The sequence below is a fragment of the Vigna unguiculata genome, chromosome 3 (assembly GCF_037176805.1).
Source record: "Vigna unguiculata cultivar grain cowpea cultivar isolate G323 ecotype 2 chromosome 3, ASM3717680v1, whole genome shotgun sequence".
NCBI lineage: Eukaryota > Viridiplantae > Streptophyta > Magnoliopsida > Fabales > Fabaceae > Vigna > Vigna unguiculata.
The window spans coordinates 50,271,857-50,343,945 of NC_140794.1; the positions used below are offsets into that span (position 1 = coordinate 50,271,857).

The 72,089-nt window shown below is 27.9% G+C and overlaps 4 protein-coding genes across 15 annotated transcripts in view; 2 read left to right on the plus strand and 2 right to left on the minus strand.

Annotated features, from left to right (window-relative positions):
• Positions 1-30,512: 30,512 nt before the first annotated feature.
• Positions 30,513-36,152, plus strand: LOC114176565 (uncharacterized). 11 transcript variants are annotated; one of them, XM_085670706.1, is made up of 6 exons: positions 30,513-30,707; positions 30,952-31,038; positions 31,951-32,052; positions 33,003-33,089; positions 35,514-35,669; positions 35,801-36,152. In XM_085670706.1, the coding sequence occupies exons 1-3, from the start codon at positions 30,556-30,558 to the stop codon at positions 32,018-32,020; spliced, it is 309 nt and encodes a 102-aa protein (XP_085526832.1). In that variant the 5' UTR covers positions 30,513-30,555; the 3' UTR covers positions 32,021-32,052; positions 33,003-33,089; positions 35,514-35,669; positions 35,801-36,152. The 11 variants fall into 11 exon arrangements, 10 of the variants coding, with proteins under 10 accessions (XP_085526832.1, XP_085526827.1, XP_085526833.1 ...); XR_014993444.1 differs by having other exon boundaries at positions 31,911-32,052; positions 33,003-35,669; XM_085670701.1 differs by having other exon boundaries at positions 33,003-35,669.
• Positions 36,153-39,255: 3,103 nt separating this feature from the next.
• Positions 39,256-40,135, minus strand: LOC114176751 (ethylene-responsive transcription factor ERF011-like). The gene has a single exon (XM_028061892.2). The coding sequence runs from the start codon at positions 39,900-39,902 to the stop codon at positions 39,462-39,464; it is 441 nt and encodes a 146-aa protein (XP_027917693.1). The 5' UTR covers positions 39,903-40,135; the 3' UTR covers positions 39,256-39,461.
• A 5,568-nt stretch (positions 40,136-45,703) lies between these two features.
• LOC114178823 (SUMO-conjugating enzyme SCE1) lies at positions 45,704-49,267 on the minus strand. The gene is made up of 5 exons (XM_028064934.2): positions 49,062-49,267; positions 48,891-48,974; positions 46,788-46,940; positions 46,589-46,702; positions 45,704-46,044 (listed from the first exon to the last, which is right to left on the minus strand). The coding sequence occupies exons 1-5, from the start codon at positions 49,128-49,130 to the stop codon at positions 45,982-45,984; spliced, it is 483 nt and encodes a 160-aa protein (XP_027920735.2). The 5' UTR covers positions 49,131-49,267; the 3' UTR covers positions 45,704-45,981.
• A 15,036-nt stretch (positions 49,268-64,303) lies between these two features.
• LOC114179078 (kinesin-like protein KIN-4A) overlaps positions 64,304-72,089 on the plus strand; it is a 12,556-nt gene continuing 4,770 nt past the window's right edge. The window contains exons 1-14 of one of the 2 annotated variants that reach the window (XM_028065286.2): positions 64,304-64,860; positions 65,882-66,028; positions 66,118-66,267; positions 66,544-66,803; positions 67,365-67,552; positions 67,661-67,785; positions 68,407-68,443; positions 69,063-69,154; positions 69,270-69,377; positions 69,463-69,579; positions 69,680-69,773; positions 71,294-71,406; positions 71,893-71,988; positions 72,084-72,089. The exon at positions 72,084-72,089 is cut by the window's right edge and continues 108 nt beyond it. In XM_028065286.2, the coding sequence (XP_027921087.2) occupies positions 64,744-64,860; positions 65,882-66,028; positions 66,118-66,267; positions 66,544-66,803; positions 67,365-67,552; positions 67,661-67,785; positions 68,407-68,443; positions 69,063-69,154; positions 69,270-69,377; positions 69,463-69,579; positions 69,680-69,773; positions 71,294-71,406; positions 71,893-71,988; positions 72,084-72,089 (1,650 nt within the window). In that variant the 5' untranslated portion in view covers positions 64,304-64,743. Of the gene's footprint in view, positions 64,861-65,881; positions 66,029-66,117; positions 66,268-66,543; positions 66,804-67,364; positions 67,553-67,660; positions 67,786-68,406; positions 68,444-69,062; positions 69,155-69,269; positions 69,378-69,462; positions 69,580-69,679; positions 69,774-71,293; positions 71,407-71,892; positions 71,989-72,083 lie in introns of those variants that run through there. The other variant, XM_028065287.2, reaches the window with a different exon arrangement.

Here is a 72,089-nt window from a genome sequence, read left to right on the forward strand (position 1 = left end):
ATGTTATATGTCAACATAAAGAAAGGGATATTGTTTGACCAAATATGGTTATAAACCTTATTTTGATAAACAACATACAAATAAACAAGTTTAGAGATATCAAATAGAGCATCACCTAAAGTCTCAACATTTGATAATATATTGTTTATACATTAAAAAAAAACATCATTTTACATGCCATAGCTTATATTTTATATTCATCTATTTTTAATTGTTTGGTTAGTAACATTTTTTTTCTTATTTCATAGAAGTGTACACAAAGTGAAGATACGAAAGTGAAAATAGTACTTTTTGTTTTTATTCATATGTGATTAAAAAAAAAAAACTTACAAAATTATTTTAGTAAAACTTAGATGTTTTTAATAAGTAGACTTAACTTTAGTGATTGATACGAATTATTATAAAATATTATCTCTTTCTGTCTTTAAGTTTTTTCTAAGAAAAACTCTTTTGAATTTTGTTTTTTTCTTTTCATTAACAAGTACAATGTGACTTCGATGGTGAATCACAAGTTCGAGATAGATTATTTAGATCAAAAGTCTCTTGACATCATAAGTTTGAGATGGATTATTTAGATCAAAAGTCTTTTGACAAATATTCAGGTAGTATGTCCTGTTGAAATAATCATCATCAAAATACTTGTGGTTAAAAATTATTTTTATCATTATTAATGTGAATTGGAATCTCATATATTATAGAAAAAAAAGCTAAGCACAAAGCACTCGAACTTTTCTTATGTTTACTTATTCACTAATACAAAAATGACTTATATCACTACGTCACTTCATTTGTCTGACCTATAGAAATCAGACGTAAACATTGTGTGACAGAAGCATGAAGCATTGTGTGCTAAAAGAAGCATTGTGTGTTATGTTTGCCATTGTTGTGTGTCAAGGTTGCGTTTTTTTGCCATTTTTGTGTGCCTAAAGGCTGCACTTTTTGTCATTAAAGTTGATTTTTCTCATCTTCTCCCTTGTGTGTGACTGGTTTAGACAATGATTATTGACTCAAATATTTTTTGTGGTAACTTCTATTAGGTTGTTCTCGAATGTAGAGTGTTCACATCTAATATATTAGTCACAGGTTTGGACTTTTCAAGATTTAGTAATTAAAAACTTCAAATTGTCATAACTTTTCCAATGAATCTCAGATGGAAATATTCTAAAAATTAAAGTTGTTTAAAATTGGGTGATGAATACATTGTCCGGATGGGGTTGGGGGTCCGGAATTTCAAAAAATTCACCATTTATGGTATATTGCTTATTTTCTTAGCATTTCTCACTCATTTTTCATACTTTACAAATTTATTTGAGATACCCATACTACTTCAAAAATTCTGAAAATTTTTGTGGTATATTCTTGTATTATATATGAATTTTCCATGGTTTCATTGAAGGTAAATTTTGGTGAAAAATATAAAAGAACCGGACTATAAATTTATGTTTATTGTAGAACAAATGTAAATTTATGTCTGTTATATATGCACAAGACGTAAATTTATGTCTCTGGTAATTACATCTGGGTAAAAAAAGGATAAGATTCTAAAATTAAAAAATAAAATCATGATTTTGAGTAAACTATACTATTTTAGTTAGTATATTTTGTAGTGAAGTTTATTGGGTTGGATTAATTGGTCCTAATTTATCCTAATTATATTGGGTTGAATTTTATTTATAATTGAGTTAAACCTTACCAACAAAGAGTAACCAACTTTTATATGGATTTGATGATGAATTTAGTACGAGTGACCGATGTTTACATTTATACTTATGTTATGGACAAAAGTGTTATATTTTTCTTTTTTTTTCATGCTTTAGATTAATTTGAACAAAGTTGTAATAATTTAACTTATTAAATTGAAGCTGAATTAACTTTTGTAAAGATTATGCTCCTTTTTAATTAGGTTGATACCTAAAAATTACATTTTTGTTCTAACAAAATAAAATTCTACAAAATTTTAACCTAATTAACCTAACTCAATCCAACCTATTCAAAATGAATGGAGTTTACATAAAAAAACAAAATCCAATCCAACTCCATAATTTTTTTAATTAACTAAATAATAAATTTATCCAAATTTTATATAATCTAACTTGCAAACACCCTTAATATTCTGAATAAAGAAAATGTTTGAGAATAATGATTTAATAACTGCAAGTATGAGAACAAAGAGGCATAAAATAACGAAATGAGGTAAGTATAACTAATAATTAAAAAATATATTGTTGATTAACGATTTTCTTACCATCTTAGTATTTTGTGGACTGAATGCTGGAAACTAGTCTTATTCTATATAAAGAATTAATGTGTAGGTTTTAATATAAAATGTTGAATAAAAGTATGATATATTTGTTGGCATTTTTCTTGTTTTTCCCAAGTATAACCCACCAGCAGTCCACTATCCCAATTATGGTACATATCAATTTCATGACAGTAAGCATGTACGTGCATGTGCCTCCTATTCATGAAATGTAATGCGCACCAATAACTTATTAGTTGCTCAGAAAAAAACTTATGTGGTGGGTACACATCATATTAACCTATGCACAGTACTCACTTGGTTTTCCTCTCTATCAGTAAGAGGACATTCACTGAAACTATGAACATCAACAACAGTGTATGATACATAAGCTTATTCTACTCAAAGACATGACTATGTATTGGTATGGATACTATGTACACAACATAAAATCCATCGGAGTGTGTATGGTAAATGTGAAATAATGACGACTCCAGAGCAAATAGGGAAGATATAAAAAAATGGTAAAAGTGTCTAAAAATATAAAAATCTTGAAAGTTCCGACTAGATATAAAATAAATATATAATATATATAAGAGGATATAAATCTCATCTTATAATTTTTTTTTTTGTTAGACTTAAAATTTATTTTTTAATATGATATCATGAATTAGATTTATCGTAACAAAATTTATTTTTATCAGACTTCTATAAAATTGAATTAAACTTAAAATTCACTTTATACCTTTATACTTTTTATGTAAAAATACAAAATGAATGATAACACAGTGTAGAAATCAATATTTTTTAGCATTTGAATCTAGACTTTCAGTTGTAGATTAAAACAGTAAAATATTATTTTTATTGTTCTTTTATTTTTTTTTCTCCTTTAATTGGAAAAGAAGAGAAAAAGTAAGTAAAAGGTTGGTAGAAAATGTCATTGACATAATAATATAACCTTTTCTATATATTTAAAAAATTTATAAACAAAAAATTTTAATTTTAAAATAATAATATATTAAATTAAACTAATTTATAAAATATAAATTTCAAATTAATTATTATTATAGTATAATAAAACTTTATATGTATAATATATTATTTTAATAATGTGATTGATTATACATTATTTTAATTACGTAATGGTAATGTGAGCATCTATTGTTTAACGAGACACTACAAGAAAATATCTCGTTAACAAACAATTTTAGTGATAAAAAATTGTTAATTATTATAGTTGACCAATTTAAATACAATTTACGAAATAAAAAATTATTGATTATTAAAATAGTTTGTGAATACAAAATTATAATTGGTCTCTAAATTGGTTTTAAAATTTAGTTATCAAGATTTTAGTTATCAAAGAAAATTGGTTACTAAATGTTGACTACCAAGATTTTTCTACCAAAGAAATTGATTTTTAAATTAATCTCTAATTAATTAGTGACTAATTATAATTTTGTATTTATAATAATGATTATTTTAATCAATAATTTTTTTTTATTTTTGTAAATTGATATCTAAATTAGACATTATGTAGTAGTTAATAACTTTTTGTCACTAAAATTAGTTGTTAATGACACAATTTGTTTGTAGTAAGAAAACTAATTTATGTGTGTTAAATTTTGAAACTTTTGTTGTATTTCATCACATCCCCATCCTCGTTGCATGAAAAGTTTATAAAAACAAGTTATCCGGTTTTTCATCTATTTTACTTTGATTTTTGAACTTTTCACACTTTTCAGCATGTTTCCACAATGACCCTAATTTTAACCGCTCTACTTTGATAAAATAATCACTATTTACTCTTATTCTGAATTTCATTATAAATTTTCCAAATTAATCTTGATTTCATATTTATTTATTATTTTCATGGATAATCATATATAATTATTGATTAATTTTTTCGTAAATTTAAATGAATTAATGAATTATAAATTGTGTTATTCTAAAAAATACGTTCAATAGTGTGATTTTTCTTAAACAAATAATGTTGATGTAATATTTAAGACTCATTTTATTTAAGATTGATTATGAGGAAGTAGTTCAAGTAAATGGAAAATCAAAATATATTTTAAAATGTTATAAATAGTTTTAAAATAAAATAATTTTTATTTATTATATAACTATCTTTCTAAAACTTAAAATTTTTGTCTTCTCTTTATCTTTTTTTTTTTTACCTAATTACCAATATTTTTTTAAGATTAAATTACATTTTGGTGACAATGACAGAACCATATAGATTAATTAGATTTTTGTTTAGAGTTTTTATATTTTTATATTTTTAAAGTTTTCAAAGTTTTTTTTTTTTTGTCTTTTTAAGAATTTCTAAAGATCATATAGTAACACATGATTTTTAGACCTTTTTTATGACTACTCTCCTCGTATATTGAATATAATGAATAATACAATTGTGTTAGGTAATAGATTTAACCGAGGAATATTATAATTTAAGTAATGGTGTTAAATCAAGTTTGAATGTTTTGGTTTGTTTTGAGTATTAAGTAAACATGTCTTGCTAAATTGGTATATTTTCAAGCTAAAGTATTAAACATGTTATAATTTGTATTAAAATTATGTGGAGTGGTTAGATTTAGATAATATTATCCTGGACCAATTTTTCTTGTTTGTTGTACTTTTTCTTTGTATATAATCCACTTAGCATATAAGAATGCACTTAGAAAATATCATCTAAAGAGTAAATTGTTATTTTCTAACTAAATTTTATCCAATGGTAGTAATTTGTATAGTTATTGTTATGAATTTGTTTAGCAAATCTCTACTCAAGAGCAATGTGCATTTTTGAATTAAATCCACCTAGCGAATCAAACTCATCCTAACAAACTTATTCTAATAATGTAATAGTAAGATTCTTGAGTTTGCACCTTGATATGTACATGTATTTATGTGTGTAGATTGAATTGGAAATGTTATGATTGGCTTAGATGAGATAAGTCAAATAATTATGATTGTATCTTAAACGAATTTGTGGTTTGTAAGATTAAATACATGAAATCATTATTAAAAAAGAACATCATATTTTCACTGCATAAACTAAAACATCATAACTTTTAAGTTGAGAAAATTATTTGTCTTTCCACCACTTTTACAGTTATTTATGGAATGAACTTCATTGTTCAACCTCTTTGTTTCTATTGATTTGGAGTAACAAACAATGGGAATGCATGTGTCTATTGTGTTTGTATCACATGATTTGGGATGATTTGCAAAAATGAATCTGGAGGAGTGGGAAGAGAGTAATTTAATAAAAAAAATTCATCTTGATTTCTAAAAATCATATTTTAATTTAATATATTTTTATCAATATTGATTTTTTTTTGTTTAAATAATCACTCACATCCCATTATAGTATAACTTACATTATCTACCGTTTAAGTTAAATTATTTTTATATGTAAGGATAAAATGATAATCTTATATTTTTATCAATTAAATCATTATTTTTAATCTATCACTCATTGATTTTCATAAACTTTTGTCTCATTTCTCTTCAAATATTACCATCTTTCCCTTGATTCAAAGAATCAAACTTTCATCTCTCTTTCCCTTCAAATTCACTTAAATTCACATTCTCTGAAATTCAACCCTAGAAACAAACACAAGCTTAGGATGTGTTTTGGTCTGAAAATGACTTTAGAAGAGTGAATTTGAGAAGAAAAGAACGTGAATGTGAAATTGTTTGAATTACAGAAAAGATTATGAATTTGAGATGAAGGTTTGAGTATGATTTGATAGGTATGATAAATTAAAAAAATGTTTTAATGGATAAAATTAAATTATTACTATTTTATCCTTGAGAATAAATATAATATAAATTTAGATGTAAATAGTAAAAATTTTGTTAAAATGAAAATTGAAATTGTTATTTAAAATTACAAAATTATAATTTATTATTATTATTTATGTTATTATCATAAATAGGTTATTAAGTTAAAATAAATTATTTTAAATGTATAATATAATAAATCATATTTGGATTTTTTTTTTTTACATTTCTTCAACATTCACCGTAAATCTTCCTTTTCATGCGAAGTGCAGAGGAGTAAATTTGCATTGGTTTTCGTGTTTTTCTAATTGTTTTTTTTTCTCGTTAATTGTGTTTTCCATGTTCACAGTAAATCATACCAACTTCGTCTGTTGAAGCAAACTGACAGTTAAGGATTTGAAATTTAAAAACTAAAAGTACTTATATTTTGTACTGTATATAACGATTTGCAGATATAGATTTAAAAAATATATATATATTCGAATTGCATGATTTAAAAAAAAAATAGATCTGTGAATAACTTTTAAAAATTCATCCCACTCATTTGAAAAAGATTTAGGACCTCTTCGAGGATTTCTTATTTAAGTAGAAATTAAATGATGGATCAGCAAAAAAGGAGATGTTCGTTTTAGATGATATATGAGCGAGTATTTGAATGATTTAGAGAATGAATGATTTTTTTTTATCTCGCGTGTGCAGGACAAATTTGAAGGATTATTTTAACAAATGATGCTTTTATCCATAGTATGGACATTGGAATGAAGTTGGATCCGTTCTCTATAATGTTGGATCTAATCCAATGCAACTGGATCGATCCCAATGCTATTGGATCCAATCCTATGATACTTAGATCCGATTCCAAGTTTATATATATATATATATATATATATATATATATATATATATATATATATATATATATATATATATATATATATATATATATTAAATAATAATATTAATAACAATATTAATAATAATAATAATAAAAATATATTAATTTTAACTGAGGACAAAATTGTAATCTTACATTTTAATACATTAAAACTTTATTTTTTATCTATCATATCATTCAAATCATTCACAAAATTTCATAAATTTTACTTTGAAATCTACTCACTCTCACCTTCAAATTCCTTACAAAAAAAACAACACACACTTCACCCTTTAATCCACTCAAATTCATCCTCTTACTCTCCCTCAAATTCATCTTTTGAAGTGAACAGAGCCTTAAGAAGATCAGCAAACATTTTTCACTTGTACCCTCTGTAAATTTTATATAAAAATATATCTATTAATGTAATTATTAATTATAATATACTATTATTTAATTTATTTTATTACATATTATTAAGTATTAATAATTCTAATTATTTATTTACTATAATTATTAATTATATATATATTATAGAAAAAATTAATAATAATAAATAATTTATTTACAAAATAATTAGTATTTTTTTTAGTTATTAAAAATTTATGTTCTAATTAATAATACATTTATTGATATATATATATATATATATATATATATAATTTATTACATCTATTATTAATTTATTTATATATAATAATTCTTTTTATTAATGTATATAATATTTAATAAAACAAATTTATATAACTGTCTATAATAATTAATAATAGTAATAAAAATTTTGTTAAGATTTAATATTTTTATTTTATTCAATAATTATTAATTTTTATTTTTATTATTGATGTTTTAATATATTTAATAGTTTATAATAATAAATGATAATATATTTATATTTAATAATTAGTATTATATATAAAATAATAATTAATATTAATAATATTTGTTTATAATAATTAATAATAATAAAATATATGAATATGTATACAATTACTAATAATTAAAATATTGTTAAAAAATTATATATATATATATATATATAATTATTATTATTTATATTTATGTATAATAATTAATAATAATATATATAAATATGTATATATATATATATATATACATATATATTAAAATATTGTTAAATTTTAGGTTCAATCATTCCATAGGTTCCCATTTTTTTAGCGAAATCTCAAGTAGGTTCCCCCATTTTTATTTGACTCAATTGAGTCCCTATTTTCGAAAATTCGTTGCAATTGGTTCCTTTTCGTTAGTTGACCAGTAACGGTGTTAATTATGTGTCACGTGTCAGCACGTGATTTTTTTGACTTTTTTTTTATTTTTTTTTATAATTTTTTTTAAAAAAATTAAAATTGTCACGTGTCAATCTGACATTGTGCCACGTGGTAGTGACATTATGATGTGGCAGTGACAGTGCCACGTGTCACTATTAGATATGAAAAGTCTCAATGTAGTCCCTATATTTGGTTATTTTGTCTCAATTTGGTCCCAATTTTGTTAAAATTGAATCAATTTCATCCTGTATTAAATTTAAATTTTATATAAATTTTACAATGGTATTTTTATTATAGTTGATATTTTTAACAAAATTAAATTTATTTAAATGTATATTTTGTACTAATATTTATTTAAATTTTATTTTAAATATTTATATATCCATAATTTATAGATAAATGTTAGAGTTGCTTCAAAAATAAAAACTTTATAAATTCAAATATAAAATTTTAAAAAAAATTATAACAATTCTAACATTTGTCTATAAATTATTGATATATAAATATTTGAAACAATATTTAAATAAAGTTCAATGCAAAATATACATTTAAATAAACTTAATTTTGTTAAAAATATCAATTATAATAAAAATACCATTGTAAATTTATATAAAAATTAAATCTGATATAGGGATAAAATTGATTCAGTTTTAAAAAAATTGGGACCAAATTGAGACAAAATAATAAATACAGGGACTACATTGAGACTCTTCACATCCAATATTGACACGTGCCACTGCCACTGCCACATCACACTGTCTTTGCCATGTGACACAATATCAGAATGACACGTGGCAATTTTAAGTTTTTTTAAAAAAAATTATAAAAAAAAATAAAAATTAAAAAAAATTAAAAAGAAAAAGTCAAAAAAACCATGTGCTGACACGTGGCACATAATTAGCACCGTTACCGGTCAACTAACAGAAAGGAACCAATTGCAACGAATTTTCGAAGATAGGGACTCAATTGAGTCAAATAAAAATGGAGGACCTACTTGAGATTTCGCTACAAAAATGGGGACCTATGGAATGATTTAACCTAAATTTTAATATTTTTAACTCTTCTAATAATTATTTAATTTTATTTTTATCATTAGGGGTAATTTAGTAATTTTAAAATTTTATCTATTAAAATTTTTTTAATCTATCACATCACTCAACTCATTCACTAACTCTCATAAATTTTATCTCCAAATCTACTCACTTCACCCTCTAAATCCACTCAAAAAAACACATATATTTAGAGCTGTTAAAATGGGTTGAAACTTGCGAGCCAACCCAGCCCACCACAGGTTCGGGTCAGGTTGGGTTGAAATTTTTTTATAAATTTATACGGGTTAATTTTTGACCCCGTTCACTTAGAATCCTGCTCACCTGGGTTGAACTTGTGGTGAGCCGGGTTGGTGCAATAAAGGGTCATGCAAGTGTTTTTTGTTAAGTTGGACTTTGCATTTGGATCAAATTAGGTTATTTTTTTAGCCAACACATAGATAATTTGGTATTTTTTTATTTTAGTTTGTATTTGGATTGTATTGAAGTTTATTTAGATTTTAATTATAATTACAATTTAGTTTTGACTGAAAAAAAAAATAAAAAGAATTAATTTTTTTTAATTAAGTGAGCTCATAAGCCAATTCGTCTTAATGAATCAAATGACATAGAACTTGACTAGAGTCCTACCCAATTAGACTCACATCACCATATGATAAAACTATTATACTATTATGTTTTACCGATATAAACACACACCTTAACATCTTAATGAATGAATCTAGGACATAAAACTTATTAGGCTAAAGTCTTACTCAATTAGACTCATCTAACTAAATGATAAAACTATTATGTTTTACCAATGCAAACACATCTTCATGAATGAATAAAGTGACATAAAACTGGTCTGTGGACTAAAATCTTACTCAAATAGACTCACATCACCAAATGATAAAACTATTATACTATTATGTTTTACCGATGTAAACACGTTTCTTAATGAATGAACATATTGACATAAAAATTGTTTGTGGACTAAAGTCTTATCCAGTTAGACTCATCTAATCATATGATAAAACTATTAGATTATGTTCCTTTTCTCAATTCCTACGGGCAATTGATAAATATAATATGATATTTTGTCCTAATTAATCATATAGATGTAAGAAGATTTTTGTGGTTAAAAATTCATTACAACACATATAATTAATTACAATTGATGTTTACTGCGTGATTATAGATATCAATCAATCAAAGATGTTGTGTCACTCTCTAATTCATTAAAAATATATTCACCATTCAATTTATATATCCTTCTCTTATGTTGCAGAAACAAGTCTAAACCTTCCCACAATAATTATGTCAAACCATATAGTTTTATACTTTGGTTTCGTACAAAGACGTAAAATACGTAAAAAGTCTTATAGTATGTATAAGAAACATGTGTTACGTACAAAAACTTATAGTTTAAAAAAATCTTATAGTACATACAAAAACATATATTACGTAGAAAAAGAAAACTTAAAGTACGTAGAAAACCTTGTAGTATGTATAAAGATTAATTTATAGTACGTAGAAAACCTTATAGTAGTATAAAAAAACTATTACGTACAAAAACTTATAGTACATACAAAACCTTATAATACGGTTTTCTTTGGTTTTATATGAAGGAGTTATTTTATCAAAAGATTTAAAAGGAACAATTATATGTCAATCCTTGATGAACTTATATAGTAATTCAAGCAGCATGCATTACTTACCCATCACACCATAAGATATTTCACGTTAAAATATAAATATAAAATAAAGTTATATACTCTTCATTATTTTAAAAAATAAAATGTACATTTTTAATTCATCTTTAACCTCAAAAAATAACCCACACACTCACGGTCCAAAAATGATGTCAATTTCCATAAGCAAGTGACAATGTTTTGCATTACATGACTACAAAAACAAATCTCAGATTCCTAGGGCCAATTCCTACAAAGCCTCGAAGGGCTCCAATACGGATGCTCCAAGATCTTTTGTACCCATAACCGCAAAGTCCAACAGTAAGTTAGAATCACACCTTGTCAATCGTGACACCTCCAACACCAATAATATTATTTTCGATATCAAACGCACCCGAAACACATATAAAGAATCCAAAAAGATAACTACGACATATTCAAAAAACAAGGCAAAGGTATTTAACTTTGCTATGATACCAAGTGTAAAACTTTGTCAATAATATGGGATTACAGTATCAGAATTAACGGAATAAATCTAAAATTGATTGACAAATAGACCACATTTATGAAAATAATTAAGAATGTGAATATCTCATATTATCTCACATATCACATATCTCAAAAAAATTCAACAAATTAACCTCCTAAAAGATGTAATTGAAGATAATTAAATAACTATTTTTATAATTAAGTAAACTTAAGTAAAAATTTTAGGATTTTAATTATCATACAATAGCAGGGTAAACCGATTATATATTATTAATTAATAAAAACATTATCATTGCTATGAATAATAAATATAAAAATTAACAAATAATTATTATTGTATGGCTTAATTATGTTTTAAGCCATGGTTAACCTTGGAAACTTTCAATTGAGTCCCTGGTAAGTTTTTGTGATCCATTGAATCCTCGATAAATTTAATTTTTTCAATTGAGTTCCCACCATTAACTTTTCCTGTTAATGGGGTGATGTGAATGTCAAGAAAGGGACTGACATAATTATTATCTTGTCATGTTATTAGTAGCATTTAGGGTTTATAATTTTGTAATTTATAATTTTATAATTTGTGATTTTTAATTTTATAAATATATATTTTTATAATTGTATAATTTATATTTTCATTAATTTTCTATTTTAATTCAAAATTGTATGATTATAAAATTATGATTTTATTATTTGAATAAAAATTGAATATCATAATTTTATATTTTATAAAATCATCCTTTTAAAACAACTATTGCTTATCTTTCTAAATCATTATGAAGAGTGCCACATCTCTCGATCTCTATCTTCTTTAGCGGACAAATAATTTTAGATTTTATTATTTGAATAAAAATGAATATCATAATTTTATATTTTATAAAATCATAATAATTTTATATTTGATAAATTTTTATAAACTTCTACTTTGGGAGAGACCGTTTATTAGATTGCATATTGAGAACAATACTTTAGAAGTTTGTTTTAAATATTTTTAATGTTGAAAATTGAACTTGCAAATGTTGATAAGTAATAATAAATATTTTAAGAGAATGTTAGTTTCAAGGAATGTTTTATTTTATTTGACATATGAAAAAATATAATTATCATATTTAATTTTTTAAATAATATTTCCAAAAAAAAATAATGATTTTAAAAATATACATTTAAGTTGGTATCTAATGATTATAAAAAACTCGTTGTAGCATATAAACCTAAAATTAAAATTTCTAGTTAAAATAAAGTGTTAGTGCATAACAATATTATGTAATTATGAAATTTTTCGACAAAGTTAATACATTACTTTTTATATCCATAAAATTCATAAAATGTTCTTCATATAATACTTTTATTTAACCAAATAGATTTTTAGTTGGTTATGATAGGAAAAAACTCTTGCATTAAACCTTAGACAATTATAATTGTATTTGACAAGATAATAACCTCATATGACACTTAACAACCATATCATCTACTTTAAAGAAAAAGTTAACAACGAAATTGAAAAAACTAAATTCATTGAATAGTCAATAGACCACAAAAATTAATCAAGCACTCAATTAAAAATTTCAAATTTATCAGGAACTTATAACATAATAAGTTTTATTATATATATATATATATATATATATATATATATATATATATATATATAATATAGTATGAAAATAATATAAAATATCTGAAATCACCTATGAAAAACATTTTTTTCCAAATGGCCGTTAATACAGTTTATTTTCTTTAATTTTAATTAATGTAAACGTTTTAGGCTTGCTTATATTTAATAAAAAGTTATAAGTATTTAACTTTATTAAAGGAAAATGAAAAACTATCATTTGAGGTTCAATTATTTTTTTTAATCTTATTTTATATATTTTTTTCTATTTAGCCTATCTAATAATAAAAGATTCAATTAAGTTCCTAAAATTTAAAATGTATTCATTTAATTTAAATCTAATTTCAATTGTTATATAAATTATTATTATTATTAATTTTTTAACTTATATGAAGCACAAATTAAAATAATTAATATTTATGTCTTAATTATTCTCTTGTTAATTAAATAAAAATAGTTGCATTATTATATTTAAAAACTTAAAACTTAATCAGATTTTAGTTAATAACTTTAATAAATAAAAATTTACTTAATTAATTAAAAAACAACTAACCTGGGTTTGATTAGGGAAATGCCTAGAGAAAAATGAAAAAAAAAAAATCAAAAGAAAAAGCAAGGATGCGTGTTCGTGTAAACGTATCTTTCAATCTATCTTCCAACCAATTTTCTGTGTATTTGTGATGAAAGGGGAAAGTTAAAGTTAAGGACCTCATTTTCCTCAAATGGAAAAAGTACTCTTTCCACTTAAAAAAAAAGATTATCTCGTACTCACAAAAATAACTTAATAAGTTTTTATATACATATAGTTATTATTTATAAACATGTATTAAAATTTTTCATTTACATTTTTATTTTTATTTAAATTGGCCTATATACTCATAAATAATTTAGACCACTTAAATCACTTAAGAAACAAGTAAATGACATCCTTAAAAAGCAAACAATACTAAACATGAGGTCTCCAATAAGTAAGAGAGACATTACCCTTATATAGCAATGAATTGAATATGAATAGGCCTAAAATCTAATGAAACGCTTTTGAAAAATCTAAAAGTGGTTCATCCAAGATTCCTTTACCCAATCCTCTTCTTTCACCCTTCTCTTTTTCTATTCCCTATTTCACTCCTTTTCATCGTCATCTTCTTCTCTTCACTTAATAAACATGTCTAAATTCCACCAACCACCACATATCCAACAAACTTTACCATGTGCTTCACCGCATCCAACCAAAATCACACCCAATCCAAACATCTCACATGTAACCGCCGTTGCTCACGTCTTCAAGGTTTGCTGGACCAACAAGCACAGGGAGGCCCAAAACCACCAAGTCAACAAACGTAGTCACAAACAACGCCATGTTCGGTGAATGTTCTACGCGCCGTCATCCAAATGCTATCAATCTCCAGCACGTGTCACTTCAAGCAGGCGCAAGCAATACCTAGGACCCTTCGAAGTTCCAACTCATCGGAGAAATCGAGTTCCCAGGACCCACCTTTCACGGAGGACACGCCACGGCTTTGGCGTGCCGAATTTTTTTCGACGAGGTTTCCAAAAGAAAGGGATTAACATGGTTTGTTAATCGACCATATCTAAGTTAGGGGTTTTGTCCCTGTAGTTTCATGAACTTAGACCCTTTGTATTCTTAATGTTATATCATGAGAATCTGGTTAGGAGATTTTTATGTTTGAAAGGGAGAAACATGTACAAAGAGAAACCATTAATAATAATTCATAGTAAACTGTGGGATGGAATTTTCGTTCCATGAGAACAATTTAGATTGAATTTCGCCTTGTACTCACTGTTAGATTTTTAGAATTATTAATCAATACTTCGTTAATTAATGACAGTTTAGTCACGTGCAAGTGTACCACTGTCATTAATTCAACATTCAATAAATGAAATTAATGTTAATTAAAGTAGTCTTTATTTCTCCATCTATACAACATACATATAATCTATGTGGGAGCTCTTATGAATTTAATTGATATTTCTTTTATTTATTTATTTATATATATATATATATATATATATATATATATATATATATATATATATATATATATATATATATATATTATAGATCAAACACTTGTCTGATAATTAGAGGGGTTCCCTCCCACCAGTCACATTCTAGATTAATAACATATTTGGTTTCATAATTCGGACAGGAAAATATAAAACTAATGGTTCTAACTTGTCATTCATTCTCAAAGTTAGAGAAGCAATAATATTTTCTCTCACAAGATTGTCAATTATGATAAAGAAACCACAAGATACATGACCAAATGAATCTCATATCTTTTCCTTTGATTCAAGATGAAATTTGTTTTTTTAACAAGAATTTTTCTTCTAATTAAGGATTATGTCTAATTGTTTTGTTTGATTGACAAAATGAAAATGGGTAAGTGAAAAAAAAGAAAAAAGAACACAGCAGAAAGAGAATAAAAGTTCAAATAGTTTATTATTATTAATATTATTTTATAAAATTATTATTATTATTATTATTTTAATATGTCGTCTGTACATGTGTTTATTTATTTTATAATAATAAAATTAATATTGTTATTATTATTATTATTATTATAAATTAAATATAAATATATTTATAATTTTATTTTAAATAACTTTTATTTATTTTTTAGACAGTTCTATAATTTAAAAAAATTAAGTTTAAAAGAATGGTCAAATTTAGAAAAATGATTAAACTAAAAAAAACAGTTATTCAAAGAATAAAATTGAAAAACAAATAATTTTAAAAACTTTAACTTAAAGTATAAAATTGAAAAACAAATATGTAAAAAAAAAAAAGAGAATTGTTTCATATAGAGGTATAAATTATTATGTTATGATTTCATTATTATTAATATTTTAATTATTGTTTGACATTTATTATTAACGTCTTTTTATATTACTATTAATATCATTATTATATTTTTAATTTTTATTATTAATAATATTAAATTTTTAATTATTTTTTACAAAATTATTTTATTATAATTACTATTTTTTAATTATTACTATTATTTTATTATTATTATTATTGTGATTTCTATTAATTTTAAATATTTATTATAATTATTATTATTTAATACTATTATTTTATTTATATATTACTATTGGTTACTTTTTTATTATTATTCTATTATGTTATTCTATTATATTATATATTATAACATAAAGCATAACATAATAACTCAGCCTTCTTCCTTTCATACAAAGCATCAAACCCTCTTCAAAGTTATTACAATAAATCAATTATGATTTTCAAAATTATGATTCTGGATGGAGTTTTGTTTACAGAAGTCATGTCTAATTTCACCCAACATGACAATGAGAACTAACAATTTACATATTTTATGTTTAATATTAGGATTTTTCATGACTTTCTTTAAAACTTAAAAAGAATAAAAGATTTAATATCTCAAAATAAAATATTTAATATTTTTTTTGTTATAGTATTTGTAATAATTATTTAATGCTTGTCTTTAACTCTTCTAAGCATTTATCGAAAGAAATAAATACGATCTCTTGTTACATCAATTATCTTATAAAAGATGATAACTTAACAAAATAATATAAATATATTTATTTTTGTAAAAATATAAATATACAATATCATTTGAAAACGTTAATATTAGGGTGACCTATGTTTTTATTTTTAATTTTTGTTTAGGTTCATATATTTAAGAATTACAATGCACTTATTTTTACCGCCAAAAGATGTTAATTGATTTTTAATGGGAAATACTATGAATTATATTGGATGTAGCCTACAAATATTTCTTTTTATCAATATTTTATAGAAGGTTAACATAATTCATCATTTGTCAGATTAAAAAATAATTATCATATTTAAATGAGAAAGACTTCATCCGTACATTTCATGCATTTCTTAATATGGAGAATTGAGAGAATAAAAATTTGAAATAAGAAAAAAAAAACAAAATTGTATTATGTTTAGAAAAAAAAAACATAGTTAATCGTTAATATACTAATTTAAGAAAGATATCAGATTGAATTTTTCTGATAAATATTAAAATCACATTAAATAAAAAAAATGAGACAAAAACATTAAGTCAAAGCAAAATTTATGCAAATCTATAATTTCAAATTCGTGTTCTTCTACCGAAACAATAACTATAGTTGTCGCATTTCTATTCGTGGAAACAATATTTTTCCATAAACAGACACAACGTGAGTGTGATGCAAGTCTTGTTTTTTATTTTTATTGCAACGCTACTTTTGTTAATTGTGTGCCTAATCCTATATGCTCAGTAAAGTCAATGCTTGATTCCATTGTCAAATAATCCCTAACTATGACAAACATATGCAACTATCACCCCCACATAGCATGCTTAAACTTGGCATCAATAATTTCTCATCCTTTAAAAAAAAATATGAAACCAAAACACATAATAACAAATCTGACAAAAACAGTTTGATGTGATGATAAATAATTTACACTCGTGTGAAAGTAGTTTTAAATATTTTTATATATTTAACATTTATTAAATATATGATATATTGGACCGTTAAATTAATATTATTTAATAAAATTAATTTAATTTAAAAACACTTAAAAAAGTTAATACAATTATTTAAAAACATCTAATATATACTTAAAGACATATTGAATCAAACAAACCTTGTTCATAAAATAAATTGTTGATTATAGATTAGATAAAATTAATTTATTTCAGTGTTTCGAACATTAGATTGAAAGAAAATAATGGTTTCCAATGAAGATTAATTATTCTAAAATTATTCATAAAACAGAGTCACAAGTTTATTAGTCATAATGTCATATATGTGGTTTACTGATCAAAATCAGGGATCAATTCAGTATCTGATTTTTCATCGCTAAATTATTTACCATTTTAAGTAATGATACATATATTAAATTAATTGACATTATGAAATTAGTTATAATTATAATTATAATTGTTTATATATTTACTTATACTACCCTGAAGAATAATTTTTTTGTTACTTAATTTTATTTACTATGTCTAATATAAAATTGAAATAAATACAAATAACATAAAAAGTGTATTTTATTGTGTTAGTTAGATTTAATCAACATAGAAAAAAATACATGATGATTTAGACCTTAAGTACTATTGAAACGTTGATATTTTCCATTTTTTTTGTTAATACTTCCTTTTATTTCTTTCAATTGTTCATAATTGTAGGAGATCTCACATCAAATAAACATAAAATTATTTTATAGTATATAAGTGGGTGCAAACCTCACCTTATGAGTTAATTTTGTTAGGTTAAGTTAGGTTGAAAGTCCATTTCTTAACATGGTATTAGAGTCATGAATTCAATTTTTTCCTAACGAGATTTGTTATTTGTTGGGCATATCATGTCACCTGCTATCGAACCACTCATCAATTTTTAGTCTCACACACGAGATGTATATGTTTCGACGTGAGGGAGTGTTGTTGGAGATCCCACGTCAACTAGAAAGATAAGACTATTTCATAATACATAAGTGGATGTAAACCTTACCTTACGAGTTTGTTGTCTGGAGTTTAGTTAGACTTAAAATTCACTTATTAACAATAACCTTTTTGTTTTCCTTAACCTTCCTGTTAGAGAGCCAATTAGAGGGAAATCAAATATTTTACTTTAAAATCCTGAAACTAATTACAATATAACCACTTTAGCATTCATATAAAAGGTTTTATCAAACATTTATTTCGATGGCAATGCAAATGATAAAAGGAAAGAATCTAGAAAAAGATGAATAAAGTTACACTCTCATTTTAAACCCCATCTGGTTGTAGATGAAAAATATGTAATACTAATAGTTATTAGTTTGTCGTGAGAAAAAATAGATAAAAAAATAACTAAAAAAAGTAGAGTCTAGTACTTATGTTCACTCTTCTATTATCCTAAAATATATTTACTGTAAATGTAAGTTCTTATTTGAACTAACATATAACTACTTCTATATTAAGTATAGCTTAAACTAATATCAGAAGTGATTTGTGAACTTACTATTCAGCTAAAAATTGCCATGATAAATTTACTACATTTATACAATTATCACTGCGTCACTTACTATAACAAATAAATTTCACTTATGGGTGATAAATTATATCTGTCATTGCATATGCTTTAATTACTACTACGAGTATTTCTATGCGACTGTATTTAATGTGAGTTACGTACAAAATTAATGAACGAGAGGTTAGGTTTACCGGTAATGTACGTATAAAATTAATATAGATTAACAAATAATATTATATATAAACTGCAAATAAATATAAAAGAAACTTTAATAATAAGTTTTTTTACTAGTCTTATATGTACATACTAATTTTATTAGTTACTGATGTTATAATGATAATTGACTAGAAATGGAAGTTGATTGTGAAAAAGGCACAACATTGAATATTAAATGTTTTGTTAAATTGATTTGAAATCGCCATAAGTAGAAATATTTTCTTAAAAATAATTATTATGTTGAAATCAAATATATATTTTTGTTTTTCCGCCGCAAAATAATTTAATTTAATTATTTATATTTAACATTAAAAATTATGTATTAATATATTAAAATTTTCCTATTTTAAAAATTATATTTATGATGTTATGCAGAATTACTTAAGATAATAGAATGTTTGTAGTGATGTAATTGTTGGGGTAACTAAAAAGTGTAATGACTTATTTTCCTTTCACATATACACACAATGAGTATTAATTGTGTGGTGTAGGATTAAGTTTTTTAAACAAATGAAATGCTTTTTTTTTTTTTTTTGAGGACGAGTGCTTCTTCTTAACATATTTATATTAATTTGTGTTTCTTTTAAGAAAGATTGTGGAGGACAGGACATGACCATCTCTTCTGAGACATATAGGTTCATCCCTGCCGACGTATGTTTCTACATATTTATCTTGACGCCACCGTTTCTATATTCATTCATGGTTTCTACTATAAGACAATATGCTTTCAATTCAACCTAAATTTCTCAGAACAACTTTTGAATATTTTTTAAATGTTTAGAATCATAAACTACATCTAGAAATTGTTCTCACTTTTGCATGGGTTTAATTTTTTTATGGACAAGAAAATATATTGATTATGGAGTATTTAGTTGTTCTAATCCTTTTAAAAAAATGCATGCTTAATTTTTTATTACATATTCAAACACAATTAAACAATATTAACTATCAAAATTCTACAAATCTCTTATAAATTTTTACAAAAAACTCGGTTTAATTTATAGTAAACAACTATAATTTGGAATAAATAATTATCATTATTTATACTAAGAAGTTACGTTGCAGCGTTAAAAAGGAAGATTTCGTTAGAAAAAATTAATTAAAAACTAAGGAAGCTATTTACATATTCTTTTTATTGAATATACGATCGAATTTATGACACTATCATCATCTTAGTTCATGAAAATAATAATATTATGAAAAAAATTTAATTGGGAAAAAAAGTTCCTTAATTTTGTTATGTAATTATTAGAAGAAGTTTCTTGAAGATAATAACTCCAACAATCCTACTTAATAGTTAAATTATGATATTTCTATAAAAATGAATATATATATATATATATATATATATATATAATATTATATTATATTATTCTTAAATGAAGTGAAGTTTTGAAAATAAATTTATTAAGCAAGATAAAAAAAATAATTACAATAATACAAAAATATCCATACAATTTTATTAAAAAACATCACTGTTTTCTTAACTCATTCATACTAAACACTTCCACATAAAACATCATATATTTCTTTGTCTCACTCGATCATTACAATTATAACCAACAAAGGTACAATAAAGAGGAAACTAATGATTTATAAAATACCATATACCCATTTATTGTCATAATTATTTAATAAAAAAATATCTAAAATTAAAAGTCTATAATTAAAAACACATATTGCTTAATTCTAATAATAATTCAACTCGCTTAGTTTATTTGACTCAAACAAATAGCTCATTTGGCTTAGCTAATGACATAGACATTTGATTCTATTTCTGGAAGAATGGTGTATTGAATAGACTTAGAGATTATGCACTTATTATATTACCTCTCGTTCACACAAAGCCATATATATCATCAACTAAGTTCTCCACTCATATGATAGGGTAAATTCCTATACCATCTATGACACATGATTCTTTTTCACATTGTCCCTCCATAACATAAGAACTTCCATCAACTCTAATCATCTAACATCTTCCTATATATGAGACTAAAACTAGTAGAGTTAGAATAATCTCATACATGGAATTGTCGTTCAATACACATTCTATAACATTATAATTTAGTATTTTCTCCTTGAAAATATCTTCATTGACAACATTAATGCATTAACTAAGATCTCATAGTATATTATGGCTTATGTCCCAACTATACTTGGTCACTCAACCACACAAAAAGTATATTATGAGTAACATGCTCGCTCTACCACACACCCATCCATTTTATTTCAAAACTAAAATAGTTATTTTCATATGCAAAATCTACTTGTCACTTAGTGGCAATCATCTCTCATTCTGAGAGGCACCCCTAAAGATGTATTCACCTAACAAATCAATGGCTTGATCAATCCCTTTTTGAGCTCTTTGTAATTTAATAAAAAAAATTTGCTCAACAAAAGGAATGATTCGCTCAACAAGCAAATTTTGGAATTAAGACAGTTAAAATTCACCTAGCAGAAACAAAGCCCACACAACGATCCAACCACCATAAGTTCGCCAAAATTTTACCAAAATATTTATGTCCATTACGTAAGGCCTTAGGGAACTTCTTTTCAAAAGCTCACCTAGCTAGTCTTAGCTTGTTCGTCAAGTTTTACCTCACCTAATGAGTAAAGTCACTTGAACTTTTTAAATCTTAAAATCACATTTTTTTCTCCCAGCGATTAGTTGGCTCGCCTAGTGAGTCTACAAAGTTTTAGAAATTTATTAAATTTATCAAATCATTAATTTGTCTATCTAGGTAGTTCTACTCCTTTCTCAAGTTATAAAATACTACCATTTAGTTCAAAAATACCTTTAAATAGAACAAATTGACCAAAATGATATATCAAAATAAAATAAGCAGCTTATAAAGACATTTTTGAAGAAATTGAAAGACAATTGAAATTGAGAAATTTTAAGAAGGTATTTAAATAAAAAATAGTAGAATTTGAAATTCTCTAAAAACAAGAAGGAAATTTTCCAAGTTGCAGAATTGCTCATTGGTTCGGACAAAAAAGGTTTACATGTCCAAAAAATCGACTCATATAGACTTTCAATTTTAGTCGAAGGCCAAGCCGAGTCGGGCTGAGCAGAAGGTTGACATGAGTGGGTTTAGGTTGAAGATCCGAACAAGTTAGCCCATGTGAAAGGTCATGCCAGTTGGCCTAGATCGAAGATCAAGCTGGATCGGCCTGGGTCTTAGGTCAAGTCGGGTTGGCCCAAATCCTAGGTTGAGCCAAGTCAACCTTGATCGAAGGTTGAGCAAAGTTGGCCTTACCCAAAGATTTATCTGAGTCAACTTGAGCCAAGTCGACTCGAGCCAAAAGTCGACTAGAGTTGACCCAAACTGAATGTCGACTCGAGTCGATCCAAGCCGATGATCGACCCGAGCCGGCCTAAACTGAAGGTTTAAACCAATCTTTTCTAGTTGAAGGTTGATTAGAGTCAAATCAGTTCAAATCTACCAAGGTCATATTAACTGAGGTCAAATCAATTTAAATCGGTCTAGGTTGAATCGGCTTGAATCAACTTGAATCAAAAGTCGAGACAAGTTATTCCAAATTAAAAGTTAAATCAAATTAAGTTGAACTAAAGGTAGAGTTTAGTTCATGTTAAAATAAAAATCAAATTGTTTTATCTAAATTAAAAAATTAAAATTTAAGATATTTTAATTACTTCATTTAAATTAATTATTCAAAAAGTAAAATAAATTTAATTAGAAATAATTTAATTACTAAATATTTAAATTTCTTATAATTGTTTAAATATTTTATGAATTTGTAGGCTGAGAAAAGACTGAAGGTTAATTAGGACTTAGAAATAGAGCGGAAGGTTACGTTGTGGCGCCTCCCTCCTCTCCCAATAAAGGAGGAAATCTAGAGAGTGCTTATTTTATGTGCTGTTTTCAACTTGTTTGTTTTGTCAACTCTTGTGAAAGTGAGAGAACAGCAACAAAAGTCATGATTATGGGTGTCATGGCATGGCATCAAACTCAAAAGTTAATGTGATGGGAAAGCCACCACAATTTTGAAGGTAGCTACAAAACCCTTTCCTTTCACATGAACATGCCTTGATGATGCCATCGTGTTTCTCAGTTAAAAATTACAATCCAAGATGCCAAATTTGTCAACTTTTTTTTTTTTTTTTCTATCGGCATTCTGGTAACTCATGATTCACCTTGTTTAATACGAGGAAATCGATTATGTTGCCCCAACAATTAAGACGAGAGTGCCCTCGTGGGTCCTCTGTGTTTGCTACATACAATCATCAACCCTTAACAGTAGTACCTAACTCCAACTCTACACTTTTTTTTTTCTGGCATTATGTTACGAAATGCTAATTTATTATGGTCGGTCTTAAATCTTAAATTTGATTTCCATTGTTGCATTAAAAAGTTTAGATATACTAAGGTTGCTTAGTTTTAACAGACATTCCTGTTTATTTTAAATTATTAAATTATTACTTTGTTTTTGTTTTATTGTGTTTAAAAATAGGAATGAGAGAAAAATATGATATTTTCTATAATTAAAAGATAACATATAAAACATTTTTTGAAACCAAAGATCCATGAGCTCTTCTATTTCAAGACCGATGCTATGTACGAGTCTTGGCAAAAATTTATAATAAACATACATGTATCGTCATTATTTTCTCTTTTAAATATAGTTGACACAATTCAAATGATGACACGTGAACAAATTAATTTTTATTAGATAGGTGCACTAGAATTTTAAATAGTCCACCCATTATAATTTAATCGAATATTCACATAAAAAAATACTTTAATATTTGATTACTAAATTAAAAAAACACTAGAATTTTCTATAATTAAAATCACTTTAATTAACTTGATTACTAAATTAATCAAAGAACATCTTAGATTAACGGATCTAAGAAAAAGTAGGCCCGGTACACAGTAACAAGCAAACAGGAAGACCTCAAAAGATACAATATTCTCGTTGAAGTTCATCCTTGGTCATTTCAATAATATATTTTCTATTTCTTAATTTTTAGTGAACATGATAATTAATTCCTCCTTGAAATTTTGGTTTAATTTAATCCTTTAACTTTAGAAATATATGAATTTAATCATTTTAACCTAGATTTATTAAGTTTATTTAACGTTTTAAACACGTTTCATAATAATATTTGAGTTATTTATACTGTTTGATACATTTCTGCTTCAATATTAACTAAAAAACGTGTTTGAAATGTCAAATAAACTTAACAAAATTTGGTTAAAAATATATGTTGATGCATCTCTAAAAATGGAGGACTAAATTGGTCCAAAGTTTCGATGAGAGACTAATTCTAATTTTAACTAAAAGTTAAATGATCAAAAACATTTAACTCTATTTTTAAATAACTTTATCTATTCATATATTTGATTCTTAAATAGGTGTTCAGTTTAATTCCATTGAAACGGATCAAATATATGTTTTAGTTACATTTGAACAATTTTTGTTTAGTTCTTAAAGATAATTTAAACATTAATCCTCCTAAAATAATATATAATTGTGTCTGTAGTTCTATAATTATTTTTCAGAAATTAGTTCTCCAAAAATAATAATGTTGATGAATTTTGGTCATTATGGAGAAGATGATTTACTCATTCGCCTCACTCATCTTCCTTTTGAATAAATTTGGAAAATGAATAAGTCAATAATTTGAGAAGTTTGACTGTGATGATTAAGGGTAGGTCCCTTGATCTTGATTGTGGTTGATTAAGGGCATGGGGAAGCAAAGGTGAAGTGCCCTATTGCAAGTGGAGATGATGTTTTTTAGGAAAAATGATGACATTGTCGCATGAGTTCTTGGATCTGAGACTGTGAGCCATATAGTATACATTAAGAAAGAACCTCATCTTATCTGCACCTTAATTTAGTTGCTTCTGACTCAAGTGCTCTTCTTTAGGAAAGTCTCATCATTACTACCACTGATTACTGAAACCTAAATCAAACAGGGTCCCCAACAACATGCATTTCCATTTGACAAATTTTCCTGCACACAACACTTTTTTACGACAATATGTTTACAATCATAAGAGAGAAGAACAAAAGAGATAATAAGACACGACGTGATGGAGAGAAATACAGTGAAAACCAAAACAGGACCAGTGTTGAAAATAACAAGTCAAAATACCTTATCTTATTAATTAACCCCTCAATAGTATGTAGCACAATTCTTCTATAATTTATATCAACTATAATATGCTTCCATTACAAATAGATAAACAATTGATTGAAGAAAATCATTTGGATTATTTTTTGTGCACCCAATTTCTGGGTTAGATTCTTATTCGGACGCTTTGCATGCAACTATCTTATTTAAACAAATTCAACTTTTCTGGATATGCACGAGTTTCTGGATATACAAATTTACGTAATATTATTATTATTATTATATATATATATATATATATATATATATATATATATATATATATATATATAATTCAATAAAGTTTGTAAGGGTAGGTGAAACGAGGATTGGATGCTTCTGTATATCTTTCCATTAAGAATTTTGTAAGGGAAATTGATAGGCTAAAAAAATATTACAAAATTAAAAAGCGAAAACAATTTTGTGGATGAAAAATAAAAGTAGGTTTAATTACATAGATAAAAGGTTTGTTTTGATTTGGTTTGACTTCACATTATGGAAAACAACTTGGTAAAAAAACTGTTCTGAGGTGTCAATAAACAATAAGTCTTTTGTGTATTTTAAAAAAAATACTTCTTAATAATTTTACATATTTAGATAAATTTATTATAAAACAGAAGCAAAAAAGAAAATTATATGTAACTCGAAGAAACAACTTTGAATTGCTTATAAAGAAAATCTTCTACTTTTTTCTTTATTTTTAAAATCAAATATTCTAAGTACCACCGTACAAAACGTTTGTCTATGTCTATGTTTATGTTTTATAGTAGTAAGGCCTTTATGAGTAAAAAAATGTAATTAATGCTGTATTTGATTTTGCGTTAAACACTCCAAACATGTATATATGTCTAAAATAACGAACTTAACTTTTGACTTGATGCTGAAGTAATAATTTGTTAATTTTGATTTTCGTTGTGTCACTGACTTCATTGTTTTGAGTTTGAAGTTATTAATTAAGTACGTGTTTAACTCATTATGAAGAGGAAGGGTATTTGAAAGGTAAATTTTGTAATAATTTGAAAGTGAATTATGATTTAGTGGGTGATTTGAAAGATGAAAACAAATATTAAAGTATTTGAATAGAGCGAAAGAAGTGTTATCCGGAGGTAGAAACATTCCCAGTTTAGGAGACGATGGCATGTTGGGTATAAAAGAAAGTGAGGTTGAAATTCCAAGTTCCAATAATTGGAGTCACTTTCAAAGTTTGGGCTTAGAGTTATAGAATGAAAGGTTATTGAAGAAAAATGAAGTTCCTCCCTAAAGGACAGGTAGATATATTAGTAGGATTTTGCTATATTTTAAGCAATTGAATGAGAAAAAGCTTGAGGTTGATGAGTGAAAGTAAATTGTGTAGGTGGTATATTTTTGGTAACTCCAGCTGGTGCTGCCACTATTACTACTACAATGCCAACTAATTATTGTTATGATTACCTTGAAAAGCAGGTAGATGGGATAGAGCACCTGGACAAAGGGGTACATTGCCCTTTATTTAAGGGGTAGGGGACCAATAAACATACCCAGTCAAGGAGGCAGCCTATCACAACTTTCGTTTCCTCTCCACTTTATGCTTCTCTTGCCAACTTCCTTTTAATGCATACCAATGTCCTTCTACATAATTTTCCTCTCTAACTTTCTGCTAAACAATCAAAACCACTAATCTCTTTTCTTCTTCGCTACTAGGTATATCACAGGAGTTTCCCCGGAGACAATAATACTCAAACTTAAATCAAAACACGTAAGAAATTTATGAGTCTTCAGATAAAAAAAAAAAACTGATCAATAATGTAAATGAAAATTCCCTCTTTGGTTGACCTTAGCACACCGACCAGTTGAATTAGCAAATTCCTCTTTATACAAGTTTCTACATAAACTTTTCTAGAAAAAACTGAATTCAATTTCTTCGTACTTTCAATTTGCAAAGAATATAACATCAATTTCTTTTATTTTTCTCTTACAATTTCTTTTTATATAAAGAAGTTGATGAATGAAAGCAACACAAACCACTTCCGGGCCCGATAGCAAATGCTTTGAAAAGAAAGCAGCTTTTCACAAGTATCGTGATGTGGTTCTAAAATTCAGAGTAACAAGTTCAGCAGTCCATGCTACAGAAGTCCAGATTGAGCTTCTAAAAGTGTCATCATTGAACTAACTTTCATAAGACTCACAATTTATACACTTTGAGACTGTGTTCGTATAACAACTTTTTAGAGCGTGGAATCTAAGTAATATGAAACTCTTATGGCTTTTATAATAACCAGTATTTACAACAATCCTCCTCATAAGACAAGAGAAAAAGAAAAAAAGAAAATCTTAAATTTCATATAAGATGTAATGTATGTATTCACGAGTGTTTTAGATATTACGAGAGGATATTTATGTTAGCGTACATGGTTTATGAACTCATGTTTTAAGTTCATTTACTTATGTTAGGCTTATGAATCCATGTTTTAGGTCCATTTACTTGTGTCTTTTAGGATTAGTTTTGTGTATATATATAACACAAGTCTTGTAATATTTTATACACACTCAATAATATACAATTCCTTTCTTTATATATATATATATATATATATATATATATATATATATATATATATATATATATATATATATATATTATATGGTATCAAGAGCTCTAGACGATCCATGATTGAGAAGTAATCTTACAGTAGTTCCTCTTTTCTAAACTCTTAGTCCAGAATCTTAAGTTTCTTGTTCAAAGTATCAAAGACTCCAATAGACCGTTAAAAACTTTAAATGAGATAGAAACACATGACTCAGGTGATAATTTTGGAGTTATCAGTTTTTCATAACTCTAAAGTAGTAGTAAATGGGCCTAAAATATAGGCCCATAGACCTATGTATGCTAGCAATTTAGACTCCAAGACATCCATATGATGTCCACAATTTCATTCATATGAGACTCATCTCCTTTTTACTGCCACTTTGAAGTTTTATGAAATGTCTGAATATATAAATCCTTTTAAGAATGTGGAATTAAGATAAGATAAGACTTTTTATTTTGATAATATACCCACTGTTCACGCATATACATAAATCTTCCTTTGTGCTTCACATTTTATTTAGCAGATGAAGCAACAGGATTATAAACTCTGACACATGGTCTTAGAGTCTTTTCATATTGTGTCATGAACAAAATTAGGTTACAGAGAAAATAAACAAATGCTTCTCACGGTTCTTTCTTCTTGATCACTTTTCCTGTTTTTTAAAAGTGATTTTTTCTACTCTCTTCAAATGTTCATATTTCAATTACAATTCATATGTAAAGCATGTAATCACGTTATAAGACAACGCACTTACAATTCTCTAGCACAATCCTTAAGAAAAAAATATACTAAAAATTACAAATAAATAGTGCAACGAATGCAGCAATTAGATATATAACAAGAGTTTATAATAAAGTATAAAGATATCACCTTGTTGATGAATCACAAAAAAGTAAAACGGTGAGTTATTAGATAAGAAAATCACCACACAACCTTCAAAATGATATTTGAACAAAGAGTATTTTTAAAAGAGGTAAATGCTTCTTTGAGATATTCTAGAATGTATAAAACTAACAACTCAAAAGAATAATTCATTATTTTCAAGATATCTTAAAAGATTATTTATAGAAAACATTCATAAATGACTTAAACAATTATACTAAATGATATTTGATTATTTTGTTTGTCGATATTTCGAGAAATTTAACTGGAACAGTGTGATGGATTATGCTTACTACTTAATCAATTATTTATGCAAGCTATTAATATTTGAAAATGATAATTGATTGATTATTAACATGTGAACGAATAATTAATTATTCATAAAGATAATTGATTATTAATGAAAATAATAATTTAAAAAAAATTATCATTCAGCACATCATCAATTATTTTAAAAAATAATTAATTATTAAATAAAGTAATATTTTGAAATAAATTATACTAACAAAAGCATAATTAACTATTATTAATAAAAAAAATTAGACTTGCTTTAAATTCTATAAAATAATGAGGATGAAATGAATATCGAGATTAAGTTTTACACAATAATTTAATCTATAAAAATATTTTTACGAAATCATCATTGTAACGATGTGGTCACACTTTCAGTTAGGAATTATCTCCTTTGTCACTTGTAAAAAAATATTGCATTTCAAATTTGGTTATTATATATATATATATATATTAAATCAATTTATTTTGTCTAAACATTTCATTGGAAGAAATGTAAAAACGTGAAATTACTTTAGACTTCTGACTTGAATCTTAATTACTAATTTTAAAATAGAATGAAGGGAAATAAACATTGGATTAAATTTAAAACAAATTGAGATAATTAATTCAATGTTAGTTGTCTTGTCTATTTTTTTTCTTTTGAAGTGAAAGTATTAAAGAATTTATTAGAAGAGAATCAATGTTTATTATACAAAAAACATTCTTCTGGTAATGCTTACAAAATATTGTTAAGTATATTTATTATTGTCAGTGTGAAAACAGATATTAATTTTTCCTAGATTCAGTTTGAATATTAAGTATGTTGGAAGACAGCAACTGAATGGATTATTATATTGAAACCACTTAATCATTAAACTTTAATTAACAATTTGCAAGTTGAAAAGGTCAGAAGAATGAAAGAAAAAGTGGGGTGTCAAAAAATAAATAAATTCTATCGTTCTTGTATTATGCAACAGATTTACCAATGGCCATGATTCAACTCCCAGAGCATCTTGGTAATGTATAATTTGTCAAATTTTTCATTTTCCTGAGTACCAAAAAGGACTATAAAGTGGACGAATCATCAAAATGGCGTCCTAAAATAGTTCACTTAGATACTTTAAAATGAAGAAAATATGTTCAACGTTGTGAGTGGCAAAGGAATAAAATACTTTATTGTTCACGTAGTCTCATGCATAACCTTTCTGTGACTATGAATAAAAGAAGAATAAATAACCTTTTTCTATTTATTTTTGGCACATGCATAGTTTTATATCGGCACGCGTGGGTAATGTGCAAGCAAATACTGAAATATGTTGGACAGGTTTCTATGACCCATATGGGCTATACGGCCCAAATACCCATCGGCCTTTTTGTCACAATCTAAATATTCGATGAGAATTTCTCTCTCTACTCCAGTCACACCGCGTCACACTGAGTCAACTGAAAATGGACTCAGTTTTTCTAGTTGAAGTGCCTATTCCATCCCTGTTCGGTGTTGTCACCACCGCTCTCCGCCACTGTTACGGCCACCGCATACCTTCTCTCATGCTAATTTTCTGTACTTCCTCCACTCCACTTGAGATCCTTGGCTCCCACGGGTAACTCTCTTGCTAATTCTTTTCTGGTATGTCGTTATAAAATTTTAACTATTAGTAATAAACTCGAGTGAGTGATCGATTGTTTTCCTAACCCATAGAATCAACGTTGTACGAAAGACACCGCCGCTGCATTTTCCGTTTGCTTTTCTTCTACTGCTTAACTATTCAAATGGATTCGTTTTATTATGAAATAAATAAAAGAAATTACTCAATACGTTGACTGCATTTTGCGCCTCATATGCAGTCAACAAATGGAGTTTATACCAATGGTGACTATGACCGGGAAAGAGGATTTTGCATGTCGTGAATCCAGCTACACATGTGGATGCAGGTGCTACTCATTCTCTGATTGTCTTGTGTCATCTTTATTATTATTATTATTATTATTATTTATTATTATTAATTTAAAATTTTAACGTGCTATCAAATTTAAAACCGCGCTGGAAACTCTTGTTGAATAGAGACTGACTGAAACTTAGTGATTCATTTTTAATCATTCTTATTTTCCACTTCCACATTGCTGATACAGTGTCCTTTTGTTATTCGTTATTTTTGTCTCTAATTCCAGAAATATGCTTTTTCATTTTAATCTGTTAAACGAATCTTGAAGGAATAAGTTTTTGGGGTTAATGGCTATGCAGTACACTGTCTAATGATTTGTTATACAATCAGTGATATATTAAAGTCCTCATTCAACAAATCTTCCTTTCTCAAATTATAACTGCAAAGAAAAAAAATACTTGTCTTGGTCGGCTTCAAGAAAACTGTAATTCCTTGGTCAATGATGTTTTGACCATTTGGAGAAAAAAGTTAGCGTTAATGCCCACTGAAAATATAAGTTAGGGCCAAAAGTTTGAGTTCCAACTATGTGTTGTTTTATGATAGTTACTTGAATAAGATATGTTAGATACTCATATTCTTCAAGGCATGTTGATCTTTTTGGAAGAAGACCTAAAACATTTTTTTTTATAACATTCAACGTCTCTTTTTGATGTGACTGACTAGCCTCATTCAAAGAGACCAGCCATGAAATGATCTCACATATGTAGCTTTAAGTGCTTTTGAAGAACTGAAGAGATTTATGATTGACTCATTGGTGGATATCACCAAAAAAAACTTTATACGTTATATATGGTTTTGATTCTGTGAAATCTACATTCAAATTTTGGTCATGCATGTGGTCAAATTTTGGTTGGTGATTAGATGATTTTAAGTGGACAACTTAGTCACTGACTCCCTTCAGTGCCTACTGTGGTGAAAGATGGAGTTCAACGGAAGATATTGAAACTTCTCCCTTCATAGAAATCGAGTAGATCAGTCGAAGTGGACATTCTCATATTGCTAGGTAATGGGTCATACCCAAGAAAGTTGTTACTCCTTCCATAGTTTTCTAGACAAGTCAATTCATGTGTCTAAATCGAAAAAGAAGATTTCAATATTTGAGGATTAAATATAAAAAATTCAACAGACGAGCTCAAATTTCTTTGGCATCAATTGTTCAACAGAATGCATTTCTATGTGAAAGGACAAGTTCCTTGGACATTTCTATTAATATTCTTCCTTCTCTTTTTTTTTTTTTTTCAAAAATTCTTCATCTTGTTATTGTAGTTAATGGATCCAAAGTTGCATCTCAAGGAATTGATTAAATTCCTTTATCTCTTTCTTTAAATCTTTAATTTATTTTGTACGTATCACATTGTTTTTATAACTTAATCTCTCTAAGCTAATTGACTCGCTTTTAAATTGTTCTATGATCTTTGATGTTAATTCCTTTGTCATATAGAAACATGATACAGGTCATTTGATTGGCGAGACATGAATCACAAGGTCTTTATTACCTGAAAACAAGTCTTCTTGTGTCATGTTTTGCAACCTTAGCTCCTAACATTTTGCATAACCATTTGGCTCACTTAAGTTTGACGAAGTTGAAGATAATGACCCCTAGTCTTAAGTAACTAAGAGTGTTAGAATATAAATCGTATTAATTAGCAAAACATGTTAAATCATCGTTTCTTAAATAAACCGAAAATTATTAACCTTGATTTTCTCTACCATTCATTCCAACACAAAACCATGTTACATCTTCTGGCTTTTTAGATATTTGGTAATCTTTATTAATGAATTCTCTTATGTACCTAAGCTTATTTAATGAAAGGTTGACCTAAACTTTTGTCTATATTCCTTTACTTTTTTAATGAGATTAAAAACCAATTTAAGAAAATAATTAAAATCTTCCAAAGTGATAATGTTAAAGGATATTTCTCTGATGAACTTGTTTCTTTTATATCCTCATAGGTTATTCTCCATCAATCCACATGTTTGTAGACACTACAACAAAATGATCTTGCAGAGAGGAAGAATATAAACTGCACGCTGACAAAGGTTTATCACTTGAGAGATGTAGTCCTAACTGCTTATTTTCCAATAATTACAATGTTCTCTTTTTCGAAAACTAGGCATGAAGCACTTGATCATCGTTTGTCATCGTTTGTTTCATCGAAAAAGAGGACATTGTAATTACTGGAAGAAAGAGGACCATAGTCCTAACTGCTTCATGTTCTCAAAACTAGGCATGAAGCACTTGATCATCTTTTGGATGGGGTCAAACCATAATTGATGAAATGCAAGTTCTTGCTAACAATAACACACGAGAGTTTGTTCCTCTTCCTGGGGAAGAAAAATGTTGGTTATAGATGGGTCTAATGGTGAAATTGGTCACCTTAAAGCTCAGTTGGTAGCCAAAGGATATACTCATTTATGGTATTGACTATGGTCAAGATCAGTATAATTCCACTCTTCCTCGCTATGCTGCTATTTGCCATTGCCCATTTACCAACTTGACATTTTAAATGTTATCCTTTATGATGTTAAGGAGGAACTAGGTCTGTTACTTAGGGAGAGTATAATTTAGTTTGTAAATTGTGTTAATCTCCTTGAACTAAAGCAATTACTATGAGTTTCGTTTGGTAATTTTTGTCATACTAAACATTTTTTTTGGATTCAGATGAAGCGAGACAAATCATTCAGTTTTCTATTATATTTTCTTTGTGAAGTGTGTTTATCTAATGATCTATGTTGATGATATAGTTATTATAAAAAATAATAACACTTGAATTTCTCAACTCAAAGAGTATTTATTTCATCATTTTAGACTTAAGACTTTGGCTAGCTAAAATTCTTTCTTGGCATTGGAATGACTTGATCAAAGAAATATATTGTAGTTTCACAAAGAAAATATGTTCTTGATATCATGGAGGAGACATGGCTGGTAAATTTTGAGCCCATTGATAGTCCGATGAACCCAAATCAAAGGCTAATGGTTGACCAAGGTAAAATCTTTTCACATCCATAGAGATATAGGAGGCTAGTGCGAAAATTCATTTATCTCACTACTATAACACTTGATATTTTTTATATAGTTGGAATTGTTAGTCAATTCATGCATAATCCTCACATTGACCACTGTAATGTTGTGGCTCGTACTTTCAGGTATGTCCAAAAGGCTTTAGGACAAGGGTTGTTATATGAGGGCAAGGAATATATTCAAATTTTTGGATATTGTGATGCAGATGGAGTTGGTTGACCCATCGACAGAGATCCTCCTAAGGATATTGTTTATTTATTCAAGGGAATTTCATCCCTTGGAATAAGAAATAAATTGTTCTCCAATCTAGTGTAGAAGCTAAATATAGATCTGAGTTTGATCACTTGTGAACTTGAGTGGATTAAGTAACTTCAAGAGTTCAAATTTTGTGAAGTTAAGCAGATGAATTTGTTATGTGATAATTAGGTAACCCTTCATATTTCCTCCAATTCACTCTTTAATGAAAGAATCAAATATATAAAGATCAATTGTCATTTTATCAAGAAGAAACTACATCGAAGGAAATTAGTACTGGATTTATTAGCTCTAATGGCTTGCAGACATTGTAATCAAGCCTTTGAGGGAGTCTAGAATTCAATTTATTGGTTTCAAACTTGGTATATACAATTATATGCTTAAGCTGGAGGGAAGTGTTAAAATAGTTCATTATTATGTTGTAAAACTTTTAGGAAGCTGCTTTTTGGGTGTACCTAGGCTAGGGGGTTGTGAATCAGGTTGTAGGTATTACTTATTCTACACTCTTTTCAACTTTTCAGATATGGAAAAAATACATCAGCTGAGAAATAAACTCACTGATTTTACTCATACCATTCCTGCTTTAGTTCATATCATATTTATGGACTTTGATGTTAGTCCATGCTGGTAAACAAGAGTATTTGTTGGGACATTTTAGGACTTCAATTACTGAAGTTAAATTTTTAGAACAGATACTTTCTTACCAAGACCTAGAAGTTAATGTATAACATTCGAAGCAATTTCAAATACAAAACATGGAAATTGCCAATTCTATCCCATTCACTCCAAAAGTAAATGAATTATCTGACAAAGTTTATGCAACTGGCTACATTCCATGTTGTTCACATAATCAGGGTGAGACCCCTGAAAAATATTTAGCTAAAATTCCTTATACAAGTGAAAGAAAAGTTTGTGTAAGGAGAAAGAGTGGACACCTCTGTTTGTGCATGTATGTGTGACTTATCTGTTTATTAAGTTTTGAAGATACATTTATTGTTCTACTTTTTTTCCCACACCCATTTGTTTTTTTCCTTTACTGTTAGCCTACCTCTGAGATGAGTTTGGAATTCTAAATAAAACTGATGTTAGCTTGTTGAAGTAATTACTGAGTATGGAACATGTCTAATAATTTCCCTTGTGAAACACTGTAAATTAATAAAGTCCCCATCTTTCATTGATGATCACAGCTGCACTAAACTGGATATGGAAATCATTAACTCCAAGTCTTGCAGACTTTGAACGAGGTTCAGAACCTTCTGAACAAGACCAACGGGGAATTGATTATTGGCGGAATTAATGAGCAGCACACGTATGGTTGTTCAGGAGACCTCCAATCTGAAAAGGTGCAGTTAGATTCTTCAATTTATTTTTCTTTTTTTTTTTTGTCATTCCTTGAATTGATCATATCATTGAGCCCTTCCCTTTCATCTTTGCTTTTTACTACTTAAAAATATGATGCTTTTAAATATTATAGGTCATTGCTGCAAACAAATTTTGGACGACTACAAGTACTGGTACCTGATTTATTTGAGTTGAAGGTTGGGATCACCACAATAGGAAGTGTAGTAAGGACAATTCAAATAAAACGTTCAAGCCAAAAATGAAAGAATGAGAATGAACGGAGGTCCACAGTAGATAGTTAATTCTTGCATGAGCAGTGCCTACATATGCAACCAGTAAAAAACTCAATAGTATTTAAATAATTGAGACCACATTGAGTAGTAGTATAGAGTTATTGTCTAAAATTATGAGCACATATTGATTTAGTTCTGATATTACAAAAAAATTCATTTGAGTAAAAAAAATAAAGACTAAAATGATTGTCATTGGTAGTTTTATCTTAAATTGGCTTACTCTTGTACTTTGCATGGACTAATTTCCGTTTATTGCTCACATAATTGTACAAATTTGAAGAAAAACTTTTTTTATTATTATTTTAATGTCTTCACATTATAAGAAGTGACTAGGGAGGGTTCCAACCTCTTCATGGAAGTTCGACATCCATAAATAATTGTTTTATTGTAACACAGATATGCCTTGGAATCTTATTAACTAGTGTTCTCAAAGCACTAAGACATTTTTCTGCGTATTAAAAATATAGGGGATTTCATGCAACCTCAACTGGTTAATATTTACCTATATGTTAACATGTAAAAATAAAGGACCAACTGTCATTGTCAAACTTATCAGTTTTGATAAAGAAACAGATGTTATAAATCATAACTGGACAAGAATGCGGGAGATCTTAAATTTTACTATATCTGTAGATGATAATTCTGGTCCTAGAGATTTATCCATTCTTTCTGTGAGACGTTAGAGATAATGATTCTTTCTGTGGAATGTTTGAAATTAATTCTGGTCCTAGAGAAATAACATTCTTTCTGTGGAATGTTAGAAATAATGATTCTTTGTGTGGAATGTTTGAACATTTGCAAACCGCGACAGATACTACTGACAGTGTGAAGGTCATTTTTTCACTAATAATGTTTGTTTAATAATATGATGTGTGAATCTGAATGCTGTTGGAAATTGAAAATGTTATATTAAGTAACTCTATTTTTTATTTTAACATTGAAGAATGATTCCAAATTTTCTTTTTAAAATTTATAAAAGTAATAGCGGCAATCATGAAAACAGATGGACTTCATTGTATTCACTCTTCTTCTTTTTTCATGAATTAAACGTGACAAATAGCATTGTTGATATATGGAAGCTAAATTAGACTAAAAGTAGTGCTTTCACATCATTTTATAGGAATTGTAATTGTGACAAGGGATATTCTCGATTAAAAAAGTAATCCAAAAATATATGTAAAAGTCAAAAGTAGATTAAAAAAACAAGTCCCGATTTCACATTGAACATTAATAATCGGTCTACTTATATTTTAGAGTAAATTAAAAAGAAGACAACATATATGTTTTAATTAATTATATTGTATTTTAATTACCACATATATTTATACAGATATAAAGCAGAAACAACAAATTTCTATAATAATTTTTAGATATAAAATTATATTATCTATTTATGCATATGAGAAAATTTAATTATGAGTAGAAAACAAATTTGTTATTTTTTGTTATAAAGATTTAATAACTTTTTATAAAATTTGTCTTACAATTTTTTGAAAGATATCTAATAATATCATAGTAACAAACCACAAAACTATGCAAAACTATATTTTATTTTCAAGTTTAGATAGGTATTTAAAAAAAAAAAGTAACAAAAATTTGGAAATTTTCACAATTACAAAGTTTTCAGGGTTTTTTATTATGGAAAACGTATATTATGGTCAACTAAACTTATTTCTAAAAAAAGTCATCATCAATACACTTATGGAAAAGTTTGGAATTATATAAAATTTTATTAAATTTTTTCTCAAGACTGAGTAATTTATTAATTGATTTGTTACTACCACCGAATAAATGCAAAATTTTAAAATTTAAATATTTACTTATATAATTTTACCTGTTTCTAAAGCACCAATGCACAATATTAAAATTATAAAAAAAAATTAATCACCAATCTGGAAATTACTTTGTCAGCCATGTATAGAAGTGCAAGTTCAATTCACAGCAAAGCTTTTTTTTTTTTTTTTGTCAAAGTTGAGAGATATAAATAAAGGATACATCGTCAACCTGCTTAGCCGCCATGCTTTTCGCTCACAAAAATTGTACAATGAGATTAGACACAGGATTTGTTTGATTAAAGAAAGGATTAACTGTTAAAAAGATTAAAGAAGGATTCAGATATGTTATAAGGGTACTTTTGAAAGATTGTTTTTATCTTTGGTTGTGATAGAATTGTTTTTAAAGTACCAAAGATTCACACATTGTAGGTTTGGTTTTTGAGTTTCCACATTATTTGGTACACAAATAAGCATGGTCCTGTTCTTTTCATACTGTCTTGTTTTATTTAATTCTCCATATTGGTTTATACACTCACTGACAAATATACCATATAAGTTAAGTTGGTGTTTTAGCTTTTGTACTAGTGGGTTTGGACTCGCATGCTTAACTTTTCTTATTGTACATTTTCATCTCATGCAGAATCTTTTTATTTGTAACATCTCGCCAAATGTGGATTTGTTTCGAGACGCAAAACCAAACCAAACATGTATTCATGTATCGATGTTCCAATCTTCCAATCATCAACTAATTCATGTCTGCGTCTTAACAGATTTATTGATCCTATCAAACCAAATATGCAGCACAGCTCACATGCAAACCAGAATACCTCACATTCAACGTATCAAATCAACACCAAAATATTTTACAAATCTAGTATTTCGGAACCAAACTCTTATTAAATTACTTCTCCTTATTTCCTATTAAAAAAAACTTTGGAAGAGATTTGGTGATTAACTTAGAAAACAGTAATCTTCTTTTGGAAGCTCAAGGAGCTAAGTATGATTTTGGTGTATCTGTTTCTTGCATTTTTGTTTTTTATTCTATTTGTTGATGCAATTGTCATCCGAGATTTGACTCGAAATAGACAAAAATCTGAGACGACAGAACCGATTAACCGACCCCATCCATCACCCATCGTTATCATCGAAACAGAGTAGTGACCACAGCATCTTCTTCCTCCAATGGTCCCTTCTCTTTACAAATACAACTCATAAACCAGAAAAACACCAAACTTCCAATTTTATTGCTTTTCACTACAGTATATTATAATAATCTTATGATTACTAGAGTGGTTAACATGCCTCACTCTCTTTTTCCACCCTACTCCTTAGCATCTTAGGCCATTGTCTCTCTATCTAACCTTTTCTTTTCCAAATAAAAACATCATTATTGTAAAAAAAAAAATATAAAGTTGCAATTTTCTTTTTTTTTTTAAGTTTTGAATTGCCACCCAAATTGTACTTCTGAAACTTCTAAACTTAAAATTAAGCAATGAAAAGCAACAAGGTAAGAGGAGGTGGATGATGAAGTAATTTACATTTAAAAATTTGACAGCACCAAAATTCCTTTGTGAAATCCAGATGAAAAAGTAAAACAACAAGTTACACAACAGAAAGGAGCCTCATGTCACGATCATCATCACCTTGCTCCACTGTAACCTCCTCTCGGAGCGGCGCACATTAGCAACCACCCCAACACTCGGTGCTAAGAAGGGCGTAGAAGCTTCTAATCCCCATCCCAGTCACAATCCGAATTTTCGGGTTCGGGTGTCTTATTGAGGTCGACCCGGTCGGCGAATTCTCCTGCGACGGGAGCATGCGGTTGCTGGCGGTGGAGCGCGTCGACTCTGGCGCCGACCTCGGTGGCCTTCTTCCTGATGGAGGCAGCAGACATGTCGGAGGCAGCGGCTACAGGACCCTCAACGGCGAGAAGGTCGGGGAAGTTGAGGCGGGCGGAGGGCCCCCGAAGATAGAAAACAGCGGTGTCGTAAGCACGCGCCGCCGCGACGGGCGTGGAATAGGAGCCGAGCCAAATCCGTGAACGCTTGTTGGGTTCCCGAATCTCAGCGACCCACTTGCCCCACTTCCTCATCCTGATTCCTTTGTAGCGCGTGGCTTCACCCTCTTTCCCTCTCCTCCTGGTGCTTCCTCCTTCTCCTTGTTCCATGGCTACCTCTGCAAAAAGGAAGGAGCAGTTTTTCTCTCTCTTTGTGTGTGTGTGAAATTCTCTTATGGAAATCAAAGGGGCAGAAGGTGAATCTTCATAAAAAGCATAAGCAAATAAAAAAATGAAATTGTGCGAGAAAGGGTATTGGGGTTTTGCAGTTCAGAGACACTGAGCCGAGGTTGTCGCCTGCTTGAACCATCCACGTCCAAACCCTGTTACCTTCTGTTTTATACCACCTTCCTTTTTATTGTTATTTTTTTTATTTCAAAATTCACCACACTCTAAACAAAAATAATATTCACCGACAAAAGTAACGCAAACAACCTACCGCAACACACACGCTCTGTAATTTTCCTCCCATTCTTCTTTTTCTTTTAAATTTTAATTAATTGTATAGTAACTAGTTTGATGCTAGTGTGTCAAATAGATACCTAGTTTTAAAAAAATGTCAATTATATCTCAATTTTTGAAAATTGCTTCAATTAGGTCCCTTTCAGACAGAGTTGACTAACGCCGTTAGTCAACGTGCCACGTGTCAATTTGTGGTTTTTTTGATTTTTTTTATAAAAACTTTTAATTTTTTTTAAAAATTTAAAAAAAAATTAAAAATGCCACGTGTCAAGTCCCTGTGTGTGACACGTGACATTGTCAGTGTCACGTGGCATTGTAATGCCACGTGTCAATATCACTATCAAATGTCATTGTGATGATTTCGATTTAGTTCCCATTTATGTTTTTTTGTTTCAATTTAGTACCTAATAATTTTTAATAATTAAAATATTTTTTAATAAAATTAAAAGTAATTAAGTATAAAAGTTTTAAAAAAATTAAGTATTTGATATTTATATTAAAATTTAGTGGTACAAGTAATTTTATTAAGTCATTTTTAATAAAAAAAATTAGTATAACATTCATACCAATAGAAAATTTGATTTAAAATTAGTAAGAGACAATATTGTTCTATTTTGAAAAAAAAATTAACAAAACATGAGTACTTAATAAAAAAATAATTAATAAAGTAATATGTTAAAAAGTCGTTTTTAATAAAAAAATATTAGTATAACATTTATACAAATAATAAATTTGGTATGAAATTGAGAGAAACATTATAAATATTAGTACTTAATTTTGTAAAAATATTTATACTTAATTATTTTTAATCTTATAAAAAATGGATTACAAAAATATTTTAATTATTAAAAAAAAAATTGGGACAAAACTGACAATGCCACGTGTCACACACAGGGACTTGACACGTGGCATTTTATTTTTATTTTTTTAAAAAAATTAAAAAAATTTAAAAATTTAAAAAAATTTAAAAATTTTAAAAAAAATAAAAAAACCACAGATTGACACGTGGCACGTTGACTAACGGCGTTAGTCAACTCTGTCTGAAAGGGACCTAATTGAAGCAATTTTCAAAAGTTGGGATACAATTAACACTTTTTTAAAACCGGGTACCTATTTGACACACTAGCCCCAAACTAGGTACTATACGATTAATTAAACCTTCTTTTAAATATATGTGAATATAAAGCTTGAAAATTTGTAAAAAATATTAATATTTTATAATTACATTACTTATCATAAGGATATCAACTGTACCGGTCGTAACTTCTTCGTATCATACCTGAATAAATATTTGTCTTGTATTCACACTCATATTTCTTGGATATCCCTTATAAGATATTCATATAAATTTTTAATATCAATAGATATTCATGAGTGCGGACATATATTTACAAAAAAATAAAAATAAACATTTAACAATATATTTTAATTATAAATTTAAATAAAATACAATAAATAACATTCTTAATTTTCAAATAAAGTCTAAATAACTTCTTTAAATAGTGTTGAATGACAATTTACAAATAAATAAATTTTTTTAAAACTAATCGATAAAAAAATAACGCATTCAAAATCAATATGTTAATATTTTAATCATGTTTTTTTTTATTTTTTTTATTTAAATTAGAATATAGCTACAGATACTATAATATTTGTACCCGTCTCATTAATATGCGGGTATAAAAAATATTTATACCCATTACCCGTGAATATTCATTTATAATATTAATTTCCTACCCATTATGAATTTTATCCACAAATACCCACAGGTACAAAATTTTTTGACATCCCTACTTAATACAATTATTATAGTATAAAAACAACATCGGTCTTTGATGTATAAATTGAAAAGAACATTTATTGGGACAAAACAATTAACTTCATATTATAATTTAAAAGTAAACATGTTGGCAAAACAATATTCAGATTTTTTATTTTTTGTTATTATACTTATTAAAATCATACTTAAATATGATAATAAGTTAAAAGTTAGGATTAAAAATATAATTTTGTTGATAAGTTGACTTGTATGGATCAAAACCTAAGATTGAATATAAATAGCATATTTATATGTCTTCTAAGATTAGTCTTAATTCTTTTTATAATGGATGTTTAGAATTGTTTAGTTTTTTTATTCTTTAGTTATTTTCCTTATTATAGCAACCAATATGTTTTTTATCATACGGCGATGTATCTTTTTAGTACATGTAACAAAATGAGTTTAATGCAAATCATTCTTCAATGCTTTAAGAATAGTATGGCACATATTTCAACTTAGCGAACATGTAGATTATAAAACTAATGAGTTAACAAAAGAGACTCAAACTAAGATGTTGAACTTATTAGGTACTCATAGTGGAAAAAATATAAACTGTGAACTCAAAACAAAAATAAATCATATATTGAGAACCTTAAAAAAAATTGAGCATAAAAATAATCCAAATTAAAATTATATATGTCATTCATCTTCCTCAATCATGCTCAGCAATATCATAAACATATGCTTTGATAATATCAATGTATCAAGCATGTGAAGGAATATGTAAATTTTTCAAATTGAAATCAAAGCACTTCAAATTCACACTCAATATTTATTTCTATTTATTTATTTTTTTAGGCAAACAATTTCTTTTCATCTTCTAAGAGAATTGAAATAGTGTTAACTAAGGGTGGTAAAAATACCTCTATTTATAAGTATTTGATTCGTGAATGATAGTTAGTATTCACAGGTAGTGGATATTTTAATACCCGTTTATAAACAGATTGAGATGCGAGTATCATACAAATTGTACCATGGGTATCCGTTACTAGCAAATAATTAAAATTAAAATTAATTTATATTTCATTAAGTTAAATATAATTAAAATTTAATTTATATTTTATTAGATCAAATGTAACTAAAATTAAAATTTAATTTATATTTTATTAGATTAAATTTAATTTTTATATAATTTTATTTATATTTTATTTCATATTCCTTTTTATAATTTGAATTAAATTTTATTTTAAAAGTTTATAAGGTATATTTTTTTAAATATTTGTGGGTATCCACGGGTACCCGCAGGTTTTAAAAACCTTGTGATATTTTTTAAACAAGTATTGATGCAGGTAACGAGACATGTAGCGAGTAGATTTTTTTGTTGTGGATCGGACTACAGATAGTCTCTATCCGCGTCCTACCAGACCCATTGTCATCCCTAACATTAACTAGTGTAGTCTGTTTTAGATAAATATCATATTTTAACAATATCTCATGCCATATTGAGTTCTACTTACCATATATTTCATCTTTGTCCCTTCAAAAACTTATTAAATATGGGAGATTCGCTGATGATATTTGAACTCACAAACTCAAAAAATGCATGTAAAATCCACAAATCTTGTGACATTACTTTAAGATGAGTGTGGATACGCCATGATTACAATGACAAAATTGATTTTTTCATGTTGGATCTATGCCATTAAATTTGAACTCAATGGTAAAGTTGATCGCCTCAAAGTTCCTCTGGAGACCAAAGGATGCATTACCAAAAGATGCATTCATATGGGGACTAGATTATAGTGATAGTTTCCCTTCAGTAGCTAAAATGACTACAGGTCGTGTTTCCCTTGCTATGACAAACATTTATCAATAGTCTCTTCATCATTTGGAAATTAAAATGTTTTTCTTTATGGTGATATGGAGGAAAAAGTCTAAATGGAGCAACTACGTGAATTTGTTGTTTAAGGAGAGTCTAGTTTGGTTTGTAAATTATGTCACCCTTATTATCTCTCAAGCAATCTCCATATGTTTGGTTTGAAAAAGAATGTCTCATTGTTCAACCCTTTAGAATGAAATTCAAAGAGAAAATTATTGAATTTTCTATTGTTATACTTCTCTCGAAAAATGTGCACTTAATAGTTTTTTTGTCGATGATATTTTTCAAAATAATGTTTTTAAAATCTCTCAAACTAGAGAAACACCAATAAAATCATTTTTAGACCAAGATTTTTGAAAGTCTGAAACACTTATTGGCCATTAAAGTAGTCTAATCAAAGAAAAGTGTTATAATTTCTTAAAGAAAATATGTTTTAGATATCCTAAGAGAGAAGATATGATTAACTAGAAACAAGTGGATAGTTCTATGGGCTCACAAATAAAAAATTAATGCCAAAACTGGGTGAAGCTTTCTTTTATCTAAGAAGTTAGAGAAAACTATATGAAAATCTTATTTATCTTACTATTATTAGATTAGATTTGTCTTTTGTATTTGGTGTTGAGTTAGTCCATGCAAACTTCTTATATTGATCACTGGAATGTTATCATGTGTATCCTTGATACCTTAAAAAGGCTTAATGACAAGGTCTATTTTATAAAGATAAAAGCAATAATATGATATGTAGGTATCGTTATGTTGATTGAAAGATAAAAGCAATACTATGATATCTAGGTTTTGTTATGTTGATTAAAAGGGCTTTCTCTTAAATGATATTGTGTTTTAATTAGAGGAATTATGGTTTCTTGAAAAAAAGTAAAAAATAAACCAAATATAATTACCTGATATACCTTGGAAGCTGAATATAGGACAATTGTATCTTTCACTTGTGTGGGTAAAACAAATCCTCCAAGAATTAGATTTTTGTAAGATTCAACAAATAAAAATGTAATCTTATGTTATCATCCTATAACTGTGTAGAAAAAATCATCGAAAAGACCTCAAATTGAATTTATGTTTCAAACTTGATCATCACTGTGTTCAAACTTGAAAGGAAGTGCTAACAATAAGTTCAAAATAATTCAAAAGTCATTTGGTAATATCAATTTGTACCTAAGATTACTTGTTTTTTCACTCTTTGATTTCTCCTCTTAGTATCCAAGATCACTTGTATATTAATTTGAGCATTTAAGGGAGATTTTTCAGGCTCTCAAAATATATAGTTCTCTTTTTCTTTGATATCCTCAAAAGTAATACATAGAGGGAAGTGGGAATAAAATAAAATAAGCTTCTCTTGTATTAAATTAAGAGATACAAAAATTATTTTGTAAAAACTCTTGGGTTGCTTTTTAAATAGTTAATTAAACTTGGAGAATTTAACTTGTGAAATAAGATGAATTTAGATTACCTTCTTACTTTTTCTATAATTGTTATACAAAGGCAGGCTTAACGGCCATACATCTCAGCCTCAATCAAATAGTCACCAGTATGCGAACAAGCAACTGAGGACCTTTCACCAGAGAAATGTTAAGGATGCAAAATCGGAAGATTTTAGGATTTTCCTCCGCATCGGGAAGTGTCATTTGAAGCACATCTGAAGTTTAAGAAGCAAACGTTTCAGTGTCAATTTATGCAGCCAAGGCACAATAGTAAAGTTGTGAAACACAACGATGGACAAATAGAGGACTATGTATGATCTCCACAGAAGAAGTAAAAATTCCAGCAAATGGATTACATGTTCAGAGAAGGCAGTCATGCAATTCATTATAGTAATTATCCATTCATATAAAAAATGTAGCAGCAAACATCAGGCACATGTCTCCAACAAGTATTCATTGGTTGCTTTCACGTTTTTTTTATATATTAACACTTCTTCCAGATCTGGGAGTAACCATAAATAGCTAAAACATTCATGTCTGCATGTTGTGGCAGACATTAATCACAATGTCAAAAACAGATTCAATGCGGAACAAAAGATGAAGCATCTGCCATAATAAAAATAGTTTATAAATTTAGCTTATGTGACGGCAACACTAGAGAAGAGCTGGGTATTGCTTTGCCTGCTGCCGGACCCTTCTCTTGTACTCTGCTGCATCCTGCAAAAAGTATCGCCACGTTAAAACTAACCTTAGACATTGAAGTCTCCATCCACTTCACTGTGTAGAAAGAAAAGTGCAAAAATAGGTCTTATAAGGATAATTTTATCCAAAAACACATAAAAAATTAATATAATAAATTGAATTGAATTTTTTACATACTAAAATCAACTTATATACACATCAACTTTTGAAAATATTAGACGATTAACACAGCATCTTTTGTATAGGTTGATTTTAACTTATGCAAGAAATACAATTTACTTTACTTCTTTCTCTTACCTATGATTACAGAGAAGTTTGTCCAAATAGAATCATATTAAAACATTAAATAACAATTTGTCAACACCTATTCATGATACACAATGTTCGAAGACCTAACATTCAAGCATGCCAGCTGTCATAACAGCAATCCTTAGAACGGGAGATAAATAACTGTGGAGCATTGACACTCGGAAAAGTATATTATTACTACTTTGCCTTGGTTAGTTGGTTTACCCTTCAAGAATGAATAATATTAATAAAATAAAAAAGGGATAAGTGCCTGGATGAATAGATGATAGCCTTCTGTCTGGGCAGGATCAGCAGGATTTGGCTGGTCAAGCAAGTCTTGGATACCCACAAGAATTTGCTTTACTGTTATGGCTGGTCTCCACCCCTGTAAATAATAAAGAACCTATAAATCTGTTTGCTCAGAAATTAGTTTCAAGCAGTTATCCAATTACCAATAAAGATGTACTTACACTATCCTCGTTAAGTATAGACAGGCACACAGTCCCGGAAGGATAAACATTTGGATGGAAGAAACCTTGTGGGAATTTACACTTTGGCGGCTTGCTAGGGTAGTCCTCACTAAAGTGAAGCGTAAGTGGGAAGTAGCCACCCTCCCAATCAGTCTGAAGCAAATGAAACGTAAATTAATATGAAGTAAATACCAGGCTTATTACTTAACAAGTTGCTTAATTCTTTTGCAAATTTAATCCAATATAAGAACACAGATAACGTGATATGATTCATTTCTAATAAACTTTCAATCATAAAATATTTGAGTTACCTTTTGATAAGATATGTCAAATGCAAAAGAAGAAATTTCTCACTTTTGATTTCTAAACCAAAGTATCTCACTAGTACTGAAAAATTCATTTGCAAAACTATGATGCAACTCGATAGCATAAATACAGACATATAATTTCATTCACATTCCTGTATAATATACGAACCTAGATGAAATTATACGTTCATATATAAATGCATGTCTTTGCATTTCCCAATTCTTGTAGGATATTATAGGAGGCTGCTTGAACAGTTTTAAGGAATGATTTAATAGGTGATCACGTTTTATGCAGAAATTGTTAAATATTTTCCAATGAACCATGCACTTTTAATGAATGATTTAATAGATGATCACGTTTTATGCAGAATGGTTAAATATTTTCCAATGAACCATGCACTTTTAATGAATGATTTAATAGATGATCACGTTTTATGCAGAATGGTTAAATATTTTCCAATGAACCATGCACGTTTTGGCACCTCTCTTCTTATGATGTTGAAACCCCTTAAGTCTAACCCCTCAGTGAATAAATAAAACTTAATTTCAAAAATCTTTCAACATGTCAAAAGATATAGGCAGAATAGTAGAGGGATAAACACATAATGCCAACAGTACATTCATGACCATGGTTTTAGATTGCCGTCACATTCTTCAATATTGCAGACACATTCAATGCAGCCACAATTGCAAATGGGTTGCAAGTTCATGTAGGTAATAAGCAAATGTGTTACGGAATCTTTTGAGGTGTGAGAAGAGACAGATTGAGAAACCCAGCAGGGATGTATGTATTGAGGTCCATGTCAACTTAGACATGGTCAAAATAGAGATTATAAAGGCTTGAACAACCCACATATTGTGAAATTGTTGAGTCGATTTATACCCAACCAAAATTCAAGACGGCCTAGTCCATCCCTCAATTGCCCAAAAACTTACCTGCCCCACCACTTTCTTTAGGCAATACTAAATAGTCAATATTACAATCTCCTTTGTTCCAGATTTACACACCCAGGCGTGAGTCCATGCTCCAAATGTCCCATCTAAGGTGTGTCGAGATCCCATATAGACCATGGGTATGCCCAAAATAGGCTTGGGCAATCCTCACCTAATGAGTTAGTTGATTGCCAGATGCCTCTCCTTTTTTAATTATAAATCCCTATTCCAGAAGAAATCAGAGGCAAGGATCACGGGATCAATTAACCAAACCTCGGACACAACTCTTCATGCTGTTGATGGTAAAATGATCCAACTGGTTCAGTTAACCAAACATCAACCACATTTTTTTGTGTACAGTGGTCACCGTGAGGTCAAAACAAATGTTTCATGCATACTACACAAACTCCCACCACTAGATCAGCCCTAGTGGTTACCAAACCTCAAACACAGCCCTTCACAGAAGCAAACATTACAATCTGAAAAACCGAATTCGGAAAATAATATCAACTTCTTAAAATATGTTTCGGAAACTAAACTAATTTCTGAAAAAAAAAAAAAGATATTTTTAGAAGAAAAAAAAAACAAAAACAATAAAATCCAAAGGGATGTAAACGTAAAACAAGATGCAGTTAGCAATTGACCAACTTTTAAGGTTAAGATAGCCCGCCTCAATTCAAGAGTACCAAGAAGGACGAAGAGTAGGCAAAGGAGATTCACTGATTCGGATTATCAACCGAGATAAACATTACAAGAACAGCAGTGATTTCATAATCAAAAGCAAAGAACTTGAAATTTGTGGAATTCAATTCATAACAATCAGCAAACGCGTAACTTATAAAAGAAGAACGCGAAAACATACCCCAGCCTTTCCAGGAATTGTGCAATGCCACACCATCAAGTTCACAGTTCCATCGGGCAGCGTCTCCGGCTTGGCAACAAAACCCTAAATCACGAAAGAGAGAAAAAAGGTGAAAACAAAAACGTTGGCCGCTGAGAAAGGAAGGAATCAATACGAAAGAGTTGTACGGACATGAGGATGGTTCTTCCGCCACGACTTGCGTTCCTCTGTGAGACGTCCACGAGCAATACCACCAGACATCTTCTCTATCTCTATTCACACGCAACACTTCACTCGCTCCGAGTCAGCTCAGTGTTTCCCAGTCCAACAAGCACTTTTCTCTCTTCCTTCCTTTCTTTATTTCTTATTTCTTGCTTACCCCCTTGGCTCTGCGTTGTGGTTGTGGGCAAACGAGGCATTTTTATTGCCCTGCCTCCTATCGAACGTACGGTCCTGATCCCATCTTAGATTCCCGTGCTGCCATCGCTGTTGTCGTTTCTATGTTTTTTGCTTTTTCTTATTTTTTTTTTAATCATATCTTTAAACCAAAGTCAATGCATTATTGTATAGGAATATATTTTGTTATATGTTTTATTATTATTAATTAAAATTTGGTGATTCTTCCATCAAAAATTACTTAAATCTACTAAATTTGCATAAATTTGCATATGATTTGATAATTTAAAAAACTTTAATTAAATTTAAAAAAGTGCATGAAAATATTATTATAGGGTAAGTCTTGCGCGTTTTCCTCTTATATTATTGTACTTATTCCATTTTTATGTATATTTTGTTTATATTCTTAACATCGCGTGCGAATCACGCTGTCATAGCCCACACCCCGTTGACGTGATAGAATACCGTTCGTTTTCCAAAAATTGACTAACCTAATTTGGGATGCTATTGTAACTTTTTCATCACACCAGTAATATTTTTTAAAATATTTTCAAGATAGATTTTATACTTGACTCGGCGTGTCCATGTTCTTTTCAAATAAAATATAAAATTAAAGAGAGGGGAAAATTTCTATTAATTTATATCATTATATAAAAATTTCTAATAAACATATATATATATATATATATAATATAAGTAATTATTTTAAAATGAAATAATTGTTTTACTAATTTTTTAGTTTTTAAATAGTCATTTCTCTAAATTTAATTATTTTTTTATTAAATATTTTTTGAATTAAAATAATTATTTACAAATAAAATTTTACCTAAAAAATAAATAAAAATTATTCATAATAAAATTATAAAATTATTTATTTTTATAAATATAATTTTATTATCATAAAAAATACACATGCACGTGTTTTCATTACATGTAAAAATTGTAAAGCTAAACATTAAAGTATTTATGTTATAATTAACGAAAAAATAAATTATACATTATTATGTTAAACTTAAATAGTCAGTATTTTTTAAAATAATATTTTTGTTACTTCCCGTTTTGCTTTCCAACAAAATTTTGGTTTTCGTTCTGTTACTTTTTGCTTAAATAAGATTTTACAATAAATTTTGAAAGTTGATTTTGGTTTTTAATAAAAAATAGTTTGATTTCCTATAAAATTTTATTTCTATTTTAGTTTATGATATTTCATTTATATTCTTGAAGTAAAAATTTGTTTATTAAAGGATCATATCAATGAGTAAAACTAACATTTTTTTAATTATTTAAATAAATATTATTATTTTGCTTTGTTTTAATTAGGGATTTGAATCCTCTTGTTTTAAAAATTTCTTATCTTCAAAAATAAACTAAAGAGAATAATGATTACGACTTTGTTTTTCAAGATCCTCCACCTTTTATTATTGAAATAGAACATCTTAACAAAATGAGATGTCATATTCATTTTTTTCTTCGTTAAAACAAAAATATTAAACTGATAGAGTGAAAAAATATTCTAAAATGATTTTTTCTTCTCTTAAACTTTTATTTGGAATTTTGTTATAATATATCCAAAAATATTATGTCGTTTATTAAAGGACCAAATTATAAATTATAATGGAATTCTAAGATCTAAAAATAAACAGTAAACAATATATTTGATGTTGTGATTGATCTTAATTATGTTAATCCAACTGATTTTAGGTTGTAATATTGTAATATCTTAATTGATTATCAAATTTTATTATATCTATAAACAAAATGTTTAAAGAGAATACCTTATGATATAATTAATAATTGATTATCTGGTATCTTCAATATATAATTAATATATTATAACAACCGATTATGTTCGAGTAACAAAATTGTTTAATATCTAGGTACAAAAAGTTTAAAAGGACTTTATACAAATAGTACTCACTCAGTTTCTTTCATATACATTTATACTTTATATAATTTATTCAAACTCTTATTGATTTGAGCTCTTGAAGTCTCATAATCCACCTTAAGGACACCCCTATGAAATTTGGTAAAAGATAATACTCACCTAAAAGAGTTACATCAAAACTCAATAGAAGATCGCTTCAACTTGAGAATTACATTACCACACATCTTCTACCATTCTCCAATAAGTAAAGTCTTTTTATAATCTTCTACATTTGTCAAAAAGAGAAAAATCTTTTGACTACAATGAAAATTAATAAGTTACAAATTAATTTGTTCTTTTATGCAACATCATTGACCAATCTTCTCATACCTATATACAACTCATTTTTCACCTTAAGATCATCATGTCTAAAATAATATTCAAAGTGTGGATTAAAGTAATAGGGAATATTATGCAAATCTCTATGAAATAATGTCCTCATTTTATGAAAAAATCCAACATGGTAATTAACATTATTTTACCATAAATGTTGGTGATAATCCTCCCCCTCCCCCTTCCTTTTTTAACACGATATACCATTTAACTCTTTTTTCAAAAAATTTAAATATTAAACCAATACGATAGGCAGAGATATGTTGTAATCTTTTTACCAAACACATTTGTTACAACTATAAAATACATATTTAAATTTGTAATTCTTTCTCAACATTTTAATTTTAATGGTAACATTAATCACATTTTAAAAAAGTTAATTAAGATATAATATATATTAATAACAAAAAAATTATAACAAACATTCATATTTATATTCTTCACTGTATAACATTTAATTAATAATAGAGTAAATAGAATAAACAATCAACATAATAATCTGAAAAAAAAATGTGTGTTAGTGAATGTTGTGCATATGTTGATTTTATAAATTAAACATTGTCAAATGTGTTGTTAAACAATTGAGTGGATATGCATAAATGGAGTGTCCCATACGACACTATAGAACAACCAATTTCGTCAACACATAAATCATAAAAAGAACTATCAAGATTGACCATCACGGATGGATTAATTTATTGTTGTTTACTGTTTCAAAATGTTTAATATAATAATTATTGAGATTTTTACGTTTTTAAAGTTTAAGAAAATGTTTTCGTGCGGATGGTCTCAAATTATTAATGTATTTCATTAAGAACCATATTAATGACATTGGTTGAATCATAATTGTTGTTTACAATTTGTATCAATATTTAAAACAAAATTATTTATCGTTAATTCAAATTTTTCTCGGAGTCTCTCGCTTCAGGTTTTGGGTAAATAATTTAGCCCATCAATTCGTACCTTATCCGGATAGAACTACATATTGTACGAGGCTTGAGCCCACCACACTGAAACAGGTAGACCCCATTGGGCTTTCATTGGACTTTTCTACAACAGTTATGTTGGGCCATTCTAACATTAACTGAGGCATAAATGTTTGAGAGGGATTTTTTTCTGCAACGATGACAACTACGTTTGAACTCTGAACACTGCAAATTACTCTTTTCTCTACCAAAAATAGGTTTTTAAGGGATGTAACAGTTGTGTAATTTGATGAATTTTTATATGTTATATTTCAAGAAAATTATAGCTAAACGTTTGCATCAATTCTATACAAGTTATTTAAAATCAAAAACAGAAAAACGAGTCTATGATTTTTTGGTGCAGTCCTCTACTTAGCACAGGAAATATTTTTATTTGCTATAAGATAAAAAATTTAATTAAAAATTACACTAAATATAGTTAAAAAATTATATCCCATTATAAAATAGTCTATATAAGTATTGTTTAAGTGCATGTGAACAAATCCAAGAAAATAAAAGGCATCATTACTATAGATGCAGACCTACCAACCGAGCAAGTACAAGTTCTCCTAAACTATAGTATATTAGTTTAACATAATCCTTTTGCATCATTCTAATCTTGGTCTATATTTATATATTAATGTGATTATAGGTCAAAGATAGAGTGATCTTATCTTTCATAATTAATCACGGAGGTAATTAATATGCATTTATTATATATATATGCTTAATTTGTATCATCTCATGACTCATGAGAGCTTTAGATGATTTGGTGTGATGAGAAAGTGACAAGTGCTTGTGTAAATGCATTTTATTTTTATTTGTTTTTGAAAAAAAAAAAGCCAAATTGTAAATAATAGAGCAACATTTATGAAAGCAATCTAAGTGTGTTACATGCCAACTTGCATGTTTGCACTCATGCAGATGCTGACAAAATGCCTTTTGAAGTTTTTGCACTGAAAAGAAGAAAGGTATATGATAAAAAGGCTTAAATCCAATGCAACTCTCTCACTTAACAAACTTAAGTTTCTCTTCAATAAAGTAGATGAGGGTAATTGACTACGAACTAGAACTAAGTCAGGACCACAACATAATGACACCTCAAAAAGCCATGTATTAATTATCTACATCACCCACTTTTTAAAAAGGGGCAAATATTTTTTTTTTATAAATTATTCCTTTTTTTTTTTACATATTTAATTACATTGATAAAGTGAGAAGCTATAGTTGGGAATTGTGACCTGTAAATTGTTTTTCAAATCATTTAACTAAAACAATAAAAAAAAAATACAATATGTTCTCCCTATTTCTTGTTGTTCTACTACACCTTTCGGTTTCCCACCAAAAAAGATTATATTGTTCTTAGGATAAATTTAACAGATTATGAATATCAATTATATTATTATATAAAAAAAATCAACGATAATAAGTTATCTAATTGAGATTTAATTAAGTTTTAAATTTCTTATAAAATTGAATATTTTTAATTAAGTTTCTATTACATGCATATAACCTCGTTTTTTTTAACAAGATGACAGAATAAAAGAACTACCCAAATTTATTAACAATTTAATTGGAGATATATGAAGAGCACTTTTTCATTTTTGTGATGAGTTAAAAGTACTCTATTTGCCAACAAAAGGAATTTGAGATGCGTTTAAAAAGGGGTGTGCATGTGAAAAGATGTCGATTAGGGATAGATGGGAAAACCGAAAGAAGATGTCTCTCCATCAATATTTTTTGACAATTTTCTCTCATTATTGCTAACAGGTCCCGGCCAAATCATACGATTCGATGATGAACATGTTTTGGAAAAAAAAAATAATAGCTTTTCAAATGCTCAGCAGCTCCTCACTATTAATTTAAAAAGCTAGTGTTTTTCATATATAGTCATCCATTTTATTGTTTCATTATTGTTTCATGGTTACTAAAAAACAAAGAATAGTCATCCATTTTACTCATAACATAGGAAATACCTATAGAAAAATAGTAAATAGTAAGGATATTATTAACAACGACACATTCATTTTGATGGATACACTACTTCTAAGACCAAAAGTTGAGATCATTCAAAAATTATTCTCCGATAAAATGATATTTTTAAGGTAATGTATAGTTATGCATAAGAGGAAGTAAGAGAAAGGAACATGGCGCTAAATGCTATTTTTTTCACTTTTGGTTTAGGGTGCCTTTTCTGATCTCTACGGAATTATTCCACTCGATCAAATCAAATGGACGACGTAACGTTATAGGGCTCGAAATGAACCACAACAGCATAATAAATAAATAAAGTGTGCAACGGCGTATTTCCTCGTACGAAGACAATCTTAGCATTTGAGCAATCGAATTTAGGACAATATTAAGATGAAAAAAAATCTAAATTTTGATATCTAATTTATAATAATCTAAACTTATATTATTTTATATCTATTTAAATAGATTTATCTCACATTCATATTTTTGGATTTTAAATTCAATCCACTTAGAATTAGATTTGGATTGAATTACTTTTAGGATTTTGAAAATTTTAGTACATTTAGGTCCATTGAAAGTTGGTTAAGTCGATCCAGAAAAAAAGATGTATGAGTCGGTCTTAATTGAAGGTCAGTCGAATCATTCTAATCGAAGATCAACAAAAGTTCAATCAAGTCGGACCAATCAAAGATCATTCGAGTTAATGGCCAATTGAATTTGCTCGCCAAATGTCAATCGAGTTTTTATATTCCATAAAAATCCAAAGAAAATATCCCATCAAAACTCCATTAAGTAAATTGAATTTGTTAAAAAAACTAAAGTTACATAATTATCATATCTAAAGTGAAACTTAAAATATCAAAATAACATAACTAATGTTCTCGAAGAATATAAAGTGAAATTAAACCTTTAAGTTCATGTTAAGTTGAAAAAGGTTATTATATATATATATATATATATATATATATATATATATTATTCTAGAAATAAGTTAGCGTATAAATTTTTACAGTGCAATTAATAAGAATTTTCATAAAAAATATAAATTAAACTAATGTTATAATAAATTCGTGAAGAGTGTAAGTGAGTTGTGAAATTGGTGATGGTTATTTGAAATTTAAAATATTTGTAGCTGGTATTGTTATTTTTTGAATAATGAAGTTAGACAAAATGTAGTTAATGGGTTAAATTTAAAGTTAAGTTTTTACGACGGTATTAATTAGGCGAAAACAACCATTTACCAGACCTTTTTATTTTTTGATCAAGTTAAATCAATGTAAGATGAAATCTTGAAACACCATTTTTAAGGAAAAAAAAAAATCAGACCTTTAAAACTTAACTGAGATTCCAATTGAGTTTATCTTACTTGTAGAAGCAAGCAAGCCAACCTTTCGTTGTAAGTTGTAACCATTGAAGAAGAGAGGCTGAGGTGATCGAAGAGACAAAAAGTGGTGGGTTAAAAAGTGAGTGATTCTTGTAACCCAAAAAATGTTTTCTTTTAACTTGTAAGAAAGTGATTTGTATAGACGAAGTCCAATCATCATGTAGACTCCTTTTCTGGAACTTCTTTATCAGCGTAGATTGCACTTCCAAGATGAAACATATCACTGAGGTTCCTTATTTTTCTCACGACTTCTATTTGTCCCTTCTCAATCTATGAAATTCCGAAGAATCCAATGAAAAAGTGGGAGGTGAAGAAAGAGAAATTGAAGTCAACATCTAGTTCGTCAGCAAGACCAGTGTGTTTTTCAAGTAAATGAAAATGAATATTTTTATGACATATACCCAATAAGTTTCACCTCGCTTAAAAGTCAAAATCAAACGAAATTTACATATTTTTATCTTTCTCCACCCTTTAAGGTGTTTTTTAAGAAACAAACCGTGATGAAGTTCAACGCTTCAAAGTGGACAATATTTCGAGAATGAGGTGGTTGTTCCTAACGATGACTACTAGACGAACTTGGGTCGAAATCGAAACATTAACGACGACCATGAAACCGACAACTCCCTTTCAAATTCTCTTATCCTCAACTGAAAACTTGTTTCAGTACACCCAATAAATCAAACGAATTTTTTCTAATTATGACTGCGAGACAAACTTGAATGAGAATTGGAACAAATATATTTCATCATCAAATGCCAGATAAACTATTGTTACTTAATTAAACTATCACTCACCAACTCTTCCTGACCAAGGAAGCTAATTGCTTTCCGTGACTTGTATTTTACACGATTGAAATCTAAGCAATTCAAAAAAAGAATGATAAAGAAGCAAATTTTATGGGTGGCCTCTTACAGAATCAGAAATTGATGCTCTGATCGAGAAGGACACCCCAAACCAGTTACTGTTATGGTCTCTGAGAAATCTTGGTACGTGTTTGGTATCTTGAAGATACTTCCAAAAAAATTAAAGCAAAAACATACACTTTGCTTTTAAATATTTTATTTGACAAAATACTTATAAGTAAACCACTTTACATAGCTTTGGATCCCTCTGCTCTCCCACATGCACCAAAAGTTACCCCAAAATATGTTACATTTTCTTTCTTCTTTTCTCTTTTCGCGCATCTCATGTGGTTGGACAAATACCTTGTAGAGAGAACAGTACTGAAGTAGAATGGAATCCAAGAGCAACTTCACAAGTTCCGAACACAAAAAATGCGCCACGTAATGATGAAAATAATATATTATTATTATCTATCTAATCATCACAAATTTTCGTGCTATAATATTTATCTGGTATTAATAATATTTTTTTCTGTATCAATAATATATTATTTTAAAACTTATTATAGTAAAAAGTAATGTTGTATCAGAAAAAACAAAAAAACATAACGATTTATTTAATGTCAGGGACAAGATGAAGTATATTAACTGGTAATGTTACAAACAAAAAGGGATTTATTTAAGATAAAATATTAATATATTACGATGATTTACTGCGCTGCTCGTTTCCGCAACAAACGAATAAAGAAAAGTGTGTCATGAACCCGTTTTGCAATATGTATCAAATCATATTCACTTACTATAATCGTTGTTAATATTGTAAATACATGGCTACATACATAAATGTGTCCTTTTTTCTATTGTAGATTATTAATTTAATTTAAAAAACTGAATTTTAAAAAATAATAATTTAAAAGGATAAACTAGTAAAATGATTCATTAATTTAAAAAATAATTAAGTTTAAATTAATATTCATTTAATTAAAATAAAAATATAATTATTTATTATAATATAAGAAACTAAGATATTAGTCTATTATAATATAAGAAAATAGGATAATTTATTTTATTGTGCATGTTTATTTTGTTGACTAGTGTTTTAAAATGTTAATTTTTTAGTTCGACATTATTAATTTGTTTTTTATTTATATTTATTTTGTCACATGTAAAGTTATTTTATTTTTTTATCTATTCGTTTTTACATATATTTTATATCAATGTAAAGAAGAAGAAAAAATGATTTAATTTAAATTATTCACACTACATGTTCAATTATATTCAAAAGGGAAAAAATTGAATATTCACATTATTTTAAGTAATAATTCACGTCTATATAATAAGTTTTTTAATTAACGTCTATACATACTTTTTAGAATGTTTTTGATAGTTCCACTTCTTTTATATATATTTATTAACTTTAATTGTATTTATTTTAGTTAAGTTTTGAATGAATTGTTTTTTTATTTGAAATTTATTATTTCCTGCATTTGTTTTTGTTTTTGTTTTATTTTGAAGGTTTTAATTAAATGATCAAATATGGGAACTCAACACTTTCTTAAATATCAAAGTAGAAAATGGGAAATCACTTCTTTGAGTTAAGATATTGGAAATTATATATTTTAACTCTACCCCTTAAATTATAGGAACTATACAAGAGATAATTTAAGAAAAATTTAAGATGAGAATCGTTGGAAATTTAAGTTTGAGTCTAAGTTTCATATTGAGTAAAAATGAGAAAGTTAAGCACCATATAAACCTATTGTCCTAAAGTTTTAGGTTGAGAGTGATGTCAATATTTTATGTGGTTGAACTCAAGTATCATTAGTGTTGTATTTTTCCAATGAACCTCCTTTCTCTAAAGATCTAATAAGTGATACGAGAGTTGGTTCTTAAATTTGATATTTGAAACCATCAAGTTAAATTTGATACATTTATATTTAGAACATCACTTAAAGTTGATATGCATGAAAGACAAAATATTTGGAAGATACAACACATTTATGAGGGTTCTATCCCTACAAAGCTAACTTTTACACAGAACTTTAAATTAGGTAGTGTCTTGTTCCTAAAGGAAGTACACATAACTAATGTAGAACCTCTAAATAAATGCTACAGGATAACCATAGATTCTATCTGTCACTTAATGTTTTAGGAGAAGACAGAACATACACTAAAGGCTTTGGTTAGGAAAAGTTAATAATACCGCAATTTTAATTGAATATTAGCAATAACTATATATTAGGAAAGTTAAGGAAGTTATAAACTTCAGCAATTTCATTATTTAATTTACATTATGTCCATTTTCATTCTCATGTTTATAAAATTTTCAATTTAGTTATCTTGTCACTCAATTTTCAATGCTCTAAAAATCATATTTAAATCGTCCTACTATCACACAATTACACGTGATACTATTTTTACTTATCTTTACTACCACTTTGGTACTCCCGTTAAAATTTATGAATTTCTCATTGTGTTAAATAAAAAATGAAAAATTTTGTTATCCATAATAATTCTACCTTCTTTGGAAAAACTATCGTTAATGAAATAAAGTTGTGGCCTTTACGGGAAAAAAAAACTCTTTAAGATGTGATTATTAATTCAATCAAATGGTTTTCAGATTCTCATGATGACATAATTGGACATCTTTCCTACATTGTAGATTTTCCTGATTGATATATAGTACAGTCCATTTTTTATAGTTGTCGTTTGACTAGTTTTTAAAGATTTGTGCAATATATGTGTTCATAAGTAACAGATATTTAACAAATAGATTGACGATGTCAAAATAAAATGCATAAATAACAGATATTTAAAATACAATTTCTTTCCAAATATTTATATCCATAATTTAGCCATTTGAATAGTTTTCTAAAAAAAAAATGCAGAGAATGGTGGTTTTGCCGAGGGGACCGCAGACTGAAATGGGTAGAAAGTGGGTATTTTGATGAACATGTGAGTGAGGGCCCAAAAGCTTGTTTTTGCCCTTATGCTACGTCTCATGGTGGAGGTGCCTATCCTTTTCACTTCTCTAACTTTTCACCCTCATTTATCTTTTAAAAAATTTTCACTATTAAATTTTGACAATTTTTGAGATATTTTTTAAATAATTTTATATTCTTTTATTTTTCCATTTTTAATATTTAAAAAAAAATCACCATAAGAAAAAATTATTAAAATTTACTGATCAAAATATTATTATCTATTATTTTTTAATACGGACCTGCCATCTGGACTCTGCCACCTGCTACTCCACACAACAAGGTTACATCCTGCACCACAAAAACACAAACCCTTTTCTTCTCTTTCCGATCCATTCATCCCTATTGCTACCATCACTCATGTGGATATCAACCAACAAAACAAAAATACACAACTTAATAATCCCAACCCAACTTTATAAAATTAGTTGTCAATAAATGCTCTCTAAAATAACACTCATCACATCATTCTCATTATTAGCCTTCGATGGGTTTCTTCAACTTCTGTTGTCGTGGTCAGTGAAGTTTTGTTTCTCAATTTCTTATTTTTGTCACTGTCTGTCTATATATATGTAATAATTAATATTTAAAATAATAATTATCCAAAATACTATGCAGGCAATTACCGTGTTTTCATTTTGTTATTTTATTTTTTCCATATAATGAGAATGGGTGGGTGACTTTATTATTTTTATTTAATTTTTTGTTTTAATATTTTATTAAATAAGATACCGACCATATTAAAAAAGAATACGATCATTACTATTCTATTGTTCAAGTCTGTCTGAATTATTAGGATCACATGAGAATATTATTCATCTACTGCTTGAAATAAATTGGTATGCTTGTGGAACATCGTCAGGTTAAATTGAATTTTTCGTCTTAAAAAAGAGTTTAAATACCGGGATGAGGAGGTGATTGAATAATTAAGAATTGATTGCTTAGGTGACAAATGATTACACAAGCAAGATATAAGTTGTAACAATTTTTTCTTTTCATAACATGGTCTTGTAAATTATCTTTCCTCTTAAATGAATGTTACTCAAATTACTTTCTATTCTATGTTTTATGTGATTGAATAAGCTACGTAAAAAAGTAAAATTTAATCATATAACTTAACATTACAAAACTAATTTGTAAAGTGAAGTTACACTCATTTATATATATATATATATATATATATATATATATATATATCTCAAATGTGAAATTAAGTATTAATGGATGATTCGAAGGTGACTCAATAGTAGGTGGTACAATAAATCCAATCTAACAAACAACACATTTTGCTATGAAGAAATTTATCCATAACTTTGATATTATATCTTAAAAAATGGGTTTTAAGTCTAATTCAACTTACAAAATCGGTTTATAAAATGAAACTCACATCCACTTATATATCTTAGATTGACATTATCTCTAATCGACGTAGGATCTCCAACAAACTATGATATTCTCACTTTTCTTATTATGTAAATCAAACAAATTAATGCATGATTGTATGGTAAGAATATCAATGAGATTTTTTTATCAAACTTTGTGGAGTAAGTACAATGAATCATCTTGACCATGTCAAATTATAGTTTATGAACCAATATTTGTCAACATATAGGTCAAAAGGTAGTTTCTAGTTGGTCTTGGACAACATAACTTTACAAATAGATGCCTTAATCATTATATGATATGTGTGATTCTTAGATCTTTGTGAAGACTAGGAATAGGTATATGATTCCCGTACCTTCATAAAATACACATATAAATTACATAAATCATTAAATAACCTTGATTCATTAAATATATAAATTTGTTTTAAGATAAGATAGATAGCAGATCAGCATTACTCATACTCACAACCCATTATCCTTAATGATACCATTACAATTATAGATATTTATAAATAAATATAAAATAACTACAATCCAAATTATTATATTCTAGATATTTTAATCTTGTAATTTTTTAAAAGCTTTTGTTATAAATTGAATGCAATATAGTAATAATTATTGTTACAATCACTTCATCATTATATTTTTATTATTATCGTAATAGTTATTATTATTGTAATGATCTTATTAAAAGTCAGTGTGATGTTTATTGCAATATTCATACATATTAGTAATGACCATTATCAAATACTAGTGAAAATATATATACCATGTGTTCACTTTCTGTATGATAAATAATAATAATAAAACTATTATTATTATAATTATAAAATTAAATTTGAATAATTTTTATAATTTTATTTCTGATAATATTTATTTTATTTTAGATAACCTTTTTATTTTAAAAAATATTTAAAATAAAAAAAATCAAATCGAAAACCAATTAAGTTTTAATAACCTGTCACTTAAAGAATAAATTTAGTAAAATATTTATTTTGATTTAAAAAATTATTTAAAGGATAAAACTGAGAACAAAATCTGTATATCAAAAGAGAAAATCTTCTTAGTATAATAGTATAGATAATAATAATAATAATAATAATAATAATAAATAAATAAATAAATAATCTGATAATAATAATAAATTAAAAATAGCTTTAAAAAAATGTTATAGGATCATTCATATATTTTACAATATGATAATTGAGTTTTTAATTTTATTTATAAATCCTTAAAAAATGGATTAAATATTCAAGGTTTCACTATAACACTTTCTCACCCCGTCATCCAATATAGAATGCTAAGATTTTTTTTTATTGTATATTAGAAAATTCTTTTATTTAATCCTTTTGAATATTGTTGGATGGTGATATATTTTATTAAGTTTAAGTTATAACATTCTAACTTTCTTATAATTGGGAATTTTGCCACTTAAAATGTTATGATTAGAATGAATTTTGAAAAGTCATTTAAAGGCTTAAAATCATAATTATAATTTTAAATTGGAAGAGAATTAGAAATAATTTTTATTTATATTTTTTTCCATATTTGAGTCTTGTTATAATTCTTAGTCAAAGTTTTGACTTCATTATAAAGTTAAAGGTAATCAATGTGAACATAAATAATGGATCAATTAAATACTTTTGAAAACTTATTTAAGAAAATGAGAAACATGAATCTTATTCAAAATACTTAAAATGAGGTTTTAGACTTATATGCGGGGATGATGTAACTATTCCGTTAAAAATATATATAAAGAATCGGAACTAAATTAAATAATTAATTCACAAATGATAATATTAAAAATGTCATTAGTAAAGTAGATTGTTACATTACCGGAAGGAAAAAAACTTTCATAATACAAAATAATAACAATTTATATTACCAAAACCATCGGTCATCCAAAAAATACATATATACATTGAATTTTCACCTTATAAATTTTGCATCTATCATATTATTTATCGTCTTTTTCAACATTTGACCAAGATAAGGAATATTATCCACTTATATGATACAGTAAATTATTATGACTTACAATACAAACTTTACTCAAGTTATAGAAACTTTCTTAATCTTTCATCACTTAAAAAACTTTCATAATACAAAGTAATAACAATTTATATCAGACTTATATTTTCTGTTCACTTATAAAAGTTTATGATTATGATTTAGTCTTAATATTATTTGAAGAGTTGGATTGAAAAAAGATTTAAGACATAGGATTTATTTAATTATATGGATGATATAAAGAAACAGAAACTAAAAAGAAGAAGCGTAACTTAGGAATTAAAAAGTAATCTAAGCACGCGAGAAGTATAAATATTTATGTATCCAACAAATAAGAGTGCATGTATTACATTTATTATATAAATATATTTTTAATTCTTTAATTTTCGATGAATTTTGGAATTAGTTAATTTTGAAATTTTAAATTAATTTAGTCCTTTATTTTTTAAAATACGTAAATTTAGTCATTTTAATCAATTTTTGTTAAGTTTATTTGATATTTCGTATGTATTTGAAGATTGTATTTTAGTTGTTTATATTTTTTGACACATTTTTGTTTTAATATTAAGTTAAATACTATTATAAAACGCGCTTGAAATATTGAATAAACTTAACAAAATTTGATTAAATGACTAAATCTATATATTTTGAGAAAATAAATGATTAATTTGGTTCAAAGTTTCGAAATGAGCTAATTTTAAAATTTACTAAGAAGTAAACGACAAAACCATATTTAATCCACTATTCATAATGTATAATAACGTGTATTCTTTGTTCAAATACAATTCCTAAGTAGGATTATCATATAGGATATTTTTTATTCAGATATTTAACATTGATATATACTTGAAATTTAAATTCACGAGTCATATATATATATATATTCTATATAAACTCTATCGGAAAAAACTTTTAAATCATAAATAAGAATGGAAAGCAAAGAAAGAAAAGCAAAGGAAGCCGTATCATTAGGTCACACGCCACACAAAACGGTATTTATATAATACCTTTCATCATTAGTTTTTTTAATAAATAAATAAATTAATTAGGAGTTGGTTTGTTTGTCCTTCTGCAGTAGGAGGAGGCGGTGTTAACTTAAAGAAGAGAGATAAATAAATAAAAAATAAAAAATAAAAAATAAAAGTGGAGGGAAAAGAGAGTGGCAGAGAGGGAAGGGAAGAGTGAAGACAGTTGGAGGCGGGGACTTAACACGAGAAAAGAGAAGCGAAGAGAAACAAAATAACCCATCTAATTAAAAAAATAAAATAATATTAAAAAAAGATTAAGGAGTGATAAAAATAGAGAAAATCAATTGAGAGAGAGAGAGAGAGAGCGTGCATCTCCATAGCCATAGAAGATAGAACAGAGAGAAGAGAAGAAAAGAGAAGTAGTGAAGAAGAAGAAAAGTGACACTGATAGTGTTGAAGTTGTTGTTGTTGTTGTTGCTTAGCGGTTTCTGCTCCGCTACTCTTCAAACGACGCCTTTTTTTGTTTGTTTCTTTCTTCTTCGTTTTCTCTCAACAACCACCACTTCCTCTTTCTCTCTCTCTTGCTGTTAAATCCACCTTCCTTCTCTCTCTTATCTTCTGCTGTTTGCTGCTGCATCGTTTTCTTTCATTCTAATCCTAACTGTTCAGTCAGACACAAAACACATTCACTCACGTTTTTTGGCTCTTTCCCATGGAAGCATCGGAGAATTGTTCTGTTAAAGTCGCTCTTCACATTCGTCCTCTCATTGCCGATGAACGACAGCAAGGTTGCATTGAATGTGTTTCCGTCACGCCTGGGAAGCCTCAGGTACTCTCTCTCTTCTTCATTCACCTCATCTTCCTCCTTCTTTTTTCTTTTCTATTTTTATTTCCAGCTCTCTGTTTTTTGTTTTTTACTATAGTAATAGTTATTAGTATTTGCTTTGTCGTTTTGCGGACAATTCATTAATTAATGGCGTCTTCTTCTTTTTTCGGCACCCGGGTTTGCTTAATTATCATTTGGAAGATTCTTTCTTTCTTTTTGGGTAAATAAAAGTATTATTATTAATGGCTGCATTTATGATTCCTTTCTTGTTTATTTAGCATTGAAACTTAGAATTTGCTTCAATCCTTTTCTAGAAAAAGAAAATTAATAGAAGTCCAGTTTCACAGGTTTCTTTCACTTACAATTTGGGGTTGTTTGATTTGATAAAATTGGTATTCGAAAGGATTATGGAGTTTTACTTTTGTACTTTATGATTATATTATTGTTAGTCGTGGGATGAGTGAGGCATTTTCCTCTTTCATGCTATGAGTAATTTTCACTCAGCTCGTCCTATTATGGATTGGTTTCTTGTTTGGCATTTTTCGTTGTTTTTCTTTATCTTACGCGCAATGAAATTGATCCATGGGACTGAAAATTTGCCATTACATATGATTTCAATTCTGGGAATTTATATCAGATTGTTTAAGATTTTTTTAGTCAATTCACCCAAATTATATTTGGAAAATTTCCTTTTGTATTAACCTCAGAACAGGGAAATAAAATGATTATTTATATGAAGATATACATGCAACCTTAAGAAAAATAAAACTTGTTCTACTGTTTGGACCATGGACTTAAATTTTAGAGAAACACGCTCTTCTGCATCGATGTACTGTATGAAATGAATTAAGACGAGCTTTAAATTGCGTGCATTTCAATGGTGAAAGCTTACTTCTTTTGAAGATTGTGACTATGAACTCGTACTTTTCTGATATTTTTCTGGTACATGTGGAGAAGTTGTGAGTGTGCACATTTCTTGTGCTTTTGGCTCCGGAGAATTTGATTATGGTATTTCAATGACCAGATTCAGATTGGATCGCATTCCTTTACATTTGATAATGTTTATGGAAATGGTGGATCTCCTTCGGTTGACATGTTTGAGGAATGCGTTGCTCCATTGGTTGATGGCTTATTCCAAGGATACAATGCTACAGTACTTGCCTATGGTCAGGTTAGGTTCACCTTGCATGTCAAGGACTGTTGAAGTTGAGAAATATCATTCTGTTCATCTTTTGTATTTGACATTCGTATTTGCCACAGACAGGATCTGGGAAAACGTATACCATGGGAACTGGCTATAATGACAATTGTCGGATCGGATTAATTCCTCAGGTTATGAATGCCTTATTCAACAAAGTTGAAACACTAAAGCATCAAACAGAATTTCAGTTGCGAGTCTCCTTCATTGAGGTATATCTACTACGCTATGCGGGTTTGTATATGAAGAATCGTACGTTAAATTTTTTTTTTTTTTTTAAATTTGAATCCTTATATGCGGTTTAAATAACTGGTCAAATTGAGGATGTTCCATGTGAAATGATTTTCCACACGGCAGTCTTTTTTGAACCATTGATCCAAACATACCATTGGCTGGCTGTGCTTGTGCATTGCTCTTCATAGAAATAGGAAATGTTTCCATGAACTCTTATTCTTGTCAGGGACTTAATTATGCATTTGATTTTGAAGATTTTAAAGGAAGAGGTCAGGGACCTGTTGGATACGGTATCTTTGGGCAAATCAGACACCTCCAACTCTAATGGCCATTCTGGAAAAATAACTGTTCCTGGGAAGTCACCAATACAAATTCGTGAAACAGCAAATGGAATAATAACACTGGCAGGAATAACTGAAATTTCTGTAAGTACATTACATGAGATGTCTGCATACTTGGAACAGGGTTCTTTAAGTAGGGCAACGGGAAGTACAAATATGAACAACCTGTCCAGGTAAATGAGTTCTCAATCTTCCTTGTCCACCTAATAAATAAATGATACTTGATGCTGTCATTTTGTGTTCGGATGCTTAAGAAAATTGTAGTTTCCTTACACTGCACATACTGGCCCGTTGATATTTTAATGTTTGATGTGAAATTTTACTTTCTTTCATTGTAAACCTTTCCAAGCCAGCACCACTGGCGCAAGCTACCTTTGATCCTTTTTACAAGAACCATTTTGGGCTGTTTTCTTTTGGTCCTTTTTATAAGACCCCCACCAAATTGTCTGCTACTTCTTTTTAAATTTCCTTAATTACTTAACAGTTTTTCTTGTCAGTGATAACAGTAAATGTGGTAAATTTATTACTTAAACTCTCTTGCAAGAGGATAAGGGAAGATCCCTAACAAGAACATAAGCAGAGATACAACCATTAATTAGGTGGAAAAAGATAAAGGTTAATAGTCAATGCCACCATATAAATTAACTTAATTCCTTATGTCCCATGATGTGATTTCCATTAAATTTGATCTTTATAATCTAATAATTTGTTATTTCCTCTTTTGCTTGTACTAGTCGGTCACATGCCATTTTCACAATTACATTAGAACAAATGCACAAGCTCCATTCTGTTTCTACCACCAATGACTCTTCAGATGAGGATATGGGTGAAGAATACCTTTCAGCAAAGCTCCATTTGGTAGATCTAGCTGGATCTGAACGAGCTAAAAGAACAGGTTCTGATGGCCTTCGTTTGAAAGAAGGTTTGCAATACATGATTAACCTGAATACCTTGTATACTTCTGAGTCAGAGAGAGTGTTCCAATAATTGAAATTATAATGACAAGGATTTAATGACTATTTTTCAATAGGAATACACATCAACAAAGGTCTTCTTGCTCTTGGTAATGTCATAAGTGCACTAGGTGATGAGAAAAAGCGAAAGGAAGGTGTGCATGTTCCTTATCGTGATAGCAAACTCACTCGACTCTTACAGGTTAGGGATATTTTATTGTTTGGAATACTCGTTATATCTATAAACACTCACATACACAGACTATCAATGTATGGTTTAAACATCAAGATTTGTTCCTTTTACAAGTAATCACTCCTCTCAGGTGATATGGCCCCTATTTATCTAAAGACTGATTAATTATGTTTTTTCCATTTGGATAGCTTTTAGAACTGGCGATACTAGTCAATTGTCTCTTGTTTTTGCCTTTCTGAGATCATATTTGCCATACCTTTCCTTTTTAGTGGTTTGTGCAATGCCATGAAAATTCCTTGCAATGATTATGTGTGTATGTGTGTGTGTGTGTGTGTGTGTGTATATATATATATATATATATATATATATATTTCAAAATTTAGCCAGTTAAGGATTCTATGTTCTGTATAAATATTTCTGGACTCCAACTTCTTTGTGGTTTTCAAGCTTTCAAGGAACTAACTACTGAATACAAAATTCAAAGTATTCAGTGTATCAAATATTTAAATTTTGGTGTTGACATTCTTTTGAGCTTACCCTTTCCAGTTAAGGTAGGAACTAATAATTCTTAGTTTCTTAATGTCAGTTTCTAAGAAACTTTTGATCCAAAGTCACTGACCCTTGTTGCAGGATTCACTTGGTGGAAACAGCAAAACTGTCATGATAGGTAATACTTCTGAAAGTTGATTCATGGCTCTGAATACCTGTGTTTAAGCATGTTCCTGCTTTGCTTTTTGTTCAATCCACTTAAACTAGGAAATATTCCTCTCCAGTTAATTTTGTATTGAAGCCAGCTTATTGCAGTGGAGTTTTTATTTTATTAATGTATGAGCCAGTTAACGAATTTTAAGTTCTTTTAGTAACATTTGTGGGTTCTTGGTTCACGAAGACATTTTTTGTCATTATTTTTGGGTAGCTTCCTATCATATAATATCACAAAATCTGATGGACTGTATTTTCCTTTCTCTTATTACATTTTAAGAAAACTTACTGATGCCTTTTTTTACATGCCATATAGACATAATTCATCATGCAGTTTGATGGAAAAGATTCTGATGCCAAGCATATCTGCCACTTTCATTGCTTTTCAGATTAAAGCATATGCTGGCTTTGTACTCTACATGATGAATTGAAGATATTTTTTCCTCTTTTAGACATATTAATTAGATATTTTAATGTGTATATCTAATACAGTACTGTATAGATAAATTAATAATATTGTTTCTCTAATCAAAAGTAATTTTTTTACATGCTTTTCAATCCCAAAATGGTTCCTCTTTGCCCAGCTTGCATAAGTCCTGCTGATGTCAATGCTGAGGAAACTCTTAACACTCTCAAATATGCAAACCGTGCACGCAATATTCAAAATAAGCCTGTTGTAAGTTTACACAATTCTTTTATATATTACATTCTTCTCCTCTTATTTGAGGAAGATAAGGAAATTCATTCTGGTCAAGTTTCATATGCTACAATCTATATTGTTAACTTTACAGGTTAATCGAGATTTAATATCCAATGAGATGCAGCAAATGCGCCAACAGTTGAAGTACTTGCAGGCTGAACTCTGTTCTCGGGGAGCAGCTCCCTCTGATGAAGTGCGGGTATTTGTCTTAACTGAGACTTGCACTTTAAGTTAGCACGAGATCTTTTCTGGTTCATGTATATCTTGCTGCTCGTCTTGTACAGGTTCTTAAGGAAAGGATTGCTTGGCTTGAGGCTACTAATGAATATCTTTACAGAGAACTTCATGAATATCGCAGTAGATGTGCTTTTGTAGAGAGATGTGAAATCGATGAACCAGCAGTATGTGAATAGGAGAATGCTTAAAATTTAAATGCATGTTTTTTTTTTTTTTTTGTTGATTAAACACTATCTCATAATTATTATTATTTTTTTCTCTCAGGATAGAAACATTTATCTCATGAAAGCTGATGGGCTTGAGAGGCGCTTTCAGAGCTTAGATTCATCTGACCATCCCATGGTTGGAAGTATATCTGGTAGACATGAATTAAGCTGGTTTTTTAGTCAAAAACTGATTTTTATTTTTAATTTAAGAATATCTATATATAGGAATTTTAAAACTGGTGGATGGGGAGAGGGAATGAATAGCTCGTTCTCCTGCTCCATTATTTTGGAAAAATATGTTTTTTATTTCCAGTTCCTGCTTCTAGTACATATTACACATTTATGGAAGGTTTGCATTTGGCATATATGTATAACAAAGAATGGCTAAAAACACAATCAAAAGGGGGTGAATTGATTGACACAAAAGTCTTTTACAATTTGGAAGAAAACTTTGCTTAAAATTGACGATGATGGGAGAAATTTAATGCAGTAGTTAATGAATGCCAAAAACAATAAAAATTCAAGATGATTGAAAGAAAAATCTCAAGAACATACAAGAAAATTTATATTAGTTTCCTGAACCTACATACAGTTAACCTAGAAAATCTGAGTTGGGTTTTTCACTAAACATCTTGAATTATGCAATTACAAAAAACACCTATGTAACTAGAACAAGATGTACAAATTATTCCTTGAAACACCTTTAAGAAAATTTGCAAAGGTAATGAAAACACAATTATCTACAACGCACGTCAAACATTGGTGCAAATATATCAAATTAGATTACAAGAAAAACAAAGAAAGATATTACTTGGTATGTGACATATTATTATTGAAAATCCTATAGTATGATCACCCCTTTTGATAAATCTTGAGCACTTTTTTCAAACAAAATGTAATATGTTATACTCCAAGAAAGCTCTTCTTTAGAAAGCCACTAAGCTCTTTTTTGAAATATTGAAAGGTGGTGTTTTCATAAGAAAACTTGAAGGATTCTCTTTTTAAAGCAATTTGATAGAGATTTATGATTGTTGACCGATATAATCGATTATGTTTAAATATAATGATTATCATGTTCTTCATGTAACCCAGAAAACATTTTGAATCAATATGATCGATTATTATTAAATATAATCGATTATTTGTGAATGTGGGGTATTAAAATTACTCAACATAATAGGTTATTGCTTGAAATAATCAATTATTTTTGAAACATGTGAAAACCAAATTTTGACCAACATAATTGATTATTTCTTAATATAATCAATTATTTCTGAACATAATCAATTATTATATTCAGAAAAAGAATAAAACTAGTTTTTCAAAGCGAATTTGCTTTAGATTATCTTTGAGATTTATTCATGTTTTACATTTTGATGAAACTATAGATAATGAACCATCGAGAGTAGAACACCAACAACTAGAGGTGCATGCATCATCAAAATCATCAAATCTACACATCATGCTTTGTTGTGCTTTGCTACGGGCATGGGAATCTTGGGGATGAATGATACAAAATTAAGTAGTAGATTTATACCTGTTTGTTATACCATGTGTTTGAGATGTTAAGTTGTTCCCCACTATGCTTGTTTGGACTTGTTGAGTGAAGCTTTTATACTTTTGGTTCAGTCTTCAACATTTGAACGTTCTCCTTTCTTTCCCCATTTTGCAGGTGAAGATTCAAGGGAAACTGACGAAGAAGAAAAAGAGTTGGAACATGTGCTATTACAAAATACCATGGATAAAGAGATGAATGAGTTGAATAAGCGGTTGGAGCAGAAAGAGGTTTCATTTTTATAATTTGTTTTTGAGACTGTGGATAGAAGTGATAATAAATGCCTGCTTTGAAATTTATTTTTTTAATCTAATTAAGCACAATTCAGAATTCATTTTTTTGTTAAACATCAAATTTAATGAGTTGCAAACTCGTGAATCTATGTATAATAGAAATACATTACTCAAGCAATTTTCTGGCTTCTATCTAGCGTTAAGAAGTCAACTCAAATTATTTCAAAGTATTAGCCTAGTCAGCACTTCTCAAAAAGCAAACCACGAAGGGTATTGGAGTGTGCTAATTGGTTTAATTGATTCATATGCTACTATCACAAGGGCCACAGAGAGCATACATCAGTAAATGAGTGTTAAACTTTATGATTTTCCATATGCGGATAAACATTAGGCTTTTTTCATCATATCATTCTGCATCATGTTCAAACAGAGTGATGGATTTTCTACTGATTTTCTCAACCTATCGCCCTCTTTTCCTTGCAGTCTGAGATGAAGCTCATTGGAGTTGATACTGAGGCACTCAAACAACATTTTGGGAAGAAAATTGTGGAACTTGAGGAGGAGAAAAGAAAAGTACAGGTTGGACTGAACTTATTTAATTTTAAATATTTATGAAGTGCAGTGTTAGAAGTCTATTTTTATCCCAATGATGGATTTTGGACTAACAATGACAGGAAGAG

What these genes read in the sequence shown, in the direction of transcription:
- LOC114176565 (XM_085670701.1), top strand. Translation starts at nt 30,556, where the DNA reads ATGGACTCAGTTTTTCTAGTTGAAGTGCCTATTCCATCCCTGTTCGGT. An exon ending in GAGATCCTTGGCTCCCACGG is followed by an intron (nt 30,708 to 30,951) that starts GTAACTCTCTTG and finishes CCTCATATGCAG; the next exon opens with TCAACAAATGGAGTTTATAC. An exon ending in AGCTACACATGTGGATGCAG is followed by an intron (nt 31,039 to 31,950) that starts GTGCTACTCATT and finishes GACTCCCTTCAG; the next exon opens with TGCCTACTGTGGTGAAAGAT.
- LOC114176751 (XM_028061892.2), bottom strand. Translation starts at nt 39,902, where the DNA reads ATGGAACAAGGAGAAGGAGGAAGCACCAGGAGGAGAGGGAAAGAGGGT.
- LOC114178823 (XM_028064934.2), bottom strand. Translation starts at nt 49,130, where the DNA reads ATGTCTGGTGGTATTGCTCGTGGACGTCTCACAGAGGAACGCAAGTCG. An exon ending in CAATTCCTGGAAAGGCTGGG is followed by an intron (nt 46,941 to 48,890) that starts GTATGTTTTCGC and finishes CATTTGCTTCAG; the next exon opens with ACTGATTGGGAGGGTGGCTA. An exon ending in GCTATCATCTATTCATCCAG is followed by an intron (nt 46,045 to 46,588) that starts GCACTTATCCCT and finishes TACTTTTTGCAG; the next exon opens with GATGCAGCAGAGTACAAGAG.